At 34.5% G+C, this 72089-nt stretch overlaps 2 protein-coding genes and 2 long non-coding RNA genes across 7 annotated transcripts in view; 3 read left to right on the top strand and 1 right to left on the bottom strand.

The window, feature by feature from the left end:
• Window positions 1-2429: 2429 nt before the first annotated feature.
• Window positions 2430-40243, top strand: LOC113496194 (proton-coupled amino acid transporter-like protein pathetic). Of its 2 annotated transcripts, XM_026875345.1 has the most exons (6): window positions 2430-2911; window positions 34328-34413; window positions 36627-36767; window positions 36854-37126; window positions 37372-37923; window positions 38012-40243. In XM_026875345.1, exons 2-6 carry the CDS (start codon window positions 34337-34339, stop codon window positions 38424-38426), a joined length of 1458 nt encoding a protein of 485 aa, XP_026731146.1. In that variant the 5' UTR covers window positions 2430-2911; window positions 34328-34336; the 3' UTR covers window positions 38427-40243. The 2 variants fall into 2 exon arrangements, with proteins under 2 accessions (XP_026731146.1, XP_026731147.1); XM_026875346.1 differs by lacking the exons at window positions 2430-2911; window positions 34328-34413 and adding an exon at window positions 34420-35459.
• Window positions 40244-58115: 17872 nt separating this feature from the next.
• On the bottom strand, window positions 58116-58949 carry LOC113495532. Of its 2 annotated transcripts, none has more exons than XR_003400734.1 (2): window positions 58663-58949; window positions 58116-58592 (listed from the first exon to the last, which is right to left on the bottom strand). It is a non-coding gene; the product is annotated as an uncharacterized LOC113495532 (long non-coding RNA). The 2 variants fall into 2 exon arrangements; XR_003400733.1 differs by having other exon boundaries at window positions 58116-58585; window positions 58663-58906.
• Window positions 58950-59282: 333 nt separating this feature from the next.
• LOC113495531 (GRB10-interacting GYF protein 2-like) overlaps window positions 59283-72089 on the top strand; it is a 25622-nt gene continuing 12815 nt past the window's right edge. The window contains 16 exon segments of the mRNA XM_026874287.1: window positions 59283-59385; window positions 62103-62502; window positions 62588-62723; window positions 62806-62957; window positions 63188-63346; window positions 63668-63774; window positions 63955-64066; window positions 64237-64343; window positions 64640-64779; window positions 64858-65267; window positions 65373-66195; window positions 66273-66431; window positions 66649-66798; window positions 66980-67075; window positions 67207-67317; window positions 67881-67985. Of these exon segments, the coding sequence (XP_026730088.1) occupies window positions 62162-62502; window positions 62588-62723; window positions 62806-62957; window positions 63188-63346; window positions 63668-63774; window positions 63955-64066; window positions 64237-64343; window positions 64640-64779; window positions 64858-65267; window positions 65373-66195; window positions 66273-66431; window positions 66649-66798; window positions 66980-67075; window positions 67207-67317; window positions 67881-67985 (3108 nt within the window). The 5' untranslated portion in view covers window positions 59283-59385; window positions 62103-62161.
• LOC113495533 overlaps window positions 69163-72089 on the top strand; it is a 4469-nt gene continuing 1542 nt past the window's right edge. Inside the window, exon 1 of one of the 2 annotated variants that reach the window (XR_003400736.1) lies at window positions 69163-71389. This is a non-coding gene — a long non-coding RNA (uncharacterized LOC113495533). The other variant, XR_003400735.1, reaches the window with a different exon arrangement.

The raw sequence follows: 72089 nt of genomic DNA on the forward strand, positions 1-72089 counted from the left end.
AGATGTTCACATAAGCAACTAACAACGACTCATCAGCCAACCAGAATCATCTTGATTCTATTGCGCAGTGAAAAACTTTGTACGTACAATGATCAGTCGAGCTAATATCTACGCTCTTGTTACAATAACGTCTCATTGAATATAAATTAAAGGCTCAAACAAGATGTTAATGACGACAACAATGAGTCCGCTTTCGTCGTTTGAATCATTAACATTCGATCACGTTCGTAAGAAATGTTCTACTAATTGATGGCCACCAAAATATTCACAACAGTTCCTGTGTTTAAGGGCTATAATTCGACGAGTTTATCGTAAAGCACTCATAATACTAACTAATGATTAACGACTAGAAGCGCCTCGTGTTTCGACGGTATGGTTTTATTGACTTTATTCGCTTGGTCGGAAGGATTTCGAGGCGCCGCTGACGCCGACCGAGTGGAAATTTCCATAGCTTTAAGTGTTCACATATTTTTTTTATTCCTACCGTAAATCCTTATAGGGTTGTCCCGTGTCTGTATGCATGGGACTGCCACAGCGATCTTATCTTAAGCGTCGTGTCTATTTTATTTATATGTTCAAGTTTTATTGGCTATAACTTAGGTATTGCACCATAGTTTTATGTTCTAATTTGGCATTCATTTATGTCAATGTTTAGGTCACCTGTATTTAATCAGTAGCGTCAGCGGCGCTTTTTCACATGCTTTGCACATGTGATTTTTGTTGTGACAGTTTCTGAAGTTTAAACTTTATCAATTTATGAAGAGGCCGTAGACCTGTTAGTGAAGTTTTTGCAACTTCTCGGAACGACACGGTCAAAATAAAAGGTCTATTCAAATAAATTTTCAATAAATACAATGTGTATTGTAGTGTCAAGGCACTATTGTTAGGAAATTTTTTGTAGGTAGAAACTATCACCGTCAAAGTAAAACGAGATTGAAGTAAAGTATTTCGAAATTTATGAATGACCATTTTAAGGTATCAAAAAAGGGAAACCAAAACTTGTAGCAACCTGTTACAATGTTTTTTGTATGCCTATCGGTAGTGTCCAGTATCATAGTGGAATCAAAACTTTGTATTAATTGTTTTAGCGCAAAGTAAACCTTGAGTTGTAGTTATGTTTATTCCAAAAGTGGAATTATTTATTGCTTTAAAAGCAAATATGGACTAAGGAAAATGATACCACTTACAACTGTTTTTCCTATTATAAAGGCAGTAAACAATATAATAGAATTATAATTATAAATTTCTTAAAGGAATTTCGGACCCAACAGAGTCCTGCCTGAATCATGAGCAGCAGCAGTATTGCGAATTCAAAATTACTACCCTAGTAAAGAGAAAACCGTTGTTGAATAAACAATAATAGAATTACACAAAATAGATTCACTATTTTTAGATTCATCTGTTTATTAACATGACAACGAGGACCGTGTATGCGACGGACCGATTGTTGCGGTTAAGGAGTTCTGCTGCATATCTACAATGCAAGTTTGTTTATAAACAAAATATCGATAACTTTACAACGAGGTCTTCACATAGTCGTTGGACTCAAAATTAACATTTCCAAACTTGACAGGAAAGAACACAAACCTCTTTTTAGAATTTACAGCGGTTCCATTTGATGAACGTGAGCGGATTTCACTTTACTCTTTTTACTTGAAAATCCTTCTTGTCTTCTGCAGAACATGTCACTACCAGACTGCAGTGATGGTAACCCTAAAACACTGACGACTGTAACTGGGGACCAATAACCAATTGTGAAGAATTAGTTTAAGTAGCGAGAACAATACGATATATTTCATTTGATGCTTACCACTGACTGTCTTATAGAGAACTGCGCCTCGGGAAATCCACGATAATGACATAAACTTAATTACCTAGTTTGTCGACTATGACTTAGTATGCATAGTTTATTGGAGGAAAAGGAGCATTAGTTTTATAAAAGTATTGCCGCTGCTGTCAGTACTGCACTTGAAGTCATAATCAGTTCGATACTTGACGGTGCAATCAGTAAATACTAGTCAATAGTCTGCAATTGCATTTCTGCATAAAAGGATCATTCTTAGAAAGAAAAATGGTGCGTTCATCTAAGCCCACGGTGTACACTATCAGTGATGGAGAGTTCAACAGTTCCTCTCAAGAAAGTAAGTCAGCGTGTAGAGCATGCATTGTATTGTAGAATAGCTCGCGTCTGGACGTTGTGGTCGTGAGTCACGTGTCTTGAAGGCTAGACGTGTGATGTCGGCTTTTCAACGCCAAGGGCCGTGCTGCACCGTCATAGTATTTTGAGGAAACAGTGATAACCTGTGAAAGTGCAGATATGAAGCAGTAGATACATGTATCGGTGGCACCGCACGCTTTTCAGTGCGTTGTATCGCGCGCCACAGTAGACACGCTTACGTCACTTGGCGCCGTCCGCTTCAGCGCGGCGTCAGGCCGACCCCACACCGCTCGCGACTCACTCACTCCTTTTGGCGCGCTCAGTCGCGCCTTACCCGTTCATTGCCGACTTGACCGCAACAGTGGCACGACGTATGGTACACTCGCCGACGTGTCTCACTAAAATTAAAGTCAACTTTTTGGCACTATTTTATAAGTGTCCAAATAGTGAAGTTCTTAATAATAAATAATTTAACATCAACGAGTAATATTTTTACCCATTCCGGCCAACTTACAAAATTTTCGCTCAGCGAAAACTTTTATCGCAATTTTAGTCATCGGCAACTTGAAGGCAACTCGTTTTCAGTATACGATTTCTTTAGAATTGTTCTTTGAACAAAATAAAGTAAAGTTTTGAAGTATTTGTGAAGATACCAATATTAACTTATTAGGCGTGGACGGAAAAAGTTACGAAAATGTCAAAAAACATCTTCACAACCAAGCGGCTATACCGTTAGCTCCGGCGGTGTTCAAGGTAAGTGTATTTTTCGTATATATTTTCTATGGTATTATCCATGCGAATTTTATTCTTTTTCTAGGATACTGTTCCGTGCTGTTCTTGTGTTTTATATTTCTATGCTTTGCGACAATTCTTCAAACGTCAGCTTATTACTTTAAATGGACCTGTTAGAAACCTTTCTAGAAATTTGCTGTAAAATTTCTAAAATGCTCATAAACTGAGCGGAGTGTACTTGGAGGCTAATAAAACGTGCACATAATGTGAACGTGTATACATACTTACCGAAACTGCAAAGACGGTCGAGCGTTTTTAAAGAATCGCGATATTTCATAGAGCGTTATGAAACGGCGGAATGCAGCGGAACAATTGCTTCGGTCTGACCGAATCCTTTGACGCTGTGTTCTCGTACTGCCTTTATAGCTGTGCGCATAATCTTCAGTACAGATTTCACACTCGGTTACATTTTGCTAAAATTATGCATTACCTGTACTATGCATTTACCTTATGTAACGTAACTTTTTATTATTTAACTTCTTGCTCTATTACAGAGTATAGTATAATATGGAATTTTATCCAGTGAAATCGGTACCTAAAGAGATGATAAGTACATGCAACATTAAAAAAAAGTTAAGTACCATTAAATACATTTCTTTTTTGGTAGTAAACAGACTTACATAGACTATTGTGCATGTATTTATCATACTTGGATGCTGAGCTCAAGATTAAGTCTAGCATCAAAGATTTTGACTTAACAATCTTCATTTTTCACACACGACTAGTCAATGACACTCATAGTTTCTGATGTAACTTCAAGTCATTTTACATAGGTCATTAAGTACGTCGTAATATTTATTACTAAACGTGTTTACGAAATCAGAATTTTCTTCTGTATTACCAATTGTTTCTCAAACTTTTGTCCTCGCACAGGCCGACATACGTCTTAAATATTAAAGCAACCTTATTTATCTATAAAAGGTGAAAGTATATAAAACATTGATGTATCTAAAAAAAGCAGCATTTGGATAGTTCCACTAAGTGTGCGACCGAGGCCTTGAAATGTTATTCTGCCACAAAACTTTCACAAGAATACAAAGTAAACAAATACATAAGTCATCTGACATAAACAAATATCTTTTGCTGCCATTTGATAGAGCGTTACGTTAAGCGAATGATAAAGTAGAGCAGTAATCAACGAATCACTCTTAGTTTAAATCTTGGACTTAAATGGATATGAAATTTATTAGTGTAACCTTTTTCGTTAATATCGGGCTACGTTCCCCTACTTCCTTTCGTTTCTCACGATCTGGTTCGATTCGCGACTAATTTATGCATCCATCACACGTATAGCAAATCAATACAGAAAATGTACAGTTACTAAATTCTTTATGTTTTAAAACACGTGACTGATCGCGTTAGCTATTCTTCTAGGTTTAGTGGCAGTAAAACAAATGAATATGCTGAATTCGACTCGTTTAGCATAATTTACTTTTGTTCGTTTATAAGCATATTCATTAATTTTATTTACTTGCATCTATTTATTGTTTTGTAGAGTTTTCAATTTTGATGCAGGCTGCTTTAAGACTTCTTTCTATCAATACTTTTTCGAACGTGCATTGCGTGCGTACGTCACCTGGTATTACGTCAGCCACAATGCTTAGTATTCAAAACAGTGGACTGAATTCGTTCGCATTAATAGCTTCAGTTTTTAAATCGTATTTGCGATATAGATTCGTATTCGTTGGTCAATCTTTTGCAATTAGTCTAATTGATCTTGTTGATGAGTGAGCAAGGTTTGTGTCCACTGCGTTTCGATTAGCCAAATCGCATGCTGAATCATACTTTCAATTAAAATAGCGTTATTATAAGAAGAACGATAAAGAGCATATTAAAAAATAATCAAGATCAGCCGCCGTTCACATGAATTTCATCTTTATTGTTTTAAGCATTGTTTAATGTATGCAGTTCCCATATTGTGCGCTTGCGCTGTCTTTTTAAATGTACTGATTCACTTTGAGTTTCAGATATATACTCGGTTAAAAATATTTATCTCTTGGTCTATAGTAAAATATTTCTTTTGACTAAGGTTTACTATATTAAAACTAAAATGTTTTTAAATTTAAACAATTTTATCGTTTAACATTTTATCATTTAACATCTATCTGCATGTTAAAATTAACAAAGTCTCGCAGGTACCCGTTTTAAAATTACAATAAGTCATATTGTATGATTCAACTTCATTTTGCATAAAAAAAAACTAAAATGGCGTAAACCTCTTTCGCGGATCAAAGTACATGTGCACGCAACATTTTAATTTAGGGGGTAAGATGCATATCGTAGTACTCATGTATATCATTTGGCCATGGGGCCCCCTGTTAGGACGGTAGGGACTGTCGATCATTCGACGGAAAGGGCTAACAACACTGAATAATATATGTACTTAGTTTAGTGGGAGCTAAAAGCAAGACAATGTACGCAGTCAATCGCAAAAGGTTTCATTTCTAATCGACCTTCATTCTGTCATTTTTAAAAATGAGTGAGAGAGAAAAACCGGCAAGAAACTCCATGTAGATACCTATATTTTGCAATGCCAACAGTCTTTTTTTCAGAGTTCTGGCATGCATTGAAAACCTCTTTGTGTTTCCTAGTCGTTTACAGTAAGCCGAGAAAAATATGCTGTAAACCAGTGTTGAAAAACCCAAGCTATTTGCGTTCATAACGTTGATCGATTACCGTCCTAATACATGATGGTTATGGTTACTACACTCAGTCGTTTACACCAAAATCTTATCTCTACACAAAACTGACGAAAACATTCTGATAGAAAACTATTTGAGAAAGGAATGGGATTTATAATTTTCGGGTTCAGAACTACTTTATTCTCCAAAGGTATTCTTTCTCTAAGACGCAAGCCAGAATCAGTTCAAGGTTTCAATTCACGATCTGATTGCAAACGTTTGAATATTAAACACGTACTTAAATTTCTCCTCTTTGTTTCTCAAGTTAATCACGTGCATAGCCTGAGTAAAATTAAATAACCATATTCATTACTTTTTATAACAATCAGAGACAGTTGGAATTGCTACACGAATATTCTTCGCCTCGACATTGCGTCTCCATTGACTTGAGCAAAAACAAGTGACTGTATAATGAACTAATTGTCTTGTATCGTTCACTGATATTTCTAGCGATCACACAATAGCTAGGGATGGCTCAAGGATAAATGCCACGTGTTTCATGCTATTTTACTTGAAAGGTACGCTTGTGAGCGGGCGAAACCGCACATAGTCTGTAAGTGACATACGTATTGTAATGTTATAACAATTCGCGTGTCTTTATTCATCAACAGTATCAGGTGTTCATTGGGTATTGTCTACACGATCCGGTGCAAGCGGACACTCGTTCATGCGCATGTTTGTCCACCACACCACAATGCTACAGAGGAAAATCTATACACGTCGTATATAGATGAATATTGAATGATTTTCCTTAATATTAATTATCTATTTCCTTGTTGGGCCTTATTTCCAATCAGTCACATACGAAACAGTCAACATAATTTATAATGATGTATGGAAACTAGGGAACCTACATACTCGTGAGCCGTAATGTACAATTTTTGCCTTCTGTTCTGTAATCAACAAGCTATTATATAATTAAGTAGCCGATAGTTTTAAACGATACTTTTAAAAGTTTATAACAATCCGAAAACGAAGCTGCAAAAGTTAATCCGAAATTGAAACAAATCAGTTTTCAAAACCAGAATATCAAAATACATCAGCCTTTTCGTTAGCGATCTATTTGAATATTTTTAGACAGACAGACATAGGCATAATTTAAGGCAACACGTTAGAATAAATCTAGAAATAGAAGCGCTCGTGGTGCCCGACTCCATTTCCGTGCAATGGAAAATAACCTAAAACGGGATGCCTTTAGACAAGGACGGCGATATTCAAGTTTGTCTAAGGAGATTCATTAAGAATTGGAGCTTAGTGTTTTCTAATAGAGTTCAATTTAGTTTGAAGGTTAGGAATACCCTAAGTCTGTGTATAACCCCGGTGAACAAGGCCCCAGTATTACTGAAGCGTGTAGCCGAAAGTTGCGCGGGCGGCGCGCGGTGGCCTCCATACCGGTGCCATGAGTGTGGAGGAGGCGGTCGCGGCCGCGGCGGCGGAGCGCTGAGCGAGACACTTTGTTTATACACTGCGCTGAACAATCGAGTTTGTGCGGTGGTCCATGAGTATAAATAATATGCTTCTGAATTAAGTTAATCTTTCATTTTGTTCTTTATTTCGGTTGGTTTTACTGTTTATGAATAACAATGTATGCCTTACGGATTTGAATAAAAGTCGCTATCTTTCTATCTCCATAAAAAAGTTATATCGAACACGATTTGAGAAACCCATGTGAGTGTCGATTATCTAGATATTAACCGCGTGTAGTTCGCAAGGAGAGGCGATGACCGTGCATCTCTTTCTAGCCTTCTCGGTCGGCTAAGTGCGTGCACGTCGCCACACCAGCGGCGCTTGGGCAATGGAAATTTCTAGAGACGCACAGTCCCCCCCCCCCGGCGCCGTCACCTGCCCCACCCCGCCGCTCGCTCGCATACCCGAATACCGTTCTCATGGCGCTCTCCCCTTCGCTGGAATCAAAGGGAACTATGTTCTTTACAAACCGCTCCAGCTTGTTGTCCGCGCCATTGAAAAATGTTCAATGGGCCATTCATTTACATTTTTTAAACCAGTTTGAAATGACTATCATAGAAATGTAGAGTGCCTACTTATTTCAAAGAAAATGCTTAAATAGGAGTCTGGATAAACGAAGGATAGTGGATTATTAATTCGGGGTCAGGTATAGGTATAAAATCGATTAAGAAGAAAGACTACAGCGTGTCACTTTATGAGCCGTGCGCGCCTCCGCCCGCACTTTGCGCGCCGGCAAAAAACGAGACGACTAGCGACTCGCGGCGCGGAGCCTTTGTCTGGCGTTTTGTGTTACGCTTGTGTTATCTACCTGTCGGCAATTCTTAGTATTAGTTACCAATTGTGGCTCCGCACAGATTAAAAGCAATATTTTATTTTTTGTAATCCCCTGTCTCTATATTTGAAACCATAAAAAAAGTTTACCATAATAATGAAAACAGAGGACAAAAAGTGTGTGCCAGTTATGAATGTATGCTGCGCTAAGTATATGCAAACGAATTTTGACTGGTACAAAAATAACGACTAAAGAATTATACTCTAAGCGAAACAGCAAAAGGTAGATTTAAGTGAAAGATAATTCTAAATGCTATACTCGTTGTCGCTCAAGCTAGAATGCATTTAATTGTAAAGGAGTAGAGTCGAGAATTGTTAGTTAGTTCGGAGGTCAATTCAGGTTTACATTTTGATGCACCGCCTTGTTTTACCAGTGATGTTCCATACGACGCTCGCGCAGTGAGCTGCAATCCGCGCTGCACTGACCTTAAATTGTTTGAAATCCAACTTAATAATGTAATTGCGAAAGTCTGTCTTTTAAACTTTCAGGAAAAATCTAGTATTGCAATCGTACATAAACATAATCGTCAATAAATTTTGGAACTGATAATTACATGCACAGTCTAAAATACTTATTAAAAACAATAGTCATTTCGATAATCAAAGTCGTAAATATTTAAAAATTGAATCTATCTTTGATCACAACGCGCCGGGTCTACATGTTACCTACAGTATTGTAATAGTAATTTGTGATTAACAAATCATTTTTATCGGAATGAAAATTACTTAACATTAAAGCGATACGATGTAGTCTAAACTGCTAAAGAACCTCACTTGTATCATTACTGTCTAACAGATTATTTTCAACTATGCGCTTGCATAAATATGTGCGCAGAAAAACGTTCCTCGAGTGACAGAGACGTTTGGAAACGGCGCAAAAGGTTCGGGAGTCTTGTGTTTGTGCCAAATAAATACATTAAATACATTAAATACTTTAAAGTTGCACATCATAAATTGTATGGCCGTATGGGTTGGTCTACGTGGGTGGGAGAGCTGTGGTCGTTGCGGATTACCTACGCGGCTTTCACATGCCCATTGTTTTGACTGCACTTGAAATACTAATGAGGTCGCACGTTGAGCCTCTCAAACAACTCGAGGCTAGCACCGTGACACATTGAAATAACAAGATAAATTTGCTCAGTAAACCCACAAACTGATTAACTAGATTTCACTTCAAGTATTACTTACGGCTACAGTTACGTGTAAACAGAAAAATGATAGCTCTCGACCTTGTCTCTATTTCAATGACCTATGTTAAAGTTCCATCAGTGGCTTTGAAATTAATTCTCTTTATCAGACGCTGCATTACACTGAGTAAGCAGATTAATATTTTCTATTTCTAATATAGAGCAATATTCAAATGTAGAGTCAAAATTAAATCGAGTCTTTAAATATTTAGTCTATTTTCTATAGTTTATTTGTTGGCCAGCTTTAAAGATAGTAAGTTTCTTTGTAGTGCGCGTTAGATAAATGTCTGTTTCAAACGGCTTGCAAAAAAGTAAGAGCTCAAACCGGATCGGACTACAATCCGTGTGTTAGGTCTCAGACAAGAGCAATAACCGGCAAACTGAGATAATGCCGAGGACCTATTATGGACACTTACGTAGCTTTCACTATCCTCGAGTTATCTTTCGAGGCTTCAACACCAATAAAGTAATAGAGCGTCGTGAACGTCAACGTCCAATTTCGGCTCGGCTCTACCTGCCTCTATTATCTAAGTAATTATCTACAAATGTTTTCTTTCTTGAGTTTACTCACCGTATCGCAAACTGGACATAATCCACTGCCAAAAGACCGCGCCTTATCTCGCGTAAAATATTATATACCATAGCCAAACACGGAATATTACCATTAGGTGACGTCACTTCTGTACATCATAAAATTGGTAATGATCGGTAAAATTTTTGTTTGAAAATATTCCTATAAGTCCGTTTTGTGCAAGTTTTCTGATGGAATAATATTGGTCGGTATAATTTAGTCGCCGGCGGCCTGCACGGACGTTGCTCGCCGTGAAATTGTAATCTCGGAAACACGCGTCTACGCACGTTCTTGTTACACAACGATAAAATTCAACCATCTTACAACGAATAGGTAAATGCAAGAGTTATTACACTTCCCCTTAAAGGCTAATTACATCATGAATAGCTTGAATCTGCAAAGAATTTTCCAGTGATTGGGGGAATTACATGTAGTGTGTTGTTCAGAAGCCAGTTCCGATCGTTTCCTTGACCTAAAAAGTAATGTGGAGTAGACAGTTGTGAGTTATGTATTATTTGTCCTATTTTATATTTGCCAGTGGAGTTGAATTAATAAGATATGTTTTAAATGAAAAGAAAATTGGCTATCATTTATCAATGTTATAGTATTCCAAGCGATTGTTGATAGATAGTTTGAAAGGTACTAGACTGATCAACAGCGTTTTTTTGGGCATAAATAGATTGTAACGTGATTAAAATCAGTTAAAATTGAGTGCACTAAACATTACATATTTATCGTTATACATAATGTCTCACAATGTTCCTACCGAGTATGTTTACGGCAAACATATTTATAATTTAAAAAAACTCCTGGCCACCTTAATTGACGTACACAAAAGAAACGAAAACTAATTCAACTTAATTTTTTTTTCTAAGTTTATACTACTTTCGGGATTGTTCACTCAAATTGCTCGGGAGTGTAGTGAAAATGAATCCGAGCCTTAAACAAGTTATCCGTTTGATTTCCATCACATTTATATCATATAAAAATCCTAGCGCTTAGTTTTACGACGCCATCGATTACCATGAGCACGCACCATGGCATGATAAGATAAGGTGTGTGTCCTTGGCTCGGCGTTTTGTTATAAACGCTTGCATTCTTCTCGTTTCAAGAAAAACGATGAAAATGCCTTACGTACTAAAGTACTCTACTTTAATACACTGTACTGAATTAGAAGCAGCGAGTTATAGAGAGTCAAGCTTACTCTTTCTTATCGTAAATTTCTCAAATAGTACTTTGATATAAGTTTTATCACAATTTCAAGTCAACCTAAAGCAAAAGGCAGTTTCCTTAAACCTTCTGTATTCACTACTGCTTGCGCTCTTGGCTTATACGTTTATGGACCAATACTGTAACTTCACTCAGATTTCAGTCCACATAAATAAACTACTGCAGCTCAATTTTTTGGTTTAAAATGTTGTCTTACGTTTGAATTTCTACATTAAAAAAAAGTAAGACGAAAGAGTTTGGACAAGACTAAAATACCTTATGAATATTACTTTTAAATTAAGAGTCTTTTTTATATTTATTGCAATGTTTATTTGCTTTCTGCATAGCTTCTCAGTTATACACGACATGACTTGTAGAGCCGCGTGTGTAATGACAGTTATATGCGTGACTGGACATTTGCAGACGAACACATTGAAACTACGACGTATGAGGTTAGGTTATGGAATATTTATCTTAGAAAGTTTAAGAGATTTAATGTTTAATGCTGCATTTACCAAATATCTCCACGAATAAGTTTAGGTTTTGATATTGAAGTTTTCATTGAGAGCCTGAAACAATGGGAGGCAAAGCGTGAATAAAAATATATTATAAAATTAAAATTATCGCAAAGTTAGGTACCTACTCATAGTATTACATAATTGTACATTGATGCATTTACTGTTGAATTCTTTTATTTGATTTTCCCTTAATTATGGCTACTAGAAATATAGTAACATGTTCCCTCAGAAATGTATCTCTGACTTTCTATGCGATTAAATGCTTAACGTTTATAGGTTTACCGATTACTCAAGAAAATTGCAGGTCAATAAACCCTATATCTCGCTACATTTATGCTGACAGTGCCGAAATAAATTTATATAAGAATGTTGGTATTCTAGGATTCTATTTTTTTTTTCTTCTTCTTGAATACTGGGTGTTTGGCAGCTAATAATAGATCCATCCAGTGATTACTCGCTCTACTTTGGGAAAGTGTAAACAATTGAATTTTGTGCTGGAAGGTGTGTTTAATATTATATTTTGTTCGTGGGTTTTGCTTTGCGATGTTGAATATTTAAAATGAAATAGCTTCCCTTCCATTTTTTTCACTCTGTGCGTTTTGAAGATAGCTGCAGTTTCGAGTCTGGATCTATAATACTATTTTACAAACTAAAGAAATCTTCAAGTATTTTTTAATGGCGTTTAGTTTTTTTGCCGCAAAAGTAAAATCTCTCAATGAAATAGTTTAACCCTTTATCTTCTTCTACGATGTTTTTAATGTCTTTCAAATTTACACAGTCTAATTTAGGTAAATCCAACGGATAGACTTTTCTACCATTAGCTAATTGCGTTCGATAACACGTAGATACGAGTGACTTACATTATCTACTCGTCCATTTAACCTGTGAGCATAAAATAAATACTAGACTATAACTATTAATATAACACTACATAAAATAATACTTTAATTCACATCGTTCACACGCCTAACTGGTAATGTTTTAATTCACTTTTAGAACTTTCAATCCGTGTGTTTATTACATCATTTAATAAAAAGAGGATTCAAAAATAATTAAAATAATTAATTATTTCACGTATTTTTAGATAAATATCTAATAAATCGCACGCAGCTAATGTAAACCACTAGTCATACCCATCCTTTTTGTTATTGTCTTATTTGTATGTACAGAAATATGAAGTCAGAAAATAAATCTAAGCTTAGTAAATTGTAAACTGTAGTTCGTTTGAAATCAGCACAATAAAAAAAAAACAATAGATGATCTATTTTGAATCGAAAAACTATATTTTTGTTGAAAGGAACTTCCCATCCTGTTATTAATTATTTCGATAGCTGAATAAATGAGGGCACTCCTAAACATTGTGTGTCAGTGGGTGCGGTGTCTACTGTCTATTGGCCCTATCAGATGGTTACCTAACATGAAATTCGCGAAGCACACGCCTAAACGCTCACCAAAATAGCTACATATTTTATTGAGATACATTATTCAAATAGATTGATGTTGAAACTTTGTTATGAATAATAATTATTTGCATTAAAAATGTTTTGAATATCAGATAAGGATGCGAAAACAATTGACAAGCGCATGCTATTGATAAAAAAGTTAATTTTCAAAAAATTCAAAATGCAGTTCTTTTAGTAACTTGTTATTGTTTATTTATTTATTTATCTGTCCAATATAATCATTAATACAATTGTCTTAAGGTTTACTTTCATTTTCTTACAACTAACAAAAAAACACAGCAGCGAAAGTACCTTGATCTCATTGAGGGCTGTATGCAGAACCTTTACAACAAACCGCTTCTAATCCTCCGGTGTAGCTTAACACACCTTCAGAATATTCCCCATTGTGTAAATTTAAATACTTAAGTTATCCGGACATCAAAATGATATTTGTGCATACTGGGATTCGAATCCACTATCTTTATCTTGGTAGAAGAACAGACCTACCAGTAGGATGTGCAACGATGCAAGTTGGACACATATAAATTAGTAAACAATTAGCCCTTAACCTAATTAATACTTTAGATTTTCCTTTATATTAACATAATATTTGTCATATTATAACATCGACTACTTAACGTTTGTGAGAGCTAGAGTAGCAGTAATTGAAATTGTACATTTCACAATTTCCATTAAACATTGAGTAATAAATTTATAAGATGTAGCAATCAATTTAATTTCATTCATATCAAGATTTATGTTTCAGCGTCATGGATTTTTTTCACTTATTTTCATCTAAACGTCATCGACAAAAATATTTTCATGACGCATACACCACATTGTGTATTGTAGTGTATACCTAAGTAGGCAAAAGTTATCCGATATCGATATTATATCTATAGTCGCGTGAATTATCGATAAGATAAGGATGTACCGCGGAAATCACTATCATGATTGTTTGGATGTTGCGATACCATTAGAGATTTATCAGTCGTTAAAACCGGTTTCACAGGCAAATAAGATCAGATAAAAATAGATTTAATTTTAAAATATTACTTAAAAATACCACGATTTCGAAAACAACAATTATATTATCCTCATTGATAAATTACTGGGAAAAATGTATGTGAGAAAACAATAACCTCTTTCTGTTCATAGTAAATGATAAAAAAAAAGATTAGCCGAAATGTTGAAGGTTTAAAAATACTTAGTTTAATGATTCAATGTAATTGTACAGCGAACAACGGCCGCTAGTTTCATGATCCAATCTAAACAGAACTAGTTCTCGGCGACTACCTGAAGGCATGCGTACTTATACCTATGTAGGTGTAAATTGTACTCATCTATTGTACGGAGCCAACACAACGGGAAGCCATAACACCACGTAAGGCGCTCATGAGTAAAGGCTTCGGCTTTCATTCCTAAACTAGTCGACAATTCCACGAATAAATTAAAACTTCAAACAATTGCGGCCAAAAGAATTAATGAAAAATAAACTTTTATCCAATAATATTTATGTAATAACATAATTGTAATTGGATGTTATTATGCATTAAGGAAACTGGAGCGACGTCGGTGTTTTGAACACTGATACACGATGTCAAAATAAACTCGACAATGGCTATATTTAACGTGAATCACATTAATAATGAGATAATACGTTCGAAACCGGTTGAAAGCGGTTAGTCCGTGTGTGTGTCAACACTCGGAGCCGTAGTTTATAAATACCAGGCTTATTGTGAGAAAAGTTGCTATTAGAATCACGTATTCAGCATTGTGCTGTTAGGAATTGCTGTATTCAATGGACTTATATTTTACTTAGAAGCGATAAGTTTTACAATCGTTTAACGTCCGTTCTGTTTGTGTTTGATTATTTCCAGGTATTTAGTTTGGACAAACGTTGGCTTAGTGATTCGAGCTCACACGGGCTAGCTCTGTTCTCACTAAATTAGTTCCGAACTTTTCGGTGATAAAGAAAATGTAAATAAGAATTCATTACTTTCAAAATGTAGCTAAACTATGAAGTCGGTCTAAAATTAGGAGCTAAAGAATATAAACACAGTTTTGAAACTCATACGATAAAACGAGGTGACCTGACGTATTAAGACGCGATACTAAAATTATTTCAAGTATTTGTATTTAAAAGACGTCTTTACAGGCACTGTAACCATTTACAAGTAGACATTATGTTGAACAAATAAATTAGCTCAGTCAATTAACTTGTTCTAAGATATTAGCAGAATACTTCTAAACTATAGGTTTTTATCTCCAAAACCCGTGTAACTACAGCCACGAAAAGACAAAACAAACATTGCATGTTCCCGCGAAACTGTAAGAAATATCTGAACGTATGAGTCAGTTGCATGTAGGTGGGTCATGGGTATCAGACGCACTGCTAATATAATCTCTAAATCTAATAGCTTCAATCAGCAAATTGTCCAATTGCCGGCTTTACGACGGCTGCGAAACGAAAACTTCACTTACTTTGAAACGACACGATATTACAGGCGTAACAGTTATAGTTTAAGAATTTGAAAAAGTATGGCGTAGGATTTGGGTTGATTTATTAATAGAGGCCGAAGTCGCGGGAAGTAGCTAGTGGTGACACAATATTGGGTAATCTGTGATGTGGACTTGATAGACAAATAATTACAACAGTAATGTTAAATAGTCTTCAAGACGTAGTTTAGCCATAGTGCAGTTAAAAATATTTAATGCGAATGAAAAAAAAAATAGATATTGTCTTCTCACACCTATAGAACTGTGGTTCATTGCATTAGATGATCTGTAATATAGAATTTATTGAACTGGACGAGAACATCACACATAGACTTTAGTTACTAAGAAACGAGGCAGCGCAACCTAACTCGGCATCTCTTTCATAACTGTCGCAACTTAAGAAAGTATTTTGAGGTTAAAATTCAATTTTCAAAATCTGACTCAAGTGTCCTATTTCACTTTACTTCGTTTACAGTGACAATTAAATTCAAATTGGTCGTTTAGTTAGCAGTGTTACTTTCACGAAGGTGACTCGGGTCAGACGCGGAACAATAGAGGGAAATCCTAATACGGCTGAACTGATCGTTAACACAAGGAATCATTGTAATACTAATTACAATGTACATATATATATACACATATAAAACATGTGTTGTAACAAAAGCAGATCGATTCTTTGAGAACATATTCTATGATTGATTGAGAGCGAGAGGAGTTTTGTAGAGCCGGTGTTTTTGTGTTAAATTATATTTAAAAAAATGCCTAAAATATATTTTAGGTTACCTTGGTCCTTTGTGGTTTTAATTTCATTAGATTAGATTAAATATTTAAATATTAGATTAGTATATTAGATGTTCGTCAAATTTATTTTTAGAATATTAAATGTAAATTACCATACGTCAAAATAATTTATTGCTTAGAATTGAACTTGTAGATACCTAACTTTAAACATATAAATACTACGGCAAATCTCCACCATTTTTGTTAATAATTTTCATGTTATTTGAAAACAAATGTGGTATCGTCATGCTCTATTTATCAAAATTAAGTACTATAGGATGTTTTCAACCATTAAGACACAGTAGGTAAGATCGTAATCCATATTTCTAATTTTAGCGTTCATTTTCAAAGCAAAATAAACCTTCTCATCACGTGATAAAGTTCATTATTTAAGCTTAATGATTATGAAAATTATTTCCGCGTTTTCCGAGACTCGACTTATCTATACGCTGAAATCGGAGATTAGGCATAAACTTTAGACAGACAAACAGAGTCACACAGGTAATCTTTGGCTTGGATTTAGATATCCATTACTCATTACGTTCTTTTTCGGCGAAATAAGATTCGATCAAACTTATCAATACGTATCAGAGTCAATAAAACCATCGTGATAGTCACGCTAAATAACAAATGTGTTCGAATTTTAAATGAATTTATTTATAGAACTAAAAAGCCACATGTAGGAACTATGTAATTTCTAAATTTAAACCTTATCGTGTTTGACGCTGGTGCTATATTCGCATGTTTTCCTCCTTATGGATTGTAATAAGTTTCAAGTTTAGTACAAGCATGTAAAGTGTGTATGCGTAATGTTTTGATAATGACCTATGGAAAATTTTATACTAATATAGGAAGGAGACTCGTTCTAACATAAGTTACATAATTAAAAATGCTAAACTAACGGTTTATGAGAAAACTAATAAACTGAATAACGGGTGTTTTATCATTGCAATAGGTAGCTCTGTGACGGTTAGGGTTGTAGGTATCCTGAATTATAAAATAGCATTTATTTTTTGTACCAACTTTTAATCTTTTACCGTTGAAATTAAGTAATAAAAATACACATAAAATGTTATATTTTTCGTTATAAAAATTGATCTTAAATATAAGAGAACGAAGCAGGCTCTGCTCTTTAAATACGTGCTTTATTTAAAAAGCAGAACCTACTTATTTCCAAATTAAACTTGAACGTCAAAGTTTAAATCCTACGTACATAATGAATATTAGTTAAAATAACAAATAGTTTCAATCTATCAAGGCGTCGTGTTAGCAGCCCTGAGACGTGCGCATGCAGTGAGCACGTGGTGACTTCATGCTCGAGACGTCCGTGCTTGCGCCCGCGCCTCTCACAAAAACCTATGGAATGCCTCCACAAACGTGCCGGTGACAGCCCTATTCAATCGCATACCATTTACACAATTATCTACACATATAGATAAAATTGGAGTGTCTGTATCTAATATTGGAATTCTTCAACGTTTTTACTACATTTATATGAATACGATACAAATATTAAAAATATCTCTTTTTGTCCGTCTGTCTGTTTGTTTCATCTTATCTCTGAAATTGATAGGCCGAGTTTGCCGGATCTGTATACATATAATAAGGAGAAACTTAATAAAGTATTTATTTATAAAGAAAAAAGTAAAGTAATGTTGCAGAAATTTAATTTAAACAAACTAAATCAACTCATTTGTAACGGCGTAATTTTTTTTAAATATAATATTTAAAATATTATAATTTAAATTCCTCGCGGACAAAGTCGCGGGTACAAATAGTAGCCATATATCCTGTTAACATCCGATCGCTTTTAGATTGGAGTTTATATTCAACAAAACCGCCTCCCTACACGTGACAAAACAATTATTTAATTAAACAATTAAAGCTTAATGTCATTTGATGACCGTTGCACATAAACACAGGAAATGGCCCTTATTACTTGGCAATTGCTGTGCATGTGTGTTTATATTTGTATTAAAGTTTCGTCTTTCGAAAACTGCTATTAAATTGTTTACCTATCGTAAATGTATAGGTATAGGTATAGACCCGGTAAAGGAACTTGCGACATTGCAGTTTCTATTGTTATAATATAATACGATACGACAGTGTTAAGCATTAGAGAGTTTTATCACCACGTTTCAATTGTTAGGCGGTCGCGGAATACAGAATGGCACCAGCTAGCGGTGACCAGCTGTTTTGACCGTCAAATTCCCGTTACAGATAGTGCGGACGTTTATTTTAAGTAAAATTAATTTTACGAATGGTTAATTTTGGTTAAAAATGTATCTGGTATATCATTAAAAGTTTTATTCATAGATTTTACCCTCCTAATTGTGTTTTTTTCTTCAGAAAATTAAAATTCTCAAAACCGGTTAAGTTTTACTAGTAAATTTGTAATGTAATAAATATATTAAACATACATTTAACAAAAAAAAAACTATCCTTTTTGAACTTGTCACGGGCTTTTAAATGTAGAGCAGATATGTATATGATATTAATGATAACGAAAAAAAGGCAATTTTAAATAAAATTTATACTTTAACATACATACGCACACGCACAACCTTAATAATATTAGTATGATTGAACATAGAGTTGAATATTCTTTATAAAATATACAGTTTCGAAGTATTGTCAGCTCACAAACGACTTTAAATGTTTACTAAAAACAATGCTACTAGTATGTACATGTTAATAACGCGATAAAGTTACTTCGGCCTTCGCACACCTTTAATTGTATTTGAAATATACATTTTATAACCAACCTGCTACAAAATGAATGACTGTATCTTTAATAGATTTTTATTTATTTGAGACTCACTCTACCTTCGTATTTTTTTTAATAACTTGGCCCCATGTTTCCGTACTTATAGCAACCTTATATTTTTGAGTTATGGTTTTTTTTTTAATTCCTAAGTTGCAATTTTTTTGCGGTTAAATCGCTAAACCCTGACGTTTCCATTACGGACCTCAAAACAGTCATTTCAATAAATCTGTAACGTTGCGTGAGCTCAAATTTTAACAATTTATCTGTCTTTACGTACGTAATAATATTTACTGATCTACTAAATGTCCTTGTTTAATTATCTCGACGCATTTTTGACATTATATCGTCTCTACTCTACCTTTATCTCAGGGATTTTTTATAAAACATAAAATACAGGGAAGTATGGCAATTAAATTCTAACGAGTAGGAAGTAAGACGGCAGAACTTTGTATCATCCGTCCTTTTCTGATTCGTTCAGTTGGAAGGAGATGACATGATCTAATTAACTTCACTGATTACAGCTTGCGCGACATATGAAACATACAATTACTGACGTAGGTATGCAATGATTACATACAACAAACATTTGTAGTTTATTTATTTTTAACAGACTTCGCATAGGATGGATGTTTATGTTTGTTACTCGCCTACTACAATAGTTATTTTCGATATACAATCATACAGTAGTATCTAAAAGGAAATAGTTTTCGGGCATTTTTTGCTGAAAATCTGTTTCAGACACGAACAATATTGAAAAATATTCGTATTGAAGTTTGCACTACGGATATTTGTCGATAGTTCCTATTCGTGCTTTTCCCAAAAGCACTCTACCCATTTTTACAGTTAAAAATAAAAGGGAATCCGCTTTTATAGTTACTTTTACAGTTATTAAAACGAGAAAAAAATATTTGTAAAAATCCTCAAAGTAAAACCTCTGTCGATAAAATATTGCTTTTATACACCATAAAAGTTTTTAGATTTTTGTGTATTTTCATAGCTAAAACTAACGAGCCAAAATTGTAAAACTTTACCGTATTTATTTACTTGAGAGTACCTGCTCCACATCTTTTCGCGGGCGTCTTTTCTCTCGTTTTCAGTAGTTAGAAAAATATTTATAAATAATTGACGGGTGAAACTGTAGGTTCATGGAATCAATATTATTAAAATCAGTTTTCGATTTACGATGTCATGTAAGTGTAAAGTATTGATGTATGTATGTCTGATGTAAAGTAAGATACTAAAATCAAGTGAAATTTTTGGAATTGGCAAAAATAATTTTATCTGTTCGTTTTCGGTCTTCGTAATCTCGTTGGAGTAATGAAATAATGCGATATAAGTATTCCGAGTATTAGTTATACAGTAGGCTATGTTAATGCTAGCTAATCTGCCTATCTCTGATTACTGATATGATCAACGGATATGACGACACGCCGGTTATTTACAGCACATTTTAAACAATGCACAGGATTCAATCGCAATTCAGTTCAGTTTCATGTTTTTTTCATAATCTATTTATAGACCGGATTTTGTCCGCTAACGTTAATCATTCGGTGTCATCAACATTAATTTTGTGAAGTTATGTGTTCACAAATAATCTTCGATTTTTACCTTAAATTCTCATGACTACTAACTTCTTATCAACTGTCCTTAGTCCTTCAAAATCTAGTCCATCAATGGGTTGTCTGAAAAAAATCGCTTTAAGCGATAAGACCGCCAATTGTGGCACCATGTCATAAAATCCCCTACTTGTGTGTTGTGCAATAATTTTTTTTTCTATCTATCTTAAACGATGTAAAAATGTAAAGCGTCAAAGAAATATCTAAGCTAAAATATTGTAAAAACAGTGAAATAAGGTCTAGTTTTCAATTAAAAAAAGTAAAAGTACACATTAATGACAGCAAGTACATAAGAGTAAAGGTACTGGTTTGAAATCTACAAGACTTACGTATTAAATATTCAAGCAATCATTTCATAAAATGATGTAGAGTTAAGAATTTACACCGCAAACTAAAGAATTTCCGCGTTTAACGATAACTGGTCGCATTTAGATTTATTGCCTTGTATGACTCTCTAAATGTGGTGCGTAATATATTACACTAAGTACTTGGGAAATTCTCTGGACATGATATTACTGGGGCTGATAACCACCGTTTGATGTAAGACTTAGTTCGGAATGCCACTAAACGAAAATGCCGACATTTTTTTAATAGGTGTTCGCAATATTGTAAAAAAGCACAGAATATAGAATAGTATAATATAATATTCAGTAAGCACATTAAAAAAATCTAAGCAGAAAGTTTTGCTTATAGGCAATTAATGTGTAAAAATGAGGTTGTATACTATTTTGACTTTAATGTACATTCAAATTAATTACATTTTTAAATACTCGTTTTGGCCTGACATGTTAAAAGATGACGTATTTGTTCTTAGTATAAGTAATGTAAACGAATATGAGCTTTAATAATAGTTTGCTTATACTTAGGTATCAATTAAAATATAGATTTGATTTCAAACGACTTGCACCGCTTGTAAGCTGAGTACTGTTTACTAAATTGTCTTGAACCAGCTGTAAAGTTACCTGTTGTGTGTAGACTAACAATATTAGGACGTTGATCAAAAAGTGACTTTGAGATAGAGCGTTAAAGTTTAGTTTTAAATATAATAACCATCAATAGTAGGACGTTGATTAAAACGGGACTTTGAGATAGAGTGTTAAAGTTGAGTCTTAAATGTAGCTACAAGACGTAGCGATGTTGACGATTGTCGCTTGTCATTAATTATATGTAATATGCGTTATTTGGGCGATATGAATAATTTCTAGGAATTTTTACATTTGAAAAAACGTAACATGATTTTAAAAAATCATTATTGTGGGACAACATTTAACTAGGTCTTAAAATCCACTGACTCTACCGAATATAAAATTTTATAAATAGATAGATATATAAACCACGTTAATGACTCGAAAATTTTATAGGATGATTATTACACATCCATGACTATTACGCCCACTAAAGTTAGGACGACTCATATTCCGGTAATCCATAATTCTCTTATACGCCATTAAGCACCAAGGACTTCTGTTGACCTTGATCCAATTGTAAATAAGATCTTAAATCTAACTTTCATTTGCCAACATTCCTAGGTACTAACAAAACTATATTAAATCAAACATTTAACAAAAGAATAGCTTGTCGTCTTCGATAATTACAGTATTGTTTAATCTCAGATACAAACTAAGGCCATATTAATAAACCGGTCGCGTTTTTCAAATTAATGTGAGTACTTTCAAGTCTCAATGTTGATATTAAGAGATACTATAAAAAGTTATGATGACACATTTACTAATTGTAAATCACGTTTATGAGACACGAGACTAAATGCAGTCATTTAAATTGCTCCGAAAGGAAAGTTACTCTGACGAGGGATGTATTACGTATAAATTATTCGTGTTTCACATAATATTGTTTATGTATTTTTTTTTCATATATTGTCAGTTGTCTGCTTTTTTCACAGACTGCATTCAAATCGAATAGTTCCATATTCAGATCATAGCTATTTCACATCTCTCGAATGTCTTTGAATCCCTAGTTGTTGTTTCCGATTTCTGTAGACAAACACAATGCTTACGTTTATCCGTGACAAAGAAAACAATGAGACGAGAACCTATAAACATAAGTTAGCCATAACATAGCTAATGTATGAATGTATGAGCCATTACTGTTAGAAACACGTAATTATAAAACTAATATTCTACTGAAAATGAGTCAATAATTGTGTTTTAGATGAGCGTTACAATGCAGCTATCGTCACATAACGTAGGGGTCGAAGGAGGGGGTATATTCATTCGGATGGCAAGCCTGGCGCCAACGCGGGGTGTCGAAGGCATCCAGACGGTGACGTCACGAGAAAAACACGCTTTCCCCGTAGTGTATAGACCAAAAGCCCGACTGACACGATAACAAACATGTATCGAATGTCCCGAAATGGAGTCACGCGATGCTCAAGCAAATGTATGTTGATTTTAAATTGATTGTCGCTAATTGATTTTACGACAAAAAACACGTGTACACGAACAAGTTAAGCGTTGGACCATTTTTCCAATCAATTAAGGCAATTCAGCAATTGATTCGGCAATGCTGAGATGCCGGAGTATTCCAATAATATTTTTTTGTAAAGTACGATGAATAATATGAACAGCTCTCGGTCTCCAGGACGATATAGATGATGTTATATGTCATTTGAATAATATTTTGTGTAATCACGTCATTTACAATCTCCCTGATTGTTACATTAAGGCCTATTGACATGTAACGAGTTTATTACTAAGGATTGAATAGGAGTAATAATAAAGCGTGTACGTCTTTCACGAATGCCCTTGGCGTTTGTATTGAATGCCAAATTTTGAGCATAGGTGGGATAGAGTTACGTAAGATTGTCGGTTTGTGTGGTTTTGCTCGTCTAGTCTTAGGTATTGCGTATAACTTTTGGACTTATGGACTATTTGACGATAAAAATGTTTTATTTCCGTTTGTCGTTATTCTGTTTAGTCCAAACAGATTTCAAAAAAATATTGGACGCATATTTTTTCTTTTGTCTTGTATTCAAAATGAAGAGTATACACTGTACAGTGATTTAAAAACTCGTGTGATGTCACTTGTCAGTACGTTTTATACTAGTATGTGGTTACGAGCCCCCACTAGCATGTATTTCATTACGTTTTAAGTAAGTGTTTTTAATCTTCCTTATTTTCCTTTAATGATGTGACATATTCAATATTTTTTGGAAATCTGTCTGACGGACTAAACCGATTTATATACTTCAGAAAAGTTGTTGGATCAAATATCTTCGCGGTATAAGCTAAGTACTTGCTGCCAATCGCTAAATCTCTGCCACGCACTAATCTACGAATCGTATTGTAGTACGTCGTCCTGCGTTTTCCCATTGTTATTTTTCCGCTTGCTTTGTCACATCATTGTGTTGTCAAACATTTGCAAACAGCATTAAATATCAACATCGCAGAAACGTTCACCGTCTGCGCCGAAACTGTAACAAAAACTGGCGAAAGTCTTCACGGCTTGAGCACGAACGCGTTAATGCATCGTGTTAGTGGAGCAATTAAAACGGTAGTATTCAATCATAACTCGCAGATAATAAACTAGATGACGCATTGAAAGCCCCAAATTTTCCATTATTGAGAGTGAAGTATCCAAGGCTGGATCTGATTCTCTATATGGGTCAATTTGTATTTAAAATCTCTTGAAAACAATCCTTTTGCTGTTACCAACTGTCTTCGAGAATAAGTATTAATTTGCAGCATATTTAAGTCCACATTCCGTAAGTAATAAAATTGCACATGTCTGATTTTGTTTACATTAGCATAGTTTATACGTAGGGCATACTTTAAATACGATGATCATCAGAATATCACGATACAAAGGCGTGATGCTGATATATTTTTAAATTGACACATAAAATTGCTTGGCACTCAATCAATCAAAGGAAATTTGTTCAATTAATTGCAATACTTTAGATTGTCAACACTGAATAAAAATGCATTATAACTAACTAGATGCTATTTTGCTTCTATTTAGTAGAAGGTGCAAAGTGCAAGTTATTTATTTTTATACCGCTTAGAATGTTATTGCTGTACCAACATAAAAAATTCTTTCCACTAATATGTATGTTAGGTGACAATTGAAGCGTCAGCGTTTCGTTATTATTGCGTAACTTATGATTTCGTATTCCTAAATACATGAGATTTTTTTCTTTTTAATTTGGGACTGCTCTCCTGCCTGCTCGGATACCACTAGACTATAATCAGCCAGATTAAATGAATATATTATTTTGAACTGTTACAAAAGAGTTTGCATAGCTATCTTTAATCTATGATATATGAGACGTGAGAAAAGGGCATAAACATTAGCCAATAGTTGCATTTAATTTTAGAACATTACAAGGTATTATTAATTGCGATGTTTATTCGAATATTATTATACGGGCTTAATATAAGCGTGATATTATCACACATTTAACAAGCTCATTTCTAGACATGATTTCAGCTAATCGTGCCGCAAAGGGTAACCATCAAAGTTAATAAGACCTTAATAAACTTAAAAACGGAATAAATTAACTCTGAATTTGGACTGAAGCGAAACATTGCCCTGGCGATATCTGCCCAATTACGGAATACAATAATTGCTTTCAAGTCTTTATCTTTGAAAATTCAGCAAAAAGTTCAATAACACCTAAAATATATGTCGTAAAGATTACACGATTTTATTTTATCGACCATATGTCTGACAAGTGACGTATAACACAAGTTCTTGTATTAGCGTGTATGACGAGAGCTAGGTAAACTTAGTGTATACTAGGAGGCGCTAAAACGATACGGTTTTTCCATCCATTTCAAGATCTAATTCAATTAAAGGTTTCTTAAGGAAACACGTCACGAGTTAGTGTCTGAACTCTACATAACTATGTATACCTACTGTTAAGTGCGTATAATCAGATGCACATAAAAACGTACTTCACATTTATATAAAACAACCAATCACATGTATTTCCTTGAACTGAGAAATAATGCTGAGGTTCTGGCTAGAACGCGAACAAGCAATATGTATTTGTTACCTTAAAATATTATAATAGAACAAAAAAAAAAGCCTCAGTAAGGCACACAGTTCAATTTATCAAAATCGATTTTTGCAAACCAGATTGAGAGTGTTCGAAATACGAATAGATTGTCATTCAAGTTATTTCATATCACAGATCACAGATCCGAGGCACGAAAGATATAATTGACAAAACAATGAAACCGCTATGATTTCCTATTTTCCTGTCAAAGTCCACAAACAAGAATATTTATTCATCAACCGTACGCTAAATACTTTAAATATATATTTAAATCATACGACATGAATGGCTTAATTAATGTCAACTTGATTTTTATCTCACTAATTTACTGCCATTCGAAATCAGTAATAAAATCCCGCATTAAATACATTTACTGTTTTTTTTTCATATGATGCGATAAGTCATAATAATGTCATTTTGATTAGTGAATATTTTTAAAATGAATTATCCGATTTGTTATGAGCATATGAGTGATAATTAGTTAATCTGTAATCGTATTCGGCTTGGCTCTCTTCCTGCAAAACAAACTCATTATCAGCAAACTTTCGTCTATCATCTAACATAAAAAGTAAAGTCAGTAGTTCTCCGCGGTTTCCTTTCCCACTAAATTCTTCGCTAAGTATATCAAAACCGGTGCGAACTCCATCACAGTAATTCAGAAACACTACTACGCTACTGCGAATTATGTCAGAGATCATATTTGGCTAAATAATTTAATCTCCGACTTCCTGGAGTCGACCACACCGTCATCTATTTTAGTCAACAATTTATTGCCCACGTCTCCGTGTGTTCTTACGTCTATTAATATGTCGTACCAATTCACTTCCACATGATTGCCCCGCGCAATCATCTCCGGGCGATACGCACAAGTTCATCTAGACCGTGGTATGGAGACGGAGTGCAATGATTAGAACGACCTTCGTAGTGTCGCGAGGGAGGAAGCACCGAGAATTACTTTGTGCTATGGTGACTATCAATCATCGTACAATGACAATTTAACCGATACAAAAAACTCGACGACCATTTATCAATTGCTGGGAATCTCAAGGTTCTTTTGTTTCATGATCATGTTCTTGCTAATATGTAGTGTGACGTATTTAAGAGCCCCTACGTAACTTGCAGTTATTATGTTGTTATCTCTATATTTATTACAAAGTTTGGCAATACTTGCGAAACGACTGTCCAAAAGACATCACGTTTTATTTATTTATCTACAAATATTCGAATCTAAAAACGTGAGTACAAAGTGCAAGTCGAACAATACCGATTTTAGAGTCACCTTTCTTTCAGAGTCATTGATTGACCAACGCCGCTGGCGCAAAATGTCTACAGACTTGAAAAAGTGTTGGGAAAATATTATTTTCGTCATTTAGCATGTAAAAAATTATCGTCCGTGCCAAAATCTAAAGTGGTCGGTCCTCCGTCCTTTCTCATCACATACAAACTCTTGTTTATCAGTGTCATAGCTTACATTTAACAATTGTGACATTGAAATTTCACATAATTGATAGGAGTAATTAATAGAGTTTGTGTTACGGATGTGTACTATCGTGACACCAGCAGAGATTAAGCAAACAAAATTTGTTTTAAAATGACATCAATCATAGTTATCTTACAACGCTTCTAAACAAGAGTTCTAAACAGAGAAACTGTCAAACCGCCATTTTGCTGTGCGGTACTATGCAAACGAACAATAGCGCATGAAATAAACATGTTTAGAACTATTTTACATCATCTTATAACATACTAATCATGTAAAGTATTTTGATCAAGATATTTTTCCATAATATTTTGAAATAGCATCATTCAAAACATCATCTCGCGTTCTATAATAATAAACCTGAAAGGATTTAAAATGTAAACATAATCTTTGTCATATGGTACACAATGCGTCAGATTATTAATCTTACCCGTGTCGTCCACGCCTTCATTTTCCGAAACGACGCAAAACTTAATAATAGTTTATTATCATCATGAGTAAGTACTTAACTATGTTACAATGAAAACCAACGAATATTCGGGGTTTACAATATTTCTCGTGACACTTTTTGAAGATTACCTTTCTGTCCATTTTTGCTTAAAGATTTATGAAAAGTTCCTAACTTTCACAAATAAGTGAAGAAAATTTGAATACAAATTGTAATTTAAAAAAATCTGCTAAAAAGACAGAAAAAGTTCTAACAGTGGTAAACCTACATGAAAGAATATAACAAACTGGGCACGAAGACCGCGATACAATGTTGTTAATAGAGGATAAACACACTAATAAAGCTAGAATAAACTGCAAAAATTACAGACAGGTATCAATTTCAAGTAATTTTCATGATGGTCACAGCGGGCGGATCACACACCGGGATTAATTTAAAAATCTGTCGCAGTCGTAAGTGCAATCTTCCGGCGAGACAAGGCCGAGCCATTCAGCTGAGTGACGTTGCCCATTGTTCTTCTAGAGCCCGACCTGTCTCTATTTAAACTGATAAATAAGTTGACCCACTGCACGCCCCCTCATCCAGTCACCTTCGGCTACCAACGCATAGGAACCCGAAGTGATGTTTGGAAGAAATTGGAGAACGAACCTTTGTCGAAATATTGAAAACCATATACCTCTTTACAGAGCTCTTTATAGAGCTATTCCGACAAGTAAGATAATTCGTTTCGTTTTTAAAATTGTACGTAATAATGAAATTTATCCAGAAATATCGATGTTATAATAACTGTTATTCATGCCCTCTAAAGTCAAACTTTTGCTGGCAATTTCTCAAACCCAGTGATGGCTTTCGTTTTGTCCAAATTATTCTTCATTACTAAAGTAAATAGATATTGCCAACTAAAAAAGTTCCTGTGAAGTTAAAACGATAGTTTATGTATGTTTGTCATACAAAGTTTAGTTGAGTTGATTGTGCACGTGCACGGCTCAAGTGCGAGGCTCACGTGCGTTTGGCAGCTAATTGGTTATCACTCAATGAACTGTATAACCAGCGTCTTCGAGCCAATAACCAGTACATGTACCGGCCACGTAAATAGACACATCATCTCACGAAGAATCTTGAATCTTGTCCAAACTTGCCATTGCTTACGGTTCGCGTATGACCTTAAACTCGAACCTCATGCTATTGTCTACATAGGGGTGTACATATTATATGTCTTCTGCCTTGCAATTCATCATAACGATACACACTTTCTCAATAGGGATTGTTGTGTGTTCTCCAAATGTAGATAAGCGTCTACAGTAAGAGTTAAAGGAAAAATTCAGATCTTCAAACAATTAAGAATGTTGTGCAGATGAATTTTGATTTGAACGCCTCGTTCCCTACGTATGCTGGCTAAGCAGAACTCGAAATATGAAAACACTATCTGTGTATCAATTTTTAAATACCTGTCCACATAAAACTTAGCCGTAAAGATAAAACAAAACCACTTTGATGTGTCAAGAAACCCGCTCTCTAATCAGTTTGTTTATCTCTGCATGCCGTTCGTTTATCAATTATTGTAATGCATTAAAACAGTAAAAATATTTATACGTTTAAAGTACATTCAAATATAATGCACTAATAGTGAATTTCCTACGATAAAAAATATTAGTGAGTTTAAAGATATCTAAGTTCTGTAATCATTTTAAAACATAGGTAACTCGTCAACACGAGAGGAAGGAAATTTCTGACGCATATCACTGCGCTTGCGATACAAAATTGCCAAAATAACTGTCAGAGGGGCAAAGTGAGCAAATTGATCTGAACTACGCGTTCTAATTCAATAGTGTTTGCTCGGCCAGTGTTTGGTTAGAGACACCAATCAACAGCTCGGGAAATAGGTCCCGCTCGGCTGCGTTCTCAAGGATACCTCTCAATTTTTGACCGCCACACCTCTCCCCATTCAACTCAACTCGCCTCAAGTGCTAAATCGCTCAAATCCGGCTCAAACACAATTTTAATCAATTTCGCGATTCAATTCAATTGTTATACGGGGACACGATTATGTGCAAATAAGGACGATCAGAGAAACAGGTTTTATTGAACCGTAATTTACACTTGCTCTTTATATGATTAGGTACACCGTACATATATATTCAATTTAAAGTCGAATAGGTGGTTTGTTTTTTGGTAAAGATCTAAATGTAGAGTTTAAAAACGATGGCTGTTTATCTCAAACTAATATTTAATCATACACATGTTAAATACAGGATATGTGAATGGTACTGATAACAGATTTTTTAATCACGTTGCAACAGTAACGGTTTTAAATTATTAAATGGTTATTTAGTTTAGTTACATATTTCGCGCATCGACAGTCATTCGTTACACGATGTATATGGTAAATATTGCTACAGTATCCTGGCAGGGTAACAGGAAAGAAAGTATCGGTAATTATTAAAAAAAACTTTTATCTAGAAACTATCCAAGCGTTTACTTTTCACCCTTAAATAACAATTAATTCATAGTAGTTACACAACTAAAAGGTAAAATTCGGTAGTAATCAACACGCCATGTACGATGAAATGGCCGATACCGCTACCATGGCTTTCTCGTCAAGCGATAACGATCCATTACATAGTAAAAGTCCGCAACAGGTACCAGGATTTCAGAGCCCTGTAGGAGGTTGTGTTTTCAGAAGATTCGATCGGTTGCATGGAAGCGAAACTTATAATACTTTCAATATTTTTAAACAATCAACACTGTATAAATTTAATTATTTGCTATTCACAGCAAAACATGTATTTAAAAAAAATTCTGTTGTTATTTTTCATTGCTATTTTCCTTAAAACAACGACAAGTTTATTCAACTAACATTGATTGATAAATGAGCAACGCAGAACCAGCCACTATGTTTTGGTTTCAAAAATAGAGACTAAATTTAAAAACATCGTCTCTGTCTTTTGGTAGTTTGCCAATATTTTTTCACGTTTAGGTATAAACGAAGATTTGTAAATATTATTTGACGTTTTGTGGGTGTGTCGTTATACTATTTTTTTATACAATTATAGCAACGACACAATTTTAAATTAAATTTATAATGTTTATGTTAACAATCTAAAAGCTGAGCTGAGTTATTAAACTCTACAACCACTGGTATTGAAACAAATCTAGAAAATTAGTTTTCACTTGGCTTTACTCAAACTCACCGAACTTCTGTGCTTTCACTAGTTAATGAACTAGTGGAAAGTTTTATGTGTGAACTTGAACTTGGTATTCCAACTACGACACAACCTGCCCTCCTCACATTTATGGCATCCTAGTGCTATCTGAGAAATTTTGGCTCGATATCTAGACTTCGATTCACTCAGTGCATGCTTTTTTATAAATTTTCCTCCAGAGTAACGCGCGTTGTGAATTTTCTGCCTCTAACTTTTTCTGATCGCCTGGTAGTTCCAACTTACGATAGTGGCGAGGGGAAAGGGGTTTAAACAAACCAATTTAAATATTTTTTTAATTTTTTTATTTTTATAATTTAATTTCTAATACCAAAATTAATTTAAAAATAGACGCAAATAGTATTAATTATAATTATTAATTATACCAACAAAAAAAATATACTTAAATGGAAAATAAATCTAGAGAAAATAATAAAAAAATATATTGTTTTTTTTTTTCATTTAAAAGCGGTGAAATTTTCACTCATACGATCGATATTTTATAACCTGCCCCCTTCGAATTTTTGAATAATTTGCATTAAACTACCAGGATTGCATTAACGAGAGGAGTAGCATTATTAACACTCGTGGAAATGAAAAAAAGCTGGCAATAGCATACGCACTATATTTAATATTTTTAAATGATCGGTATTCAACCTACCAGGCGGACATAAAAGAGAGGTGTAGAGTGTAGGGGATGCAGGTTATTTCACACATGGAAATTATATGAAGGGAAAAACTACTAAAGAGACTGCTGCCTCTGTCTGATATTTAATAATGGATAATGTTGAAAAGAGACTGAATGTTTGTTCAGCCTTTTGCTTTAAAAACACGTCTCACACACATCATCATAGGAAATAAGCCTCTATCTATGTGAGCTCTGATTGATTTTCAGATATCATTTATGCTTGGTAATCGTTGCTCTGGCTGTTCAAGGTCAGTAAAATGTGGCATTCGTGTCACGTATTGTTATGTCCTTAAGTATATTGCGAAATGAGATTGAGTAGTTTGAAAACCAATTTTATTTTTACTAAACAATTGAAAAAAAAATGATCACATTAGATAGTACGTATGCTTGACAATTTCAGCATAAGTAAAAGCCGCGCCCCCTTCGCGTCGTGAGAAAATAGAAACCAATCAGGCACCCAGCCTTGACTGATGATTTAGTTAGAACTGCGCACATCGTGCATCAAAATAAGCATCCGCCGTCACAGATCTAAGTGTATTAACTAATAGAGCATCGTGACTATTGACTACAGCAGTGGCTATTATGGGGGGCCAACACCGGGCACAATACACGTCGTGCCACGCTATTGACATTGCTATATTTGTTACAAATATTGACTCATGTGACGGACAATAAAGAACATCACGGATTGAAAACTGTATGTAATGTCTATGCAAATTGTTTGCTCGGTATCATCTCGTTAGAGAGAAGTGATGTTTTCATTAAGATTTGCAAGGAAACAACATTCACACTCAAAGGCTCACGTTTCACACTGACTTTTGAATCACTTTTGATGTATGAATTTTGATCAAATGACATTTTGGCTTTACCTTGAGTTTCTGTCGGTCATTTTACTGTAGGGTCAATCCGGAAATGCTAACGTTAAATACACAAGAGCTTATGCAATAGTAGTTTCAGCAATAAACAGAGAGAGAAACAGATGTCTAAGCTTAAACCTGTTTGCACTGTGATCGTCCTAAGCTTGTGCGGGACAAGCAGTGGGACGTGACGTTAGCGAACCGTTGGAGCTCAACATACAAATAATGTAACCCGTGCTAACAGCAAGCTCTGCATCCCGATTTACCAAGTGCTTAGAACAAAAACATAATTAAATACAATCAAACAAACGTAGGAGATAAATTGCTGGCATAGTATTTGTAGCTACAGGAAGCATACGCTCAATAACATCGGGAACAAAATAATAGAAGCACTATGCCAGATTTGTCATGAAGGATTTTACGATTTAAGGTCACGGCGGGCGAAACGTGCAAAACTAAATTCAAATTATCAAGCGGTCAGCATCAGAATAGTAAGAGCGTCGTACCTACGTAGATACATATTATGTGATTCATGAGAATGCCATAAATTAAAAGACAATGTAATATTTTCGTGGTTGCGTATTGCGAATATGAAATCGATCTCGCGAATAGCATTTGCTTCCCTATTTGGAAGTAAATTTAAAATCAAATCACGTTTGAACTTTGATTTAGTATTCTTGGTGTATGTAGTTCAGCATTAAAATATTTTGCACCAGTAAAGATTCAGGAATGGTTCTCGGTTTTAATGGTTATTCGATAAAGATCATCAAAACGATTAAATTTAGACAATCGATTAGTCATGCATTGTTGTCACGACGTGTTGTAGTTATTTTATGATAAACACAGGTTGTGTTTGTTGTGTTATCATAAAAATTAGAAGCTATTCACTGCTTGTTTAATTCCTGAACATTTTTGGTAAATCAGAGACCAACGCCCCATAACATTTTCATCGAATTTTTTGTAACATAAATGAACTACTGTTTAGAATGGAGATTTAAAATCTAAATACCTTTCCGATTAGTTCCCAATAGTTAGTATAGCTTTTTTCTAGAAGCTCTGTATGCTAGTAGATATGAAAACTGTATTTTTTTTCCATATTTGGTATTACGCAGCCAGTCGCTTGTTTAACTTGAACGTAAACATCTAGTTATCCCGACTTCAGTAGGAACATTCAATGGATTCTGATATACGCGCTACTTATAGAAGACGCCTTGTCTCGGTTTTTGCAGACTTCCCGACCGGTTTCTTCCGAATTTTTTTTTTTTTGGTAACCAGTTCAATCCAGTGCCTCGCACAATCTGTCTTGTGTTCAAACAAACTTTTTTGTCCATTTGTACTTTTCGTGCCTGATACTCTAAACTTATATATATTTCGATGTAACAATGTTTTAAACTTTTTGCTCAAGACTTTTTGACTTGCAAACCTTTATTGTATGTTATATTGAATGTTAATACGTTTTGGTTTGCTGTCTCAATGTCCGTAAAAAGGGCGATTACCAATGATTTTCCTAAACTTTACTTGATGATAACAGTTTGCATAGAATTTTCATGGATTAATATAATTCAAATTGTTCTCTACTTTTTATTTAACCTTCAATTTTATCCAATCTGTGTTGCTATTGCCGTTATGATTTTAGTATACATTTTTATTACCAAGGCATTTCTAATGTATAATTGGTCTTGTTCTAAATTAAGTTACTAACTTCAATTGTATTCATCTAAATTTCTTATTCATAAACCCGAATAAAGCGCTACCCATATTTAGTGCCAATCCCTAACTACTTACAAGCGTTTAAGCGAAAACAGTTTCAGTAATACCAAATAGTATTCATAAAAATCAGCAACGTTTGAAATTCCGCGGGAGACCTGTGTTTCGTACTTACGCGGCCGCGTTGGCTATTTATGTCCTCCCGAAATAGCACTGGCTTGGTCACATGGCCGAACCGAGCCCCTGCTACGATACATTCTGACGTCACCGCAGCGTCACATTCAATAACCATAGCTCCAAATATCACCCGTCAAAGTTCAAAGCACGGAACAGTATCCTACCAATAAAATGACAATCGATTTTAAAAAATAGCAATATAGAATACTTATCAAATGATTTGTTCCTTTTTCAGAAACCTCAAATGCGGCCGATGATAGTCGAATATGATCCCAAGAAAAAAGGAGTAAAAAATGACTTATCAGATGTCGTTATGGTCAAGTAAGTGACTCTGTTCCATAATAATGCGACGAGGAGACCACTAGAGCGACAATCATCGAATTAGCTTGGATTGCCTATTCTGTGTTGTCAATAATTATCTAGTGCCACATTCGAATAAATTTTCTGTTTACTGCTTCTAGATGGAGCCACCGTACCTATTTGATTTCGTAATTTTAACAGATTTGAGGGCGTTTATACTTATTCTTGTACAGCTGGGTTTCACTAATACCATTAGAACTTACTTTTAAATATGTAAATATTGGTAGTAAATCAATTTTGTAACTCCGAGGCACTTTATTTTCTATTGCGCACATTTTTAGTAAACCTTTCTTGTATTAGATTATATTCATAGTTTCAATTTTTCTTTAACATCATTCAACGTGTGATGGTGTGGTGCACAAATTAGCTTAGCAGAATCTTTCTCTTAATCTGTAAACGTTAATGCACATCTCAATGTCTCAGATCAGGTACAGAATTGACAGTTGAAGTGTCACAAGGTTTACAAGAATAAGTACCTTCTCAAATCTATAGAAGCTGAATACGTCGGTGGCTCTTGAGCCATAAGTAATTACAAATTAAAATCAACATTAAAGCATGCTTCACTGCTTACTTCATGTTTTTGTTCAGCAATTGATATTATATTTTGTGGAATATCATATCAGATTTGTCTAAACCTAATAATATTGACGTTTTTGTTCTACAGGAGATTGAAAAGAAAATTTGTACCTATTAGATTGTCTTATCAAGGTTACATAGGTAACCTAAATCGGTAGCAATTAGGAGTATTCGTGCGCTCCTCGAGGCACCGAGCGACGATGGCTAAGCCTCTGTCGGTCGCCAAAGCTCGATTCATATGATACTGTAATTGACAAATTAATGTGTTGTCGTGGTATTTTATATTGTATGTTGACTGTTAAGTACTCGCTCCTTATAATGAGCTAACATGCTCGAAGCCGTACGGAGGCGATCCGGGAAGACGAGTGCTGCTTCCACGAGATAAAAGTCGTTCGTCGACCTTGATCATCTTGCAATGGACTCATACACCGGTACATCATTCCATTTTATGGTTTCAATTTTGTTTATTTAATTTGTTTTGTTTGGTAATGGTAAAAGATTTGGAAAGAATTGCGTGCAGAGTGCCCGTGGCCGGAGTGGCCGCCGCCGCGCTACCCGCACTCGTGCGCCATCTCTGTTCAGGCTCGGGATGGGCTCGCAAACTGGCGATTTGTACAAATTTGATTTAGCTTTATGTCCTTTTTAAAACCATATCTCTATATTTATTCTAATTCATTTGATTTTAGAGATACCGAAAATAAATGAAAATTATGACGCATTTTTTTACCAATTCTTATAATTGTAAAAGCATTAGAATAAAATCACCACCCATGTTGTCCAATTGCCATCTTTGTCCGTTAAGTTTATGAGGGCGTTTCGTTAAAAAAGTGTAACTTTATTTCATCTAAAAGTTATTTAATTTTTTTTTTCTAATTGGACTAGTTATATTTGCATAATATGTAAGCCAATTTTCTAGAACTATACGGTTTTGGAAATATCTTTTTAAGGCCAAGTATTTAATAAATTATTATATAAGTCTCACTTTGGCGTTACATAATATGCTTATAAATAGTTAGCTCTTTTACCTCAATATATCATCGTACTCAGATTTTTTGGCAAGTTTACACTTTTTTTTCGAAAGAGCCATTGTCTTCATACTTTTATGATAACGTAAAGCTGTATTGAATTTAACGGTTGAGCCTAATATTTGTAAATGCCGAGTCTTAACAGAGTGAAGCGCACACAAACAAAATATTTTATACTATATTTTGGAGACCATAATGAATGTATCACACTTCACACCACAACACTCACAACAATACATGCAGCTTACAATCAGTAAATAACTAAAACATTTTGCGATCCTCCATATGTATTTGTTTGCCATACCGTTAGATTTGCGAGTAGTATCATCTTACTTGTTCAGAACCTCGTTCGCGACATACACACCTCGATCGTATCTCATTATAGCTTGAAATGTGGCGCTTATGGGTTACCGCTACAATTACAAGTTCTGCTTAGATTCAAAGAATGATTTAAACTGCACTCTGGTTACCCACCTCACTTCTAACCACATGAACTACATGCACTCTACTTAGTTCATAATGTGTTCTTGGCTGTGACACTCGCTATAACAATTTTTGGGGAACGATTTACAGGTACAAAGTTGACCCAAATGAGATCCCAGTGGAACAACAGGCGGGCTCCACCCTGCCCCTCATGGAGATCCCGGGCAGGGATATTGAAGCTGATGAGGATTATAATCCATTCGAGCACAGGAAACTGGCGCACCCTACATCGTAAGTTTATCACCATTAGCCATTAACAAGCTCTCAAGTTATACTGAGACAAACAACCGATACTCATGTGACATCTTATTTTACAGAGATATGGATACCTTGATACATTTGCTGAAAGGATCGCTCGGAAGTGGTATCTTAGCCATGCCAATGGCGTTCCGCAATGCAGGTCTCTACTTCGGCCTGATAGCAACGTTTGCGATTGGTGGTATCTGCACATACTGTGTGCATGTACTTGTGAGGACTGCGCATGAGTTGTGCAGAAGGATACAGAAGCCATCTCTTGGATTCGCTGAGACCGCCGAAGCCGCTTTTCTATCTGGACCTCCTGCCGTACACAAGTTCTCACGACTCGCTAAGTAAGAATTTGAATTAAAAAATAATAGTTAGTTAGAAATAATTGGTTAAATAAATTATTGATATATCAGTCCTTAATGCTGATAGTTACTTTTCAACCACTTTGGAAGCCGTGAAGTTAACCGAAAAAAATTGTCTGAATTGCATTCGATTTATATGTATTTAGATAAACAAGAAATTTAAATTATTACTGCAATACGTCGTCTCTCAAATCCAGCACTAATTTTGTGCCGTTTTATTTTTCCAGGGCTATGATCAACTGGTTTCTCGTCATCGACTTACTCGGTTGCTGCTGTGTCTACATCGTTTTCGTCTCCAAGAACGTTAAACAAGTAGTCGATTTCTACGCAACAGGCACCTCCTGGTACGACGTGGATCTTCGCATCTACATGGCTGTGCTTCTCCCCCTGCTCATCCTTATGAATCTGATCCGAAACTTGAAGTACCTTGCACCCTTCTCTATGATCGCTAACCTGTTGGTCGGAACTGGAATGGGAATCACTTTCTACTACCTCTTCCAAGATATCCCTAGTTTAAGTGACCGTACGCCTTTCGCTGGATTTGAGCGCCTACCAACCTTCTTCGGAACTGCCATCTTCGCCCTTGAGGGAATTGGTGTTGTCATGCCCCTGGAAAACAACATGAAGACCCCCACTCACTTCATTGGTTGTCCCGGCGTTCTTAACACTGGCATGTTCTTCGTGGTGTCACTGTATGCTTTCGTCGGATTCTTCGGATACCTGAAATATGGTGAAAACACTAAGAGCAGTATTACTTTGAATCTCCCAGAACAGGAAGTGTAAGTATTTTTGATATTAAGCTTCACGATTGAAGAATTAAATAGTTTCCTTATTCGTTATTAATCATCTACATTTCTTTAATTTCAGATTGGGTCAATGCGTCAAGCTTATGATAGCTGTGGCCATATTCTTCACGTACAGTCTTCAATTCTACGTGCCAATGGAAATTATATGGAAAAACGTGCGCCACTGGTTCGGAGCCAAGAAAAACCTTGCCGAATACAGCATCAGAATTGGAATCATCATATTGACCCTGTGCACGGCTATCGCCATCCCTAACCTTGGTCCCTTCATCTCACTTGTCGGCGCTGTCTGTCTCTCTTTCCTTGGCCTTATATTCCCGGCTGTAATCGAAACCGTCACATATTGGGACAGGCCGAATGGACTCGGTCGCTTCAACTGGGTGCTATGGAAGAATCTGTTCATGGTTTCTTTTGGAATCCTCGGTTTCTTGACAGGGGCTTATGTAAGCATTTTGGATATAATCCATGGAGAGGAATAAGATCAGACACGCATGACCATTTTATAGAATAAGGCTCAATACATCGGATAGGATAGAACTCTAAGCCGGTTTGAAATGTTTGGCTTCGATGGGTTGATTGACTTCCTACCTACTGCTTCCATTTAAATATATTAACGTTTTTGAAAAATATTGATTGTTTTTTCGAAATTCCTTTTTAGGGATAAACGTGCACAAAAGTAACTCATCTGATGTTTGTGTCCTATTAAATCTTCGAACTTAGTATAACTTATGTTAATTTTAATTTCGCTTTTAGTATTTTTATACTATCTGTGGTTGCTACCACTGTAATTTTTATATAGTAAAGTTGTATTGTCAGAATAAAGTTGAGTTACAGAATGTAATGCTCAATATATTCTTAAATTGTTTGAGATTAGCATTATCTACTTTCTGTCTATTAACGTTTTGAGTTGAAATTTAGTTCAGGCGAAGCAGGTTGTGTATTCCTATTACTTACATTTATTTAGCCCCGAAACTCTGTAGCCATTTTAGTTGTAAGGAAAGTGTAGATAAATCTACTTTTATATATGTGTGAGAATTTGTCTAGTGCATTATCGAAATGTGATACAATTTTAGGTTAACTAAAAGGCATTATGGTATTGGAAAAATGACTAAAAAGATGTTACTTGTTACAAAAATAGACAATATATTAATGTGTAGTTGTTAGCAAAATTTGGACCAGGCTATAGCAAGCCAGGTTGTAATAAAAATGGATTACAATTTTGGGGTCTAATAGTAGAAACATTGTTCGTGATAATAATTATGGCATTTCCATTACCAAAACAATTACATATAGGTATATAACTGCTTATGTAGGTATATAAATATTCATATCGAGCTTTTTGGAAATTGTGAACTGAAGCATTTATCTATAGGTACAAGGTTAAGATCTTTTGTCTGGATCGATAATTATTATATAAAAAAAACTCAGACGACAAAGTTGGCAAATCTCAAAATTAGATTCATATGTTTACCTATAAAGACTGGTTTATATTGTATACTATTATTTGTCGCAAAAATATTATTCTCAATTATTGTCTTTCGAAGTCTCAAAATTTAAGTTGCTGTTATAGAACGTAAGATGTTAAAAGGGTTACTTTTCCATTACAATGACGTAAATATCGAAATCATTATACGTGAAAGTAAATAATGTAACCTTATAGTTCCTCGTACAAGTTTGATTCTGAATATTTATTTAGATACTAACCGAGTGAATGTATGAGCAAATACGAATGGCTATAATTAAGATAAATAAAAAAAATATTATAAAAATGATCGTGTGATAGTCATTCTGTATTAGATGTAGTCCATAAGTGTTTTATTTTAAAGTCAGGCTGTTTTGCTTGACTCATAAAAATATTATCGTTTCATTAGCGACGTATCAGCCCTACTGTACTGATTCTGCCAAAATTATGTTGTAAAACAATGTTAGTTACTCTATTGTTTTATGCAAAATTTAATCTGAGTCAGAGCATTTTGGGGGACAATAGTGAGTTTAAAATTATAAGTGAAATCTGAAGTTTAACTAAACAATCCACTTACGGTAGATTACCTACCTTAAATATTAAATACATTATAACGTCAATTGTTTACAATCAAACAGCAGTGCTACATATATTTTCATGTTAAAATATTTTGTTTTACCCAAAAGATAAATTTAATACCAATGTATGGTTTAAAAAATAATTAATGGGATATATCATTCCTATATATTTTGGTATGAAGTACCGATCTAAATATTTTAGATACTTAGAAGTGGTTGTTTTGTTACAGTATTAAAATAAATATAATTTAAGGAATATTTGAGTTTTATTTGCGGTATGCGAAACTCGTAACTGTAGCAATGTGAGTAATATGTGTATGGAAGAGCGGAGGCATTCAGGGCAAGTATTCGTTAAGGCTGATATTAAAACCCCGCGACTACAAATTATGTGAACTACGTACGAACTCAAATATGGAGCATGGAAATAGTTATCTTCGACAGCAACCTGAACTATCTTGAATACCTTCAATATACTCTACTTACACAAGCAACTACAAGGCAAGCTAACCTACATTTTTAGGATACCGTTGTCAAGGGTTAAGTTATTTTAGTTGCTCAGGTTAGTTAGGTTAATTAAGTCGCTGTCAGTCCATCATCACCAAGTTGTGATGTGATAGCAAGACAGTTGAAATTTATACAGATGATGATCCCTACTTATAATATTATAAATGCGAAAGTAACTCTGTCTGTCTGTCTGTCGGTCACTGAACGGATTTTAATGAAATTTGGTTCAGAGATAGAATTGACCTTGAGAAAGAACATAGGATAGTTTTTATCCCGGACTTTTGAAAGGTTCTCATGGAAACGCGATATAACCAACCTCGACGCGGGCGAAAAGCTAGTTCTCTATAAAAATACTATGAGTATCAGAGATAAAATATTACTTGATAAAGAACGGGGCTGGTACTGCAATCATTTTCTAATCTTATTTAACTTTGACTTACTTGGAAATTTTATACAATTAATTATATTATAGAGGTCGCTTTATAAAAGCAAATTCTTTGAAAGTCTCGCTACCATCCGATCTTCACAAACAAAAATTGGTACAAAGAACCCTTTTAGACTAACAAGGTAAACTAGTTCCACCAAAGTATTGGCCAAGAGGACCTGATGCAATCATTTTACTTCCTACTGGTGAAATCTGTTTCAGAGTTGAAAAGCATTAAATGCACTTACTTTCAGTGGACGTAGACCAGTAGAGTATAGTGTAGGTAAGTAAGTAGCTCAAAGTGATACAGAGTGTTTCAAAGAAGCAAGGTAATTAATATTCATGATAAAAGAAATCAACTTTTATAAGAAAGCTATTTTCGTTTCGGAAAAATTGTGATTTTCCGACAAACAACATCACTTTATATGAAAACAGTTTTTTTTTAATTGATTGTTTTCCGTCGGAAATTGTCATCTAGCTACAGTTAATCGGTAAATTTGATTATAACTAGAGTAGGTGAAATCCTATTCAATTATTTATCACCAAGCGAAAGTTTTAAAATGGCAATTTGAATCAATAGATTCGATAGAGAATAAACTCTTCAGTGTTATGAAGCCCTGGTACACACAGGTTGTTCAATGCCCACGTATTTCAGAAGGCCAATTAATTAATTTAAGTGAACTGGAACAAAAATGTTTTCTGATTATTTTAATGCAAATTGAATATATCACTGGGGAATAAAACCTTTTTGGTTATATCGTGATTTTTAAGCAGGCTTCTTACACTAGTAGCAATACGAGAAGTTCAAAAACTTTTCCGAAAAGACATCTAAGGAGTCCTGGATTCAAAATACAGACATACAGACTGGTTCTTCAAACTGTTGTAGAGCTTTCCTAATAGTCCTAACAATCACACTCATAAGTAATGTGTTTCTTTACGGAACCATAAATGATCACCTAATTGCCCATGTACTTATGGAAGACGAACCGACTATACTTTGATGACAATTGGTCGTGATAATCCATGTTAGTATGCCCCTTGTGGGAGACGCTGCAGGAGACAACGAGTTTTGGAAAAGGAACACGTCTTTGCTAAGCAGATTTTATACACATGAGCTATTAAAAAAAAGGCCTTCCTTTTATCTAATGCCTGAAAATTACATTAATACATTTTCAGTTCTATAGAAACTTTAATGTCTTCAAATCCTTTTTCTATTAAAAAAAGTCTAAATCTCAGGTCGGACGCGATCTGTTTTTAGATAAAGTATTAAAATATAATTACAAAACAACGACCAAGTGGGACATCAAAACAAAGAAAATTGACACACTGAACTTTCTGTTACATTTTCGCCTTTACTTTGCAGTATTCTCTACGTATTGATATTTTACATAAATATTACCTATACGCTAACGGCTTATTGGGGGGTAGCCACCTGCCTCAAACCCTGGCTCTCGCTTGCTACACATCCCTCCCCCCTTTATTTTCCGGTTTTAAAAGTACACATCTTTTCAAACATGTTTTCCTGGGATTCACGATGCTACAGCAGCCCCCGCATTCCCACAGGTAAGTAGTAAATTACATTTCTCTATTTTGGTTTTTGAACTCGGACTCCTTCCCTTTCCACTCACTACTATTGAAAGTTCTTGCCGATAAGAGCGGTTTTAACATATTGCCAAATCCTAATACTAATACAAATACAAATCTACTAAGCAAATAATTTATTCAAGGTTCTAAACTGAAGTTTTTATTAGTTTTCACTTTTAGGAAATTGAATATTGATACTGAATCGCTTCGTTCGTGTAGCCTTTATCTACCGGACGTAAATTTACATTTGAATAACATTGATTTTACTGTTGAGTAAAAAGTACAAACTTTATCGTAACCTGCGATTCTACAAACAAATTAATGTTTTTAATGACAAGTTTTTGATTCCGTTCTCTGTTTTCGTTAGAATGCTATTTTAAATAAATTATTTCAATGGCGAATAAACTCTTACATTATATGGTGCCCTGGTACACACAGCTCGTTCAATGCCCACGCATTTCAGAAGTTGAATTCATTTTGCATATTGTAAAATATTTTTTTGCAAATACTTGCTTGCTTTGTTTCGATCAACTAACCATAAAAACAATATTGATTACCTATTTTTTAAAGAAACAATTATTATTATTTTTTTCAGGATTTCTTACTAATTTTTTAATTTTAGTACTGGATTACATTTATGACAAAAGTTTTTCAAAGAAATGTTAAGTTTTAATTTTACCTCTAGTTTAGCATCTAACTAAATGGAGTGTAAGTACTAACTCCATAAAAAATACAAGAATTTCTGAGATATATATTTCTGAGATATTCATGGCACGCAAACTAACATTTTCAGTCAGCCCGAAACGCTGGCAGTACAGACGCAACTCATGCATCCATTTTAATTTTTATCATCTCACTGTTAAAAGTATTTTAATGTAAACCGATAGAGATACGCTGAAAATATCACACGGTCACTCATGAAGCCTGGCTGCCATGACAGTATTAATTACTTTATGCTTAAAATATAACCTTTTCATACCGCAGGTACTTTTTATAGCTAACGGTTTGTATTGAATTAAATTATATGGCCGCCTTATACTTTCCAAGAAGTATTTACCCTCAGGTTAATTAGAACTCAGTTTCTCTAAGATTGCTTGGTTTCTTTCGGGTTTGTTTGCGTATTGTTCGTAGCCCTAGGACTTTAAAATTAATTGCATTATCCAGAAAAAAACTAGGTTTGCTGCAGAAAGCTGATGAAGACTTTCAAACAGAATAATTATAGAACATTATCAAGTCTCAATAATTATGAAACCCTTGATTGAAATCAGATTATTATTCATAGTTTTTAAGTAGATCAAAATGTGTATGTCAGCTAAATTTTGAGCCCGCTAGCCTTTATGTAATTTGCATAAGGTCCATCAATTATCTAGGTCATCGTGTTCCGATATTCAAATTTATTTAAATTTAAATCAAAGATCAAATAACTATACCGTCCTAATTGACGAGAGCAAGAACGTCTTCTTTTTCTCGTCCTTTGAAAGATAGTCTAACAAAGAAAATTATTCCGTAGTTCGCTCTGATTTTCAATTCACTAACGATGCTATTCAGTTTTCCAATAAACAAACAACTCCTCATGTTCATGTTCTCCTGTTAGTTGTGTAGTGCTCGACAGCCCCCGCATCTGAGAAATCATTGACAAATTGAAATGAGAGAAAAGCAAATCAGACTGTAAGTAGGAGTAATGAAAGAAGAAAAATTACCCGCGGGCTACGCTAGTGGCGTCTATTTGCTTTTGAAACTCCTCAAACACATGTTCTCCTAGCAGCCGCGAGGCTACAAACGCCCCCGGATCTTCAGTTCCACAAAGGAAAAATCTAATAATGAATAAGCATATTGTTGGGAACCTCTTGCTTTATTACTACGAACTGTACGATGTGTGATTTTATAAAACAGAGCTTTCTTAAAGGTGCTTGTGAATATATTTTTTATTACCCTTAAGATTTATCAAACCGTCTGGTTGTCCGACTACTTTTCAATTATACCTAAGATTTTTCTATTAATATTTTGATTGACTCATTGAGATTTAGAGCGCTACAGTCCCATTTTATCTGCGGTTTGTTTGCGCATACCTGAAGATTGCCGACGTCAGATTTACCTTAGCAATAGTCAACCTAATTCCAAATATAGTGCGTCGTTCTACATAACTAGTTCGTATCGACCGTAAGTTAAACACAGAAACGGTTCAGACTCTATCTATCATATGTAATTAAGGGTGAAAATTATAATTCACGGAATTTCCCCAAGTGATGTCTGGCTGTTCTTTTGTATTTTAGGTAAATATACTAACATAGGAACAGGGACACGGATAGGATTACATATTGCAAATAGGTATTATATAAATCCAGGACCTTCATCCTTCTACTGTTAGACAGGATAGAGCTTTGACGTCTAGAATGTCCGCTTAGAATGTAGATGTCTTTGACACTGTATATCCTCGGGTTTAGCTAATGAAGAGTATGAGCTATCCTACTAATTCTACATCCCACAAGTTACACATACAGGCTGCTATATCAATATTGATCAGGCATATTGACTATTCGCTATGTACAATATACCATATAAATAGGATATATATAGCTTCGCGAGTGCGTTTATACAGCTTCAATAGGAGACTGACTGACAGACAGACACTAGATTTTAATATTGTATAAATAGTTTGACGTTCAAAAGTACGATATACTGGTCTAATCGGGTCTGATTAAAATAAAGAATTTGACTTTGAATTTGACTATATGAAACAAAGAAGACTCTGTGCTGGTGCTGAACGATATAGGTGCCTAAATAGCAAAATTCGGCATTTGTCTTAAAATAATTAAACATAGAGACGGAGGAACAAAACCCGCGGGGCGAGTCGATGTAAGTCCTATTGCTTTCCAAGCTCTTCAAACACATGTTCTCCTAGGAATCGCTAGACAGCACACGCCCCCGGATTTTAGTTCCACGAATGCAAATAATACTTTAACGAATCCTTTAACAATTTTTATTAATTATATTCGTTAAAAGCTTCCGTGAACGGTGAAGTCTCAGAGCCTAAGAAGTCTACGATTTTATGAAAATAGCATTAATTATTCTCAATGTTAACAGCGCTTGAATATTCGTGTAAGAAGTTTTTACTAAAATTAATTTTAAGGAATTTATAAATCTGCTAATTTCAAGTTGTTGAGTAAGAAACTACCTAATTTCCTGGTGTGAAAGATATAAAATCGTGTAGATCTTGTACTGAATTTAGTACCTCTCTCAACCGAGAAAAGTTTTATAATAATTCCATAAATTGCATCCATCCCTGAAAATACATGGTCTAAAAACCTCAGTGATGATGTAAAGGAAAATATTTGAATCGACTAACCGAATCACAATTGTAAGTATGGGTGGCTATTTTAACCCACGTAAAACCTATCAGAAACGTGGTCTGAACTTGATGAAAAAGGCAGTTAAAAATAAGTTTTCATATTGAATTCCACAAAGACTCGATTACTCCACTGTCGTATTCATGATCAATGCCACATGCAGTAGATATCTAAGTATCAACCACAATGCGGTATTGTTCCTATGCAGAACGGCCCTCTTTTGTTCAACAGCTTTCATATTCCTACTGTTGGTTATGAAAGACCTAATTGAGATATTCTTATGAGCTATTGTAGATTTTCATAAATTCCACATTTATTTGTAAAAATATTTGTGGAATGTTGTAGTTTTCGGACTTCTTAGTACTGCTATAGAACTGCTCTTGCTTCGGTTGTATTTGTGATTTTTTCTTATGTCTTGTTTTACCTTTCAAGTTACAGTTAAAGAGATAGATGAAGAAGTCTGTCAACATGATAGACAAAGCAAGTTTCAATGTCGTATCTATAAATAAACACCGCTGACGTGGTCCAATATACTAATTAATTACTTACCTCACCCTAAAAATAAACAAGTCACTGGTAATATTTTTATTGATCGTTGTTTGTCTGCTGAAATTTTGAAGATACGTTTGAGGTTAAGTCTGTAAATTCTGCTAACCTACTTGTATAATTGTTTCACTAACTTGCTTAACAGTGATACTTACATACCTGCCTTCTCAGTTTTATGATCGCCTGGTAATTGTGGAGACTCAACCGCCCCCACAAATATTCTCTAAAGAAAAATATCAGTATCCCTCCCCCCTCTATATACCTCTCCTTATTCGATTGACTCCGACATTCTTCTTGGGAGAACGCAGCAGATACTTTCCATACGATAAAGTTTTTGAAAGTAGTGTCGAACACTGTGATTTTTAAAATTTTTAATTTCTTCTTGCAATGCGACAAAAATTTACCTAACCTGAACGGTTGAATTACTTTGCATTTTCTTGCATTTTTTTTTCTATCTGAAAATTTCCTTCTCTCTTAGATCCTTAAAGTCTTCAACATTACGACTGTTTAAAGTATCAAAATGCATCCATGTTTTTTAAACTTAGACATCAACTTCCCCACCCAAGAACCCGTGTAGGTTGGCCGCCACCCCCCGATACTATCATTTTTCTATTGATCTTTTTTTACGTCTACACGCGTGTACTGAGTATTCGTTCAAGACTCTTCAACGTCTCCATTCATATAAACATCTTCGTACTCTGCTATTTCTGATACTTTCTCGTTCTTTCAAAACAACCTCCTTGCTCCTGATATTTTATGTTCTCCTGGTTGTTAGGAAGACTAACCCGCCCCCGGAGTCTTAAATTAGTATTTATTTTATTTTATTCGCGTCGGGAAAAATGTGTTCTTATTGATTTAAGAATCGATACTCACTCTCAATAGTCAGGTAAATGAAGATCTTTAAACACACATACTCGGTGGAAATGTCTTGGTCAAAGTTCACGTCGAGAGTATGCTAAATAGTTTTCTCTGTCTGTCAGCAAATTGCCGAACATGTGACCTTGCAAAATCTGACTTGCTTCACTGTAAGTAGGTATGTATTATTTAACGAAGAAAGACAGAAAACGGTGGCAAGGGTAAAATTTATGATTACAAACTAAAGGGCTTTATACTTATAACCTATTGTTTTTAGAAGAACAAATAGTCTTTTCAATCAGTTCTAGATATGAAGAACTTCTCAAAAAGTTCGTTTGTACTTCCTTGGATTCTTTTCCTACAGAATTCAAAAGATGTATTGTCGGTGGGGTCACCTTTTAGAAGCAAAACTTGTGCGCTGACCATAATGACTTTATTAAAAGTTTGTCTTTGTTCCAATCATCTAGGACTGGTCAGGTTTCTAATAAACTTACTCCTTACCATTCAGTCACTGAAATGTTCAGTCAATTTGAAAATAGAGCCGTAGCTTCTTCTACAACATGTCCTCCTGGTACGTGTGTGGAAATAATCGCCTCCGTTTTTAAAAAGTCGCCTTTTTAATCGGTTTAAAAAATTGCATACAATTAAAAGCCTTGTTGTTTCTTTATTATTGTTTGAATAAACTAATACTAAATTATTTTAAAATCTTAGATGGAAAATTTATTTCTTCTTAAGAAGAATACGATGCTGTATTTTAAAAACTTCTAAAATACAATTTTATACACACACAAATATAAACAAGCCACAGTATTGCAATTTCAAATAATGTATGCAATCCATAAACAAATTGCCAATAACAGCAGAACGTGGCAAAGTAAACTTGCGGATTCCTCACACTTATGCTCTCCTGGGAGCTGTGTAACGCTCCACTGCCCCCACATTTATCCGTGGCTTTGCATTTAATTAATTATTCTCGTTCGTAAATAAACATTGATGCGCCTGTACATTCTGAAGAAATAGTTTCATTATTACATTTTTCTCTGTTGACGTACCTATGTACCTACTATTGAAAATGTATGACTTTCAGGTCGTTACACAATGTGTCATGTGGTTTTTTCTGACACAATGCTTGCGAAAAAGGAATGGGATTAAAATTATTATGTAATTATGATTTCAAGAGGTCTACTCATTTATTTCGAATGGGCATGGTGCAGTTTAATTTACTTGACTTAATTCAGCATGAATGTCTCGTCACAACTGCAAATCTGTTAAGTTTATATGCCTAGTACAAAGTGGCCAAGAAGCCAGACCTCGCAGTTCTCATAACTTTACCTTACAAATAAAATCAATTCCAACCATTAATTATAAAGCAGTTCCTACTTTGAAGTTATTGACAGGTTTAATGTTGAGGGGTTTCATAGAAATACTAATTCAATTATTATGATACCTTCATATTTTATTATTCATATCCCTTAGAAAATTATTATCTAACAGTGATATAACAAATAAGTATTAAAAAACTATAATAGTGTCGAAAGAATATAGGTAATTTGCCTGGTTTATTAAGTAAAAAAGTAATTTCGAACGAAGCCTTTGTGAAAGGGTGTAATTAATAATTGGATTTTTCCTTTGTCGCGCAACGGAAAATTGCATGAAATCATTCATCCGATATTTTCGTTTCAATAGTCATGTTACAAGCAGTATGCTTTGTGGAAGCCCTAGGCGGCGCAGCTTGGAGAGACCCGCACCTGTTAGAGGTGGCGTTGTATATCACCTTCTTTTTAGCCTTCTATTTTGTATTGATTTTGAAGACACCTAACGAAAAACCTACCGTCAATAAAAAAACGCATCGACAGTTTTCAATGATTTTTTTTTTAAATCCAAAAGTAGGGCGTTTTGTAAATTTTGTATCCCTTTCAGCGGCTACATAGAGACGAATCCAATTTATTAGTTGGCTAATAATGGCAGGTATACTTAGCTAAAAACTAAATTCAAAGAGAGAAGATAGAAAATGGGAATTCTTTTGTTTTAAAATCATTAGTTACTTTCTTACTGAGAATTAAGCGCGCTCCATATTCTGCATAGTTTTAGAAAAACCTTCTTTGATCTCAAATGAATTCTCTTAAATCGAAGTCGGGCGTTTTCAATCAATTTGTAAATGAAAAAAGTCTTTTACAAAACAGAGTATAGACTGCAACCTAATTTAGCAAATATTCAGCCTTTAAAACGTTTGCTTTTAAGAATGTTTACAAAGTAAATGTATTTTAATTAGAAATATTTCATCTTATTAACGGCTGATCTATCTATTTTGAGATGCTTAATTCCACACAGCGCTTAAGATAAATATCTATTGTCTGGGTCCACGCCACCATATTAGGGATATTTTTCGAATATCAGAGGACTAGTCTACGTAACGCTGGGTTACAAAACGAAGAATAGGAAATTTTAAACTTCGAACCTGTAGAAATGACGTTCTTTTTTGACAAGTAACGTGTCTTTGACTTGTCAATTCAGTATTCAGTACATTTGAGCGCTTGGAAATTCAGCAGTGTTAGAGATCGGAGAAATTGACTCGTCTACGGGCTTGTGACTTGGCAACAGACAACTTGCACATCACACATAACGTACTTTGAATTCATGACGTACTTTGAATGGGGGATGTATTTTTTAAATACTCCTACTGACTTGGTAGCTAAGTAGTATGTTCGTATCAACGTACCACTGGTTCGATCCCGTTTAAGACAAACATCCGTATGGTTGGCAAATAGCTTCGGCGATGCCGATGGCGGGCATAATATACTATGCTAGTACAAGTGTAATAAAATATGCCTTAAAAGGATCTCTCTTAGGTAATTTTTGCAAATCCTCAACCAAAATTAAAAGATACAGAGGTTTTAATTTGACTGTAAATGAATTCCTCTTTCATAATGAAACAAATGACATCACTGAGCAGTTAATGAAAATGTGCTTGAGTTGGCGACACTCCGGTAGATTCTACGCGGGTATCACAGCGGTGATATTACTTCTCAAGGCATAGGAACTTTATGAACACTTCACCGTTTGAGAAAGGGTTAGAACATAGCGCGATAGTTTGCAATTAGGTACTTTTGCGTGCATGTAATTTGAAGAACAGTTCAGTAGTTCATAACACTGAACATCTTTTTCATTGCAGAAGCAGTCGAAAATCTATTGCATTTTTCTATGCAGTTTTAAATTACAAGGCCAATATTTTTTTGATATATTAGTATTCATTTCGGGGCTTGAATAGTATAGGCTTCGTGGTCCCATGAGTCCGAACCCTGTACCTTCTTTATCTTTTTGAATCTTGAACCCTCAAACTATTTATTTCTTAATTAATGTTTTTGTTTTCATCTTGCCTGCGACAGGCAAGGCTAGCAAGGCAAGGCCCATACAGACAAATCTTTTTTATTGAATCCAAAGGCCAAAGCCAAGTCTTCATCAGTAGAGTCCAATATATAATTTTCAAAGGCCGAAGCCAAGTCTTCTCTAGTTAAGTCTAATCTCAATTAAACATCCCCTTTGACATTTACCAACATGCCAGTATTGACACGAATAGTAATTATAGCGATTTCATAAGGGAGGTTGAAACCCATTAATGTCGAATGTGGTTTCAGTTCAGATTTAGCATATAATTTACATGACCATCTCCAATGTACTTAATGTAACTATAAATTGCTTGCTATTGAGGTAAATAATTATACATAATACAGCTGTGTATTAGGACTGAGCCATATTTTTTTGTTTAGCAGGGCTAAAGTATTTTGTTCCACTGAACTCAGAAGTTAAAAAAATAGAGTTCTCTTCGCATGCATCTCATATGCACTCCATAGTTCCTAATAGTTTTTGAAATTAGTTTGAGCTTGTTAAACGAGAAAACTACCGTTTAACAAAACGCTCTGCTAACTTCCCGTAACAGATCTTTTGTTTTTTGTTTGTGCCTGGAAAATATGTCTAGAGTTTCTGATACTTTTTAGAAATTGTAATTGCCTGGAAAATCCAAAACCTACTTTTTACAAAACGCTTGTTACCTACGTGTTACAAAATATAGGTATCAAAGCTTGCATTGCTTTCTAAGCGCGTAAGACACTAAGACCTTATATCTGAAAAGAACAGACGCAGCAAAAGAAGGATAATACTCGTAGTACCTAGGTAAGTATAACAGAAGTGTCATCTAGTGTCATTCGAGCTTTGATGTCTCTAGTCTAGCCTCTTGACCTGAACTACCCAGTCTGGCAGATCTGTTAATTTTAGGTCCATTAGACCAAGAACTAAATTCGTGGTAACAAGCGACAGTTCAAAGCTTCTACGTTCGACGCAGTTATCATGACAGGCTTTTAACAATCCTGTACACATCAAGCACGTCAGTCGCGGCGACTGTTCAACGAGTTAAACAGTATCCAAATTTAGGAAATTAATGTCATCGTCCACATTAGGATTGAGCTTCTATTTAATTTGTATTGTTTGTCGTTCTAACACAGGTAGGTAGACTATCATTTAAACAAAAGTTATTTTCTCTACTTTTCTTGTTTTGTTTTCTTATAACAAACATTCTGCTCTTAAACTCTAAGCTACTTTACCAAACGTTTTTCTCAATAGTGCTAAGTAGGTACACTTCTATTGTGATTCGTATTCACAGCGCATTCATTGTCCTTGTAAACTTCACAGCCCGCTAAGTTTCATGGACTCCTGGTAGACAAGAAACAATTGCAACCCCCGCGTTTACAGAAGTTGTAGAAAGAAGGTAAAAAATGTTTTTATGGTTTTAGTTGACTAGTCAAATTGTCCTTTAATATTTATACAATATGATCATGACTCATTGCAAATTTTGTGGAAAACATAAGGAGACCTCGGAAGGTTATCAATAATTAAAAAAAAAACTAAATTTTACTTCTTAAATTAATTCTACCCTTTAGGTAATTAGACACTTCCTGTTAGCAACACCAAAATTGTCTGTCACCAGAGAACTACTTTGGCGCGCTTTTAGTTGGGCTTAGAAAAACTCCACTGACAGCCTCCGACGGAAGACGTTTTAAATGTCATGGAGCAAACTTAAAAAAAAGAGAAGTCCAAATTTTTTTGGTAATATTTGGAAACCCGATTTTTAAATTTAATATTTACTTTCAATCATCGCTGGTCATTTCCGATAACAAACGCGCAGGCCTCGAGTTATTGATTAAAGTGCAAATAGCAGGGGTGCACACTATTTATAGCTTCCCGCGCTGGTCTAGGTATCCTAGCAACGGAGTGTGGAAGGGATGCAGCAATATGTTCCTGCTCTGAATGCGATATCCATCATCGTCTCAGTCTATCGGACGCCGTTGAGTTTGACTGCCGTGTCACAGTTCAAAGGTGTGTTCCGTACTTTGTACCTGAGTACATTGTGCGGTGCTAAGTTTTTTACAAGTCCACATTTAAAAACTAAATTTACTTAAGTATTAGGGGGATAGTTCCATAGTTTAAAACTTTGTTTCTTAAGTTTTTTAAGTAAAAGTTGGTAGTTTTTTTTCCTTTAAATGCAGTTTTGACAATAATTGTGAATCTATTTAATTTAATTAAAGAAATAGATCTAAACTAAAACTTAACCCGCGGGAAGTTTTACAAAGTAAATTTAAAAGTAAAAAGAGGTTTTCAAACTTCAAAACTTGTGATTTTGTTACATGACAGGCACTTAGTTTACAAACTTCTTAGAACTTTGGTCTTCAATTACGAATACACTTGTTTTTACGTAGAAAGTGATACTTTTTTTTCTTTACAAGAAAAATAAGATTTTAAGAGCAATGTTCGATTTTTTTTAAAATCTGTTGTTAAATTAAGTTGAATGCAGAACAAGTAAGTAAGTAAACCAGTCTTACGTTAAATATATTTTTGAACCACTTTTTTGTTTTATTTTGTGTTTATTAATTTATCAATGCTCTTTAAAGTCCTTATCAAGTGTTCTACTTTCCTACTCACAGCATAGTTTTATCTAAGCCATTTTCCTGTTCTCCTAATCACTTATAATGAACATTTATTTGACTTAGTAGTTTTAATAGGTTTTATGCCGCGTGTTATTAACATATTAAATTAGGCAGAAGCTATACTTATTAAAAAAATCCGAATTTAATAAACTTTTGAATTTTATGTTAGTATAAAATTATAATTGTGATCTCAAAGTGTAATATACTTCCTGCGTTTTTTTATACTTAATATTATTTTAGAAAATATCTATCCCTCCCTATCGTTACGCTGTTACCTTTTCTTGAATTTTTGACCAAAAATAATTAATGGCTTATTAATTAATTTTATTTCTTTCATTTTGTTATACAATATTCTGCTATTTTTAATGGATGCGTAACGTAACTCCCGTTCTTGTTTAACTTTTATTTGTTGTCGGAGGGATAACTTGTCCGCAAATAGTTCTTTTTCTACCTCTTGGCGTTCAAAGGGTTTAGTTTTATTGCCACTTATATGATTCAAATAAAAAAGTCAGGTGTTCAGCAATACTTAAAAAGCATTTTAATTAGTGACATATTCTCCTAGTATTATGTGTCAAATACAGTCAGGTAGGTAATCATAAGTTATAAATATTATGATACTGATTCTATCTTCTAGATACTACGTCTCTGCAAGGTGTGTCTCCTACCAGTGCCGCCAGGTCTCCTGGTGCGGAGATGCTTCGCTTGAAGTAGTCCTGTGAGGTAAGTATTGTTCAGCTGTTGACAAGAACGAAACTTATCCCGTTCGTGATACCGGCCTTCTTGCTGGCAGTTGTAACTTTAAACTAAAGTAACTTTGTCTCCACATAAGACTTTAGAGCGACATTGTGCTGTGCGTTTCCTGTGCTGGCTGGGCGGCGTTCCTGCAAGCGACTGTTAGACAACTTTAAAATTTTTCATTCATTCATTTCATTTTTTTTTTAATTACTAACTTAGTATTAGATTGAAGCACTTGACAAGACAGCGTGATGGTGTTGAGTCGTTTTCTAGTGGAGCTCCTATCCAACCAGCTGCTTGCAAACTCTGGCATCAATTCAACCATTATATAAAATAATAATTTAAAAAACAAAAAACCCGCCTGCACGGATAACTACAATTAAAAATCAACTGAAAAGACTGAAACAAGATAAAAATTCAAAACAGAATTGCAGTCGGAGGCATGTGCAAAGAGATAATAATTTATCATATAGAAGCACTTAATTTAATTGTAGTGCAGGCGGGTTTTTTGTTTTTTTAATTATTATTTTATTTATGTCTTTTTAGTTAAGAAAGATTACGTAACCGGATTAATTCCTCAAATTAGTTTATGTCATGTGGTTGATTTAGCATTTTTTTTTATTATTTATTTATCGTTCCATTTAATATTAAAAATGTAAGTTATGTACATACTTAGAATCAGGGTTAAAACACCTTCATTTTGATACCCCACTTAATATGCCTGGTAGATTTATTTTTATTTCCTCACATTATGGCTTCAAACAGCCGTTATATTGTTTTTTTTTATATTTCACATCTAACGATACCTCAAATGTGAAAATCCATTCAACGGTTCTAGAGATACAAGGTAATAAAGAATATTACATACATACAAGATACGCGCTAAACACATAACCCTCCTCGCAGTCGGGTAAAAATTTACTTATCACCTAGTATATATAATTACCTATGCGTTTCAACTCAATCGCAAAACCAGGATGTGGGTTTATTGTAACCCAATAAACAGATAGAGATAACACAACATATTCAGAAGCGTTTTTCAGAAGCAGAAGTTTTTGAGCATATTGTTTTTCTTTGTCAAAAATTACCAATAAAGACTGTTCTAATTCTTATACAATTTATTCTTAATCATAGAATTTTAAAGGTTTCCAATGTAATGACTATTTTTAGGCTTTCATTGCAAACGCTGGCTGACACCTACGAGATAAATCAACATAATGTACTACACAAAACTGTGCACCTTAGAAGGCTTTACAAAATAGTCTTAAGTTTAACCGAACTATATGCTAGAACCCCATTTTTCATACATTTTGTCCAGTATTTGCGAAGGTGTTTTTGTCAATATGGCATTAATCCTTATTAACATAAATACATTAATCGCATAGAGATGAGTAGCTCGTGGCTAAGCTTTTATTGCACAAGTTGATCGATCACAGCTACGCTTGACATGGTCGGTCCGTGGATGGGTGACCATGTTTTGTCCGTGTTCGGAAGGCGCGTTAAATTGTAGGTCCGAGGCCCAAAAATTACTATTATTCATACATATTTGATAGCCGTAACGGGTAGTCAGAAGTTAGAAAGTCTGACAACCAGTCTTACTAATGGATATAGTGTAGCTCAGGTAACTGGATTAAGGTGGTCAGATAAGTAGTCGCTCCTTGTAAAACACTGGTAGTTACTTAGCTGCTTCCGGTTAGACTGGAAGCCGATTCCAACATAGTTGAAAAAAGAGCAAGGATGATGATGATGCACAGAGCCTATAATTTTAACATAACCCCACAGCGTGACTTCTAGGCCTTTTGCTGGATTTGGGAGTTCTTTAAATAATTTGTTTTCAGGGTTCCGTGTTTAACTTTTTTATTAGGTATTAATTTTATTATTAAAAGTAGGTACCTAACTTAACTCCACACCTTGCCCTTAACTTTTTAACGAATCAACCGTTTGTTTTCTAACATATCTAAGACTGGCATATAAATTCACTTTCAATTCTTATTTAACTAAATCAATGATGTCCGTTCTATGATGTCTCATACATATCAAACTTTTGATACCACCCCCCATTTACAACGCATTTTATTTTTCCTCGGCGTGATAGGGGGGTATCACGCCGAGGAAAAATAAAATGCGTTTTTTCCGCATGTTTGTTCATTATGCATAAAATAGTTTTTGGCCAGTTAATCCTATTCAAGTCACTACGAAATTTGAATACTTTTCAAACTGACAGCAAAATTCCTTGCACCGCCGTTGATTGGAACCGTTCGATTGACGACGTGACAATAGTCAAAGTGTAACAATGTGTGGCGCCGTTTCCGATGCTGCAACAGACACGCAAAGCCGTCAAACGTCAGTCGCAGACTCAAGACTACTATAGAAATGTTAGCATAGATTTTCATTCCAGTAGCGATCGAAATCTAACCTAAACGACAGGTTCTCACTTCAACTACTACATTTTCGGCAGATTTTATTATGGAGAAAGAAAGGTGTTTGACATTTCCACAGCTTTGAAGGACAGAAAACTTAGTTGTATGCAGTTCCACGCGTTCTTAAGCAAAGAGACTTGACATTAAGACGGACGGACACTAAAGCGATTACATTATAAGTGTTCTTTTTTTCCTTTCGAAATAAGAAATCCAAAAAATATCCATAACCTTGTAATGTGGTATGATCTGTATCAAGCTATTACGTAAGAACTTTGATTTCATGTGTGCTCGGTACTAGGTTCGATCAGTCGACGGAACCCCTTTCGCGGAGCTCCACTTATGGGGATAGATCTAAAGAAACCTCCTTCAGTCCTCGTGCTAGCCTAAGTCTGGATGCCCAATTATAGGTTGATGCCCCATTTTTTTAAAAATAGTGATTTAATCAGATCTGGCCTTTAAGTAGGTACAATTTAAACTAAATTTAATATACGAAATTTTCTTGGTTGTTCCTTATTGTTTTGATTCCTAATTGGAATGACTTAAGAAACAATGGGAACTTGAAGAGTTTAAGACTAATCGATTAACGTAAGGATCATCCAAATGTGCTCACGCTTTTAAACTCATGCCGTTTTTTTTTAAATTTATACCCAGACTGTACCTACTTATAAAATAAATTGATTAAAAAATAAATAGCGACAAATTGCTATAATTTAATTATTCCTGAATTTGAGGGACAAGACGTAAAAAGAGGGAGAATTAAAACTATCGCAATATACTTCATCATTTTTAGATGATTTTTATACTAGGGCTTACGATACCAAATTATTTTAAGAATTATTTTTAAATTTTGTGTATTTTTTTCTGGCTCAATCTTCTGAGTAATCCATATATTGTAAGCACCTACCAAAATAAGTCAGTTTCTTTTTTTATTCTAGTGAGGTTCGTGTTGTTCTTAGGGAAATAACCTCAAAAATAAATGTATAACTTTTCCTACGATGGGGATTAACCAAATTTACGCTACTACTAATGCCTCTACGGAAGTCTAGCCGAGGAACACTAATAGACATAAGTAGCAGAAGTAAAGACAAACTTTAAGAAATTATTCAGGTGTCAAATTCGCACTTGTCTGGACACCTACTCCTATATACCCATACATATCATATTCAATAATTTATTTAGTGTATTCATCATTATTATTACAATGATACATTACCTCATACATACATACATGTACCTGCTTATATAATCGGCAAATGTGAGTCATTCTCATTCCGAATATATATCGAGCACACCGCTCACTGGCAATGCCTTTTGTGGTGTTATTAGTATTAGACAAAATCAAAAAAATACTGACTTGCTACTAATTTCATATTGATTAGTTTAGATGCCGGGAAGACAAAACTATATTATTATAGGTTATCCTAAATACTTAGGTCCAAAAACTAAAACAATGATTAAGAAAAATATAATATGGTATTTCCGTGATTCCGTCGCCCAATGTCGTCTTATGCACAGATAAACAAATAACTTGAATGAAATTATTCTAGTCCGGTGAAACGCGAAACTTCACGAAAAATAATTAAAGTACGTATAAATAATGCCAAAGTAAGTAGCTTTTATTAACACACCAATTTTGTTTTAGGTAAAATACGGTTATCGTTTAAAAATGCTACTGTCATCATTAAAAAGAAATAAACATACAAAATGACGAGATTGAAGAAATAAAAACGATGCGTTCAAAAATAACAGATTTTTTTCTGTACTTATATTAATGTCTAACGTATGTAAAAGTACTTAAAATAGTTACGAATACGCATAGCACAAATGTAATGGTATATAAAAAAATCTAAGTTGTAAATACACATGGAAAAGTTTAAAAAATATATCAGCGTTGCTGCTTATAAAGTGCTTAAAAGAAGTGTCGTCTTGACATAATTTGATAGGTGCTTATTCGAAACAACATCTTATCTTGCAGATATAAAATGACCTAGTTTTTAGAGTCTTCATAGAGATTTCTTAGTTTACATCTGAAGAAGTAGTTCCTGTGTTTACAAGTCTATACTGAGCGCATCATTGTCCCACGACGACGTAGCGCGTGGGTGTCCTACCCATTTCTTTGTATCTCGGCTTTATAGGTTCGTTTTGTGGAAAGAATAGAGTCGTCTCCCCATTTCCTTCTGAGCCTGCGAGTGCTTACTCAAAAACCTGTAATCTTAATAAGACACTTATAAGATACTTATCATCAGTGACAGTATTACAATAAACATTTCGTTTTAACTCACCGCCAACCGACAACCTTCCATATTTCATCTTTGATTTTTCAAATCTCAAATCAAACTTTGGTTTGCCTTATTATATTCTTGTTATTTTTACTCTCTAAGGCATTTGCAGATAATAATGTATCGTTTTATTTCAAATTAATAAAGTTATAAACCACAGTCTACTTCAATCGTAATAAATCCATAGACTAACCTAAACTAATACGACGTGGGATGATAAGATTCAGATTTGCTACAATTTTTTGTCAAAACAATAAATGTTTAAAAAACACAAACTTTTTACATTATATTTAGTCTACTATCTACCTACCTACTTTCGGTTACATTACAATTTAGTAGAAAATGAATATAACAGGTTTGTACATTCAATAAAATCTAATTTTAGTTCCAGTAAGAAAATTTAAGAAAAAATGTTTACTACTTCCGCAATTATTTACAGAGAACATTTTTTTATTTTTACTTCAAGTAGACGCTTTATGTTGATTAAATTAAAATTAACGTTTTGTGCTCACCAATCGCCTGATTTTGAATAATTGATCAAAAAATAATGCACGTTAAAATTAAAATTAAGATATAAAAATGTAAAATATTGCTCAATGGTTGGCAACACTCGATAGGTTTTTATAAACTTATTCACTCTGCACTCACTTCACTTCACTTCACGTTTCGTCGGCCATATTGCTGTCTCCGTGCGTGCGTTTAATATTGAAGCATTCAAGCACTTAGGTAATTATTATCCAATTCCGTACTAAATGCAATTTCGTCATGATCAAATATTTATATTGAAATGAAACCAAATAGATGTTGTCGAAACAAATATTTTTATTGAAAACGTTTGAAATTCTGTTTCAACTTACTGCCACCTTGACTCTTGGATTGTGTGTTTCGTTTCAATCTGTTGGAGTCCCATACGCACCTCGCGTATAATGTTTTATCAGTGTGTTTTTGTAACAATTGGATTCTACTAATAACATTGTGTTTGGGTTGAAGTCGTTGCGGCACATTGTTGCTATTGTGAATTTATATAAATCGGTGCTGATCTAATCTACGTAGATACTTACCTACCTGTGTTAACATTATTATTCGTTAAAACACGTACTTGGCGTTAATCATATTGAAAATACTGGAGTTTTCGGACTAAACCATTTTGTATGTTATGGTAAGCTGAGCAGACTGCCTACATGTTTGAAAGTTTCCTTACCACTTCAAAACTTAGTTTAACATGAAAGTTTAAATTGTAGGTATCCTGAATATTTTTTATCTTAAGTTTCATTTTAATAAGCAGTTTCTGTATGCTCCTCGTATGTTTATATTTACAATTTTGAAAAGTAATAGGATTCAATATTTTTCTTCTACTTCTCACCCTTTTTGATAGGTTGTTATAATTTTGTGCAATTCCTAGAAGCAGTTGACATGTTTATGAAATGTTTTGATAGAGTAATCATCCCACTAACTAAGCTATACTGTGTTTTGTGTGCTACCTATTTGTGTTGGAAAACAACACAACTTTATGAATACCCATTGGTTTCAGTATAGCAATAATAATATATCAGTTGAACATGAAAGATAGAAAGACGGTTATTGCTTGATTTCTGAAATAAACACAGTCACAACAAATGGTTGTATTGCTCAGTCATGTCAACCCTGACAACATTTAACATACTATAGTAAAGATCTGATTCAAAGCATAGGAACATTTATTCTATTTCTTACCAGTATGTAAACAAACAAAGAAAAATATATTGTCCATAAATATTTTGCTTAAATTTTTGCTCTGAAGCTTGACACTGTTTAGGTACACAAACAAGTTATGCTTAAACTATATTGTAGATAATTTCATTTTATCCTATTAATTAAATACTACACACAATTACCTAAGAATAACATAACCTCAATTGTGGATGTCAACATGTTACCTATGAAGTAGGTATCCAAATCTCATAGAAGCAAAATTCCAATACAATTACAAAATTTCAGATTTTTAAACATTTTTAAATATTAACCTTCTTTGGAAATATAAAGAGGTTTTTGGTAAAATGTCACTACTAGTTCTTTTCAAATATAAATTCAGAAAGCAAAATTAATGTAAGGATTGTATGCCACAAACATTCAGAATATCAACATTAGTTAAGTATCATCACCATTAATAAAACAGAATTCACATAGTTGGGTATTAAGAGTTATTGAAATGTGTAAGTGTTTAAAATTTAAATAGGCTAGAAAACTTCTAGAACCTGACATCACATTGAATTTCTTAATCTATCATTTCAGACTAAAGATTTTGATGGATCAACTTTGTAAAAATACATTACTAAAAAACGTAGTACATTTGCCTGTTCAAGCACCTAACTTCTTCAAATCCACATAGAGAATAAGGCTGATGCAATTTAGGCAAAATATGGTTTCCTTATATTGTGCAATAGCTATCGAATAGGCATTGCAGGCTCTCTCACTCTTCTAATTTTATCAATAATTTATACAGCTTTGGTAACGAATTTCTAATGGGGTTATATAGTAACAACACATTATTATAAAACAGATTCAGACATGAATTGCAAAATGGTAAATGGTACTAGAAAACAAAAAATATATGTATGTACTTCATGAATATTTATACCCTACATACTACTCTTTATAATGTTATTACTAATTTAAGATAATTTTATGACAAGTTATGGCTATCTGCGATTTCATGCAGCTTTGCAATCATTTATGAGCAGCAAGCGATTGAATATAAATATAAGTATTATATCATGTATTTATTGATAAGTATTTCAATTATTTATTAAATTAATAATTTTACACGTAGCTTTTCCTAAGTGCTTGTTGAGAAGAAAGTTCTTTGGAACCTCTCACAATTATCAATAAGGTCATTCAAAATATATGATAAATTTTCAAGGGTTCTGCACAATTCATATTCATTATTATCTTCTTTTTGATATATAAGTTTCAACTGGGATAGTAAACATTAAGATTAATAACTTGTAGGTTTGATAACAAAGAGGTACAGTCTTCCCATTAAACAGCATTTAAATGATAGGTTTCGTAAAATGCAGACATATAAATAATCATTATGATATGCGATTGTTATTTACTTTGTAGACATTGTTAATTTATTCTCACAAAATATCTAAAAGTAGAATGATGGCTTACTGCTGCGAATATGATAAATGTAATTTACTATAACTATGAGCTTTTGCGAATTCTTTTGTGCTTTTACCTGCATAACTGATAACGTTTTTCAATAGTAGTACAAAAAAGTATGTGGTTTAGTACTATCAAGGTACAACGGAAGAAAAAACCAAGCTAAAAAAATACTTTTTAGTAAATGATTAATTTCACCATAATTTAGAAGCAATAAATGTTATAAAGCTACCTTACCTTAGTTTACATTATAGTTTCTGAAATCAACAAAACTAAATTATTTTATTTTTCTGTTGCAGCTGTTCCGGCCTGCAGTTAACCGTATATTTATTCTATATTTTCGACATCTACAAGTATAATGGGCGATCGTAACAATCCCATCAAGTTTGGGCCAGAGTGGTTACGCAAAATGTCCAGCAAGCGCACCTCAGGCACATCCTCTAACCCAGATCAGAATGCCAGCTCTAGCTCAGGCGCCTCGGGAACAACCGGCCCGCCCGCTACAGCCGGCACTCCTAGTTCATCTGGAAATTCTGGTTCAGCCGGTTCCTCTGGCCCTGCTGCCTCGTCTGGCCCTTCCGGGTCGTCCGGCCCTTCGGGGTCGTCCGGAGGGGCCACTGCAAACGCCAGTGCATCCACCAATGCATCAGCGAACACATCAAACAAAAGAAATGCAATGATATTGCTAGCTAAGCTGAGGTCTGTTACTATAAAGATTATTTATCTCTAGGTTTTTGTCTGTTGAACATATCTATTGTGAATATAACTGTATTTATTTATCCAGGTATGGAAGAGAAGAAATGTTAGCACTATATGACAGGAATGCAGAAGCTCCGCAGGAGTTGAGATATAATGAAACATTATATCAACAGCGCGGGAAACAGCCAATTGCACTAAATAACACATTTGAAGATGATGTAGTAAGTAAACGAAATAAAATAAATTCACTCTTTCAATGAGTGTACTTTCGAGAACAGATAAATATCAATACTATTGTTACAGAGAGACAATTTGCGGACTGCTCCACCAATTGGTGGTATGATATCTAGTGACAGATTTACCATAGGACGTGGTTCAGGTCGAGGCGTCGGGATCGTCAACGATGGACGTGGAAGAACCCGCGGGTCTTATATCAGGCAAATGTCTGCAGGAAGGTAAGGAACTATACATCACTACCAAAATTATATATTAACTTTACGATGATCAGAAAGAGATTTTTATTATGAGAGTGTATCATCAAAATAGTAACATTGAGATAATAATTAGTTTTTAAGTAATAAGTTTAGATAAAATAGTTCATGGCTTGAATCATCTTAAAAAAAATCTAATAAAACCTTTTGTGTTTTTTAATATTATGCTTTACTCATTTATTACTTTGTTTCAGGGGAGCAAATTGGCATGTGGGTACTCCGAGAATGCCAACCTATAGTGGAGGGGCAGATGATGACAGTGGCCCCAGTCGACCCTGGGCTAACAACAATAGCAACAACAGTAACAGAAACAGTGGCGATCAAACAGACTGGTCCACTAAAGTGTTTAGAAAGTATGTAAATTATTAAACAAACAATTAAAAAAACTAAGTTGCTTTTGTCACATGTTACAGAGTGAGATATGGGTTTTTAGGAACCAATTGATTTATTCCTCAAGACCTCTCAGACATCCCTAATGCAATGCATTCCAACCATGACAGACTTATGTGATGTAATCAAAAAATTCCATCCTTTACTGCTACCTTAAAATCTAATCATAAGCTTTTATGACGTCAATATTTCTAGAAGTAGTGATGACTAAACTACTACTAAGCAATTAGTAATTTACATTACTCAGGATAAGAATGAAAGATTAATTTGTTTAATATTTTCAGCAAAAGGCAGGGGAATAATACTAACTGGCGACAGCCGCAGTCTCGGGATGAAGGTGAAGAGTGGCGCTCACCTGAACCCGGCAGATCTCGTCAACACGAAAAATGGGGTATGCAACATTTTCAATTAAATCAGTTGATAGATTCCAAGTCATGTAGATAAGTTGCATTCTTTCATTCTCTAACGTTAATAAATTGCTCAATTAAGTGAATTTACAAATCCCGATTTTTTTTCTATTATAATACGATGAAACAATGTATGGGTGCTCGGTAAACAATTTATCATACAGATCGCGAGTGGTCTGAAAGATCTGGTGGAGACAGACCACAAAATTGGAACTCCAATAGACGCCCGTGGGTAGGAGGTGACAATCAAAACAATGAAGAGAACTTGCCTGAATGGTAAAATGTTTTTATTTTTTATTAAGATAGACAATCAGTTTAATGTGAATTTTATCGCTTTATGTTATTTTAACAAAGTTCGAAAAGTGCCTGTTGATTCGAACTTAATTTCTGAAAGGAAACCAGCGAGATTTTTGATATTGATATCTGTCTAAACCTTATTTATGTAGGGCTGGTGAAAATGCAGAATGTGGTGGTACTTTTGATTCGTCAGGCGCATTCCACGGCTACAGCAATGATGACACTAATTTGCCAAAACACCAAGATGCTTCGTATCGTAAGTGATGTATTGAGGATGCCATCATCATTACCTATTAAGAATATTCTAACTTTCACGAATAAAATTCATTGTAACTAACATTTTATTCACTTATCCACGCGTATTTCTCGAAACCCCCGGATTTGATTATATGATTTTATTATACTTTTTCTTTCCAAATAAAAGAAGGTCCATACAAATTATCTTTATACCATAAATAAATTTATTATTCCTAGTCACAAAGACAAGGAAAAAGTAAAATACCATTATTGTTGTTATTTTAGTAGAAAACCTATTTATGAGGTGTTTTACAGCATTGACGCGATCCCATACTCATGGCAGTTTTTCACGTCCAAAAGCATTAGAAGAAGGCTCTGAAGAATGGTGGGCTTCAGAGAAGGCTAAGAAATTATCACCAAAACGCTTTGATGCCAGTGATCTTAAATTTAAAAAGGTACTTAACATTGCTATTAAAAATATTTTTAAAATTTGGTTGTTATGATTGAGGTCATAATGGATAATCAAATTGCAGCAGCCTGGAATTGGAATAGCTGACGTGGCTACTTCCAGTACAAATCATAAATCAAGCACAAGTAAAGAAGAGGCATCCCAACCGCCACAGGAGACTGTTGAATCACAAGCTGCTGGACCAGAACCCCCGGAGGCCAATGCCACAGCGCAAGGTGAAGACAAATCTGGCAAACAAAGTGCATTCAAATCTAATAAGTTTACTGAGAGCAAAACTTTTGACGCACTCATGAGGTCTGATATTAATTTAGGGGAAGCAAGTGATGAGAGGAGCAACTTCCAATCTGTCATCATAAACTCGAACAACAGTCTTCGTCAGAAGCACCAGCACCTCGTCCCGGCGTTAAATGAGGGTTCACTTAAACAGCTGGAACAATATCAAACTAATTTAAACAAAAATAATAAGGGCGAAATGTAAGGCTACATAATTGCTATTAAATTATAATCATTTATTGTATTTGCTCTACAACTTATAATAATAATCCATAACATTGCTTAAATGTATTTTTTTGTTTTCAGAGAACATCCATCGCACTTATCCGCTGAAGAAATCATAGTAGACAATTTATTTGGCATGACTCTTGATGAGAAGGACATGCTTACATCTTCTTCTAATTCATTAATGACCCTTTCAAGTTCAGGCATGTCATCAGGATTAGTTTCCGTGGAAAATTCAATGCCCCAAAATCTGAACTTGCAAATGAGTATGTCAAATTCTGCATTAACCGAGCAGGGAATGAATATGGAGTTGCATATGAACCAACAAAGTGGTCAAACAGCTGTCACACAATCTTTACATCAGTCAGCTGGCTTGCAGCCAGGCGTTCTGAATTCATCTGGTTTGCGCGGTGGTTTGCAATCTGGCATACCTGGTATGCAGACAGGCTTACAGATGCCTGGTATGCCGGCTGGTATACAAGCTCCCAATCTGCCTTCTGGAATGTCGAATTCTGGTTATCCTATGCAAACTCCTCGAATGCCCACAGGCTCCTTACAAAACATGCCTTCTGGCTTGCAAGGTCCCCGTGTACAAACACCAGGCATGCAACCTGTTCTTCAGAATGTTGGAATAACTAATTCTGCATTGAATGCCTCACTAGGTTTGCCTATTGGCCCTACTATAGGAATGCCTATGCAAGGCATGCCACAACAGATCTTGCCAAATGATATTATGGCTAATAATGCTTCCATGGGCGCCACTGGAATGGGCGTAATGGGTTCAGGATCGATTCAGGGTTCTGGTAACTTGCCTCGTTTTCCTACTGGAAATGCGATGCCTGGAATGCCTAGCAATGTTGGTAATGCCTCATTGTTATTTGGCCAAAATTCTAGTAGTCCAGTGGTAAGTGAAAAATCACTGCATGTATTTTGTTTAGAAAGCAATATATCATTATTTATTTAATTTATTTTTTTCAACAGATGTCATCTTCTAACGACTTACCAATGTCCAACCATGGTGGTCAAAATAATATGTTTCATCTACATGGGATGCAACATTCTGGATCTCAAGATCCATTTGCAAATTCAATCTATAGCGATAATGCTTTAGCCGAGCAATGGTATTATGAAGATCCTGAGGTAAGTTTCGAATTTTCCCTTAAACCTTAAAATATATATTGGTATAGGTTATCAATGGCCAATGATTTGTATTTTTTGTATTGCTCTGTTAATTGATTCTGATTATGCACACATTGAAGGAGATATTTCTATACCTTGGTAAAATGATATCTTTGATTATTCTTATCAGACTTTAGTTATGAATAGTTTGAAAAACATGTAAATTGTGTTCTTACAGAGGAATATTCAAGGGCCATTCCCTTCAAAAGACATGTATAACTGGTACAGAGCTGGTTTCTTCAGTCCTAGTTTAATGGTTCGCCGAGCATGTGAGACAATGATGAGACCTCTTGGCTCCTATGGACCTACTGTACCCTTCGCTCAGCTGGTAAGTTTTAATAAAATACACACCAACAAGTTGAATGAATTCTTACTAAGATTAAAAAAAACAACTTGTTATCTTCTGAGTTCCCATTTAATTTGAATATGCTCAACTTCAACAAACTGCGGGCTTTAGACCGAAGTTGGCACCGAACTGGCGAAAAAATCAACCCATTTGACTTTCACAGAACATGATGTCGCCCTTCCCGATGTCTGGTGGATTCGAACGACCTCAGGGAGCTCATCAGAACATGCTCAGTTCACAAAATCCACTGAGACTAGATGTAAGTATTGTTTTTACTGACTTATTATAACAATTTCAGAGGCAGGAAACATTCATTCAGTAGTTAGTACTATTTACAATACTTTCTAGTTATGGACGCCTTGTTTTTAATAAGGTTTTCTTAATTTTTAGGTGATGAATTTGGGTAACATGAATTTGTCTGATAATCCACCTATGGACTCTTTGCAATATGGATCTGTGGGACTCACAGCAAATCAATCATTTGGTCAGCCGCAGCCAATGGTAATAACACATTCTTAAATAAGAAAAGTGTATGTAGTTTGTTTGCGATAGAGTATGTAAAACCAATGGCATGCACTGTCCCCAGATAGTAATTAAATGTATTTGTATATTGTAAAAGTGGGTCCAAATGTTGTGTAGATCTAAACTTGTATTTGACGTGAGAATTGTTTTTTTTTCTTAGCACTTCTGTCTTCTGTAGTAGTTAGTAGTAGTAGTAGTAGTAGTAGTAGTAGTAGTAGTAGTATTAGTAGTAGTAGTAGTAGACCAGGGCGACAGGTTCAACCTATTTACAGTTTTCTTCATTTTGCTGCAATTAATGAAGTTCTATGATTTCCCCTGCAGTCCAATTTATACATTTACTTAGTGTAGAGTAATCGTAGTATATTAAAATTAAGTGTCGCCCCCACCAATGCACATACTTTTTTATCTTCTTTTTTTTAACAAAAGGTATTTTACCATCCGACATTTTGACATAAGGGTAGGGCGAGGAAGAACAACAACTTAACAAATGTAATCATCACTTACTAGTAACCACAAACCCTTACTAAACAATTATATTTCAGGACACACTGTGGGGCCAGCCCTCCTCATCATCTGATGTATGGATGCAACAGCCACTGACCCGTCCAGAAGTCAACAACTTACCAATTTACTTTTGGGAGCAACAGGTATGTTCTATGTAGTATCTCAAACAGAAAATTATAAATTGTGATTGCATTTCTTTTAATAACGAAACACTTTTAAAGTTTTCAATATGGGGACAGTATGAGGCAAAAGGCCACTTTCGCATCTCTACTTTTAAAAATAGCAATATTTTTGATGTATACGTAAACTAATTATGCTAAAGAATAAACAAGTATTCATTTAAAAATACAGTCTTACAGTAAGTCTTGTTCCGCGTAGGCGACAGGTAATAGTATGCGCATACGCCGCTTTGCGTAACACGTGCAATTATTGACTTCTCAAATGGATTGTAAAAATTATGATTACTTATGTAGACAATAAGCCAAATGTCTTTAAATTATTTTTTAGGGAAATTAGGCCTTTTTCCGCTGCATTGTCATTTAGAAGAGTCTGCGTCAAAACTTAATGGTTCACTACATTTGTTCAGCTCTGTTCATTGTTGTGTTCAGTGCTTTTTCACCACGATCAGCCCTGAGAAAGTACTCCCTGAACGTGGAGGAACTGCTTATATTGTAGTTGTTTGCCGCGTTAATAGAATGCGACCCCATATTATATCTTCTATTAGATAAACCTGAACTAAAATAAGTGGTTGATTCTTTACGTAACTCAAATATCATAAAAAAAACTAAAAGAAATACAGTCACAATACTTTTGCCTTTAGATGTGTCTAGATATAAAATAAACTTCTTGTTGCATTGCGCAGAACGAGCTAAGCATATAATCCCTTCATTTTGGCACTATTTGGAAGTTATTCCAATGTACTAACTGCACAATACAATGATTAAAGACATCATTTCCATTATAATGAATGATTAAAATATGCCTCGTCGACTAGCTTGATTTACAATTTGAAAAGGTGACAGTTATGAAGAAAAAGTTTTTTTCATTAATTAATTTAAAAAACTGATAATGTTTACCTTTTTGAATTTGTAAATTTGTGATGCTACATTATGTGCCTTGTTATGAGGATCTGTTGTTTTTTCATGTGCATCTTGTGATCATTCTTATTTCTACTACCTACCTTTCTAGTTGAGTCACCTATCCAAAAATTACCACATTTAATTTCTTCAAAAATTAAGAAACATATCATTTGTAAGAGTATAACAAATAATTTATAATGATTTACAGATTTTTAAATTAAATGTCGTAGTTTTTTAAATTAAAGGAATCATGAATAACATACTTAAAAAATATATTTTAAATATTTTAATCAATACACATTGATAAAAGTAATAACCACTACCAATAACACATTATAATTTAAATTGAGTCTGCTGTATCACCATGTTCTCATGGCTGAGACCCCTTTTTCCCAATTTATCCCGTTTAGTGTAATAAGGAATGAAATTGGGGAATTTAACATCTAAGTATCCCTTATCTGTTTGTATTTGTAAATTATGTGCAGTAGATATTGCTTTAATCATCATAATAAAAGACATCATAGTTTTTCCCATCAGATTGTCTGTGTTTACATTATTCGCACCTTATTGTTAACCGCCTTGTTTTTGTTGAAAATTCCTTCTACAAGCCTTATTTAATGACACAGCAAAATGTCGGCCTTTTGCGTCGTGTGAAATGGAATATTAAGTATTATTCAAATAAACATTAACGTCACTCTGGCATTTGCCAAATGTTGTTCTTACTGTTATAAAGTGAGTATAGTTATCCATGGGTTAAGGTTGAAAATTAAGAAAGATCACTATGGAAATTCATTAATTCCCAATATGCATATTTGTATGTGAAGTAGGTTAAAAGCATGACTTGGGTTGTTAATAGGGCACTATTATAGCTAGCTTTCTAACTATAATTAATCACGCTTACATTTAATATGTCATAAAACTCAAAATTACTTAAATCTTGCAGTCAGGAAGGTAATGAATTTGCTATTTACAGTCAACAAAAATATGAAGGCAAAATATAAAGAAAAGGTTGGGGGTCGATGAACAAAAAGATGGTCGATAAAGAAAAGGATTGCTAGAAATATTAAAAAAAACATACTACTAAAATGTAAATGGTGTCACACATACTTTAATTCATTAATGTTAGTTATTGTACAATTAGAGATAATTAGTTCTACGTTTTCATCCTTAAGGAGAGAGATTGTCATCGCATAAACTCGAGCTGTTCAGTATAATATTTTAAAACATCCTAAATCAATGCATAGAAGTCTCGCCTCGGGGCAAACTAACGAATCGCAGTGAGGTGCTTCGGTGGGGTGGACTTGCACTTCCCTTAATTCCTACATATCGTCCTCGCACTTGCGTATCCCTGCTTATGTCTCATTCTCTATGCTCGCCTCGCTCACCCCTCCTTTCAGCGCATAATTGATGCCGTTCTTAGTATTATATACGTAGCGGTGACCAGCATTTGGCGACCTAGCTGTATCAGCTGTATGGTGTGGGCTGTGCCGACCTCTTTTTCAAGTCGATAAAGTATGCTTCCAGCGTTATGGAAGCTTAAACAATACAATATCATTCTACCTTGTAATTAAACTGGCTAGTCTAATATATATCACTTCATGATTCCTTCAAATGCTTTTTAGTTTTATTTTAGACCGATGAAAGAATGCGTTCCTGGTCGATCGTAAGCGGTACGACTTCATTTGCTAATTACGATAGTACGAACAGTATTATTTGAGTATATGGTCCTGTAAGTCTATAATATATGGTTTTTGGCATTGCCCTAGAATACGTATTAAATGTTTTAGAAGGCCAGTCCTGTTTAAATTTCAATTGGTTTGTGAAAATAATAGTTGCTATGAATTTCTTTGCAACGTTATAAAGTTTAAGTGTTATTCAACTTTTAAGTATGGGAGATACAATTGGATGCTCTATTTTAAAATAGTGACAAATGAACAATATTGGCCATCGCGTGAATATAAGTCAGCACTCATTAAACATCAGGAACGCATTCTTTTAGTGGGAAAATATTGAACTGCCTGCTTTGTAATTAGAACACATTTTCACTAAATATTGTAATTCTATTAATTTATTTCAAACTCCGAGATAAATATGCGGCCAAATTATATGTAATGTTAACTAGACAGTTGTCAATAACCTATTCGTCCCGCCAGTTTTAAATTCCAGCCTTAGTTATATCAGGTATGTAAAATTCGAGAGCTTAACTGCCTACATACAGGTTCAATAAGGTCAGGTTATATAATGGTTGTTTTATTTGATAAATAGTGTACTATGTATGTTATATACAATGTTTAACAATTTAAAATTATGTAGCACAAATGTGTCTTAAATCTATATGGGTCAGATAGATCAACCACGGCCTTAAAGATTGTCATTTTATGTGACGCATTGATGACACCTAAATTTTACTGTTTCATTATTTACACAATTTGCCCCAAGGGATGGCAGTCAGGGAATCGTGAGAAGTTGTAAGATATGAATCAAATTTTGATATGTTAATTGTAGTCATATAATTTTATAAAAAACACCAACTTAGTTTTTGAAAGATGTTAATTTTTCATGGTTTATTTTTATCAGCAGTATATGAAAACTCTGTATTATTGTGAATGCTAAGGAAAGTAGGTAGATAGATATGCAAGAATACGAGTTTACTACGAATAATCTGCGTACACTAATTCGGCCTTGATCAGGAAGAAAATCTTGTCTGCGCTAGAGGCGACGCGTGAACATTGTTGCAGTGCGATGCCTAGATCAGATAAAATTATTGTAGTGTACACTGGCCGTGTGTGGGGACGACACGAGTTCCTGTATGGGCTCGGCGACTAATTGAGTACAAGATCATTGAAAGGGCGGTGACTTAGTCCGATTTATCAGTCTTCATAAATTGGTAAATCAATGACTGCGTTGAGAACCTCAGGTAGGGTGACACTTTATTGTCAAACCATGTTATTAAATACATTTTATGTAATAATATGTATTATTCAATCTCAAAATTATTAAAATAATCAGAAATCAGTTACGGTCTTTCAAAAATATTTGTAAGACATGTATACATTATCCCAAGCCATAATGCACCAAACACCAAGGAAGTTTGTGAACGAATTATAAATAGTTTGATAATTATTGCTAAACATTAATTTGTTGAGTTATTTTTTTCGATGAATTAAT

This window comes from Trichoplusia ni, chromosome 7 (assembly GCF_003590095.1).
Source record: "Trichoplusia ni isolate ovarian cell line Hi5 chromosome 7, tn1, whole genome shotgun sequence".
Classification (NCBI taxonomy): Eukaryota; Metazoa; Arthropoda; class Insecta; order Lepidoptera; family Noctuidae; genus Trichoplusia; species Trichoplusia ni.

Excerpts from the sequence above, each read along its gene's own strand:
- LOC113496194 (XM_026875345.1), top strand. The coding sequence starts at position 34,337 with ATGCGGCCGATGATAGTCGAATATGATCCCAAGAAAAAAGGAGTAAAA. Across the intron at positions 34,414-36,626 it reads TCAGATGTCGTTATGGTCAA|GTACAAAGTTGACCCAAATG; the intron begins GTAAGTGACTCT and ends AACGATTTACAG. Across the intron at positions 37,924-38,011 it reads AATCTCCCAGAACAGGAAGT|ATTGGGTCAATGCGTCAAGC; the intron begins GTAAGTATTTTT and ends CTTTAATTTCAG.